The following is a 72,089-nucleotide window of genomic DNA, read 5'->3' as shown; positions in this document are numbered from 1 at the left end:
GCTTCAAGTTTCCCCAGAAGTCTCAGAGATGATTGTTCTGCTAGGCTCTCTCCTTGAACAACTCCAAGCTGACATTCTTCGAAAGCAAAACGTCGAGAAAGAATTATCTGAGATAGTGGCCTCTCATGACTCTTCATGGAATTCTGCTGTGGAAGCCACAAAACAAGGTGAAGCCCTCAAGCTTAAACATTCGGCGAATCAAAAAGCCATTGATGAATATGAGAAGAAAATCAGCTCCTGGAAACAAGAAATAAAAATGCTCGAGGGCAAGATAAAGGAAGCTGAAAGTAGCCAAGCAGCCCTCCAAGAATCTAATCAACAAGATTTGCTCGAAGTGGTGCAGTCAGGAATCAAACATTTCGAGACTGCACAGAAGTTAGTGCCAGAGATCGAAAAGTTGAAGAAACAAAGGGCACTAATTGAACTTCGAATGTCCTCATGGGAAACTCAATATCTGAAGATCAAAAGGGATCTCCCTGAGGACTTTAGCTAGATGTCTTCAATCTTGTTTCATTTGTTGGATTTTTATTTTGTAATCGAGACATATAATATTTGTACGCCTGACTCCCATTTCTATCTATAATATTTGCTTGCATTAATTTTAACAAATCTTTCAATTTTCTGCCAAATATATCTTTAGATTTCCTACAGTGCTTTTATTAAATGCAACATGTAGAACCTGAACATCCTTCGCAGCACTCTTGCCTCTAGACTTGACGTTTCCACTTCTTCTAGCCATAATCATTATTAAAAGTGACGTCATTTTCTCCAAAACGTCGGTTTTTAAGACGTGCGTGCATCAGTTTAATGATTACTTCTCAACTTCCAAGGGCGGGAAACGGCGGAAGCCATAACTTCTCACTTTGAAAAAACGAACCGCAGTCTAATCACTCATTAAAAATGTAAAACCAACCTTCAGTATTCTCCTTCTATATAAAGGGTTCCATATCACTTTTATTTCTTCATTCAAGTATTTCTTCCCCAAACCAAAACACAGAAAAAAGAGAAAACACAACTCTTTCCTCTCAAACACCATTTTTTCCTGAAATGGCTGGAATTCTCTCCTTTAACGATCTCAAAGCTCTCATCAAGGGTGAGTTCAGACTTGATGAAGATGAACTTGTTCGTCATTTCATTAACATTGAAAACCTCTTTGCTAATCAGGAACTGAACTTCTACTTTGAGGAAGTCCTGGAGGGTGCCATCTACCCTAATATGGTGGCAGAGTTTTGGATGAATGCGTCTTTACGCATGGACCCTGAAGGTAGAGCCACCATTGATTCATCCGTTCGACATGCTCACCTTAGCATTACCCCCACCACTATTGCCAATCTCATAAGATGCAATAACTCCGGAGCAACTTTTGATGATAATGTTTTCAGCATGACTACTCATATCATGTTGAGAACACTCATGGATAGTGATCGCTACAGCGCACAAACCATCAGGATTTGGCACCAAATGCTCGTAGGCAACTTTCAACCTCGGGTGATTGATGAGAATAACATCATGGTTGAAGATCTGGAGTTTATTCTCTGTGGTATTCGGGGAAGAAAGATTAACATACCTTTGATGATCTTCAAAGGTCTTGTCAAAGCTGTTGCTATCGGCGTGGACCGTCGAGAAAGTGTAACTTGTCTTCCATACGGGAGACTCCTTAGTTACATTTTTCTCAAGAAAGGCGTAGTGAGAAGAATGCGTGATTCTGGGGCTAGGGACATGTTCGAAGCTGAACCTGTTCCTGTGCTATCTCTGGAAGGTCTAGACGCCAGAATTAACTAGCGAGTCTAGGTTTAATCTTTTTATATGTCTATGCCTTCCTCTCTTTTTGTAATCTCAGATCCTATTTCTGGATCTTTTTGTAATGAAATGTATTTCCATGCTTGCAATGAAAAGAATATTTTGGTGTTTTGATTTTTCTTTCCATAATTCTTTCTGATTCTAAAGCCATTTTGATCAATGTGAAGTATATTTTGACACATGCCTGACCATTTTGGCTTTTCGTAGTACTTTGAGTATCTACGTCTTTGCAATCTTTACTTCATGCATGCTAGGTTTATATCTCTTCAAGTATTTCCCGTTCACTCTTAAGATCCTGCGATCTTCTGCTAACTCTTCAATTTCGTAGGCATTGTTCGAGAATACTTTTAAGATTCGAAAGGGTCCTTCCCAATGTGGGGACCATTTACCAAGTGCCTGATTCTTTCGATCTATAGGTAGAATAACTTTCCAAACTAGATCATTATTAACAAAAGTTTTACCTTTCACCTTTTTGTTATATGCTCTGGACACTCTTTCCTTTTGCCTCTTTATCATTTCCAATGCTCGAAGCCTGTCTTCGTCCAAATCTACTAACTCGTTCATCATTAATTCCCAGTATACGTTGGGAGGAATGTCTGCTTGCCTTTGTATTCTTACTGATTGCAAACATATCTCAATTGGAAGTACTGCGTCATGTCCAAACGTTAACTGAAAAGGAGTTGTATTTGTGGCTTCTTTTGGAGATGTTCGACAAGCCCAAAGTGCCTGATCTAAAGTCTTATGCCAATTCTTGGGTTTCTTTCCTACATGTTTCTTAATAAGGCCAATTATTACTTTATTTGCTGCTTCAACCTGGCCATTTGCTTGAGCATAATAAGGTGTAGAAGTAAATAACTTGAAACCTATTTCTCTGGCAAAGTCTTGCATTTTTCGTCCAGTAAAGACTGATCCCTGATCCGTTGTTATGCTTTCTGGGATTCCAAACCTATATATAATATGTTTTTGAATAAACTCAATCACAGCCTCTTGATCCACATTTGCCAGCGGTATTGCTTCGACCCATTTTGTGAAATAGTCTATTCCCACCAAAATGTATCTTTGACCTTTAGAGGACTTGGGGTGAATTTCTCCAATCAAATCTAGTGCCCATCCCCTAAAAGGCCATGGTTTTACTATCGTACTTAGTTCGTTTGCTGGGGCGTGTTGGATACCTGCGTGTTCTTGGCATTCTTGGCACCCTTTTGCAAATTCTATGCAATCTTTTAACATCGAAGGCCAATACATCCCATATCGAAACAAAAGCCATTTCATTTTGTGCCCTGCTTGATGTGCACCACATGCCCCACTATGTACGTTCGACAGAGCCAAGTATGCTTCTGCTTCTCCCAAGCATTTTAACAATACCCCTTCAGGAGTTTTCTTGAACAATTCATTTCCCATCAGATAATATGACAGGGCTCTATACTTGATTTTTCTGTCTGTATCCGTCGAAGGATTTTTCAGATAGTTAATAATTGGACTCCTCCAATCTGTGTCTGTTAATGAATCTATATTCAGTACCTCGAATTGTTCTTTGTTGGCATAACCCAATCGTGAGTTCTCCAGATCACTTGGCGAAAGTTTAGTAAACATTGCTCTTCCTCTTACTTCAATCAATTCTTCCAACTTTTCTTTTGATACTTTATATCCTGAGGCTAATTGTGCCAAGTCGTTTGCTTCCTGGTTATTCACTCTTGATACGTGTTTTAATTCCACATATTCAAATTTCTTGAGTAGCCTATTTGCAATAACAAAATACATGATCAAATTCTCTTTGATACACTTGTACTCTTTTGTCAATTGCTTGATGACCAATTCGGAGTCTCCTTTAATTTCGACTCTGGTTGCCCCCAATTCTAACAAAGCCTCAAGTCCAGCAATCAATGCTTCATATTCAGCTTCATTATTGGAGCATAATGGACCTTCAATTTTATACTTGAGCTTTGTTGGAATTCCATCAGGAGAAATTATCAATATTCCAACACCAGTACCCTCTCTATGTGTTGAACCATCGAAATATAACTTCCAAGGTTTCAAATCCACATAATGCTGATGATTCTCAACCACCGCATGGTCAACAATGAAATCTGACACAATTTGACCTTTCATTGCCTTGAGAGGCTGAAATATTAATGAATATTCAGTAAGGGCTAAAGCCCACTTGCCAATCCGACTGTGTAGTATTGGCTTAGATAACATGTGTTTAATAACATCACAATGAGATGAAACGTAGACGTCAACTGGCTTTATATAATACTTAAGTTTGATACAAGAGAAATACAAACAAAGGCAGAGTTTTTCTATATCAGTATATCTAGTCTCTGCATCATTGAGTACTCTACTTAAGTAATAAATGGCTCTTTCGATGCCGTTCTCATCTTCTTGGGCTAACATGTTGCCTATTGTTTTATCTGATGCTGAGATATACAGGCGCATGTGCTTCTTCCCATTCGGGGGAATGAGAATTGGTGGACACGTCAAGTATTGCTTTATTTGATCGAAAGCTTCTTGATGTTCTGCACTCCATTCGAACTTTCCTTGCTTAAGCCGTAATAGGGGCGAGAAAGCTTGGGTGCGTCCACTTAAGTTAGAGATAAATCTTCTCAAGAAATTTATCTTACCCAATAAAGACTGCAATTCTTTCTTCGTGGATGGAGACTTGGTTTCCATAATGGCTTTTGTCTTGTTTTGGTTGATTTCTATCCCTTTTTTATGGACTACGAAACCCAAGAAATCACCTGCCTGCACAAAGAAAGCACATTTAAGGGGATTCATCTTCAAGCCATATTTCCTCATTCTTTCGAATGATTGGCTTAGATGATCGAGATGACTCATACCCGAGGTAGATTTTACCACGATGTCATCTATATACACTTGCATGAATGTTTCTATAAAGTCATGAAATATAGAATTCATTGCTCTTTGATAAGTTGCCCCAGCGTTTTTCAAACCAAAAGGCATCACAATCCATTCGTAAGTGCCTATTGCTCATGGGCAACGAAATGCTGTCTTGGATACATCATCTTCTGCTATAAAAATTTGATTGTATCCTGAATATCCATCTAACATGCTCAAATACTCAAAACCTGCGGCTGAGTCTACTAGCATTTCTGCTACAGGCATAGGATACTCATCTTTAGGAGTAGCTGCATTAAGGTCACGAAAGTCTATGCATACTCTTAATGAGCCATTCTTTTTAATTACAGGTACTATATTAGCAATCCACTCGACATACCTTGTAGTTCGGATAAATTTGCAACGCAAGAGTCTTTCGACTTCTATCTTAATCTTCGAGTGAATCTCTGGCGCGAATCTTCTGGGAGTTTGCTTTATTGGCTTCTTCCCTTCTTTTATTGGTAATTTCAATTCGACTAAGTCTCTTCCGAGACCAGGCATCTCATCATAATCCCAAGCAAAACAATCTCTGTTGTCTTTCAACATTTTGATGATCGTTGCTTTCAACTCAGGCTCTAGTTTCGCGCTGATATATGTTATTCTCTTTTGATCATTGTCTCCAAGATTTACTTCTTCAAGAGGATCTTGGGCCAACATTTTTATGTTCGACGCCATTGGGTCTTTCTCGAATCCCAAAGGTTCTTCGTCGTATATTGCATCTAACCTCTGACTTGGTTCTTCTCTTATGATCTCTTCAACTGGAGCCGTGTCTTCAGGGAATTCGAAACTCGTACGTATCTCCAATTCTGTTGTTCCTTCCTTGATTGGAACTGTATCTATCTTTGTACTTGATAGTTCGGCTTCGAGAGCCGCCTTTCTTTTGTTCTCGGCCACATAGGCCGAAATCTTTTCGAAGAACACAGACTCAGACATTATTAACGTCATCATCCCAGCCTGTTGGCCGTACTGTCTGATAATTCTCCAATGGTGCTGTATCTGGTGGTCCATCCATGATCTCTCTATCCAATTGGAATCCATTTGGATGCAAAGTCAAATAGTACAATGCATTTCTATTTGGAGCATACATCTCTTCAGCAGCATGACAAGGACCTATGTTTGCCAGGTTCCTATCGAAGTTGGTTCTATTTACCTGGTTGACTTCAGCCATGTAGTAACTCTGATCACCTTCGATATTCTCCACTATACCATCTTCTCTCCAAATCGTCACCCTCTGATGCATTGTTGAGGGTACAGCTGCTACACCATGAATCCATTCTCTACCAAGCAAAAGGTTGTAGTTTGCTTTTGCTGGTATAACCATAAACATGGTTGGCCTCACAACTGAGCCTACTGTCAAATTGACTTGAACAACTCCCAGTGTTTGTCCTATTTTGCCTTCATAATTAGATAAGACCATGTTATGTGGCCTTATATCTGTATCGAACATACCAATTCTTTTCAGCATATATTGAGGCATTAGGTTCACTGCTGCTCCTCCATCAACTAAGACTTTATTAATACCAACATTCTCAATCTTCGCCCTGATGTAAAGTGGCTTCAAGTGGTTTCGCATACCCTCATCTGGTCTTTCGAAGAAAGCATTCTGTTCTTCTACTGCACCATTATTCAGCACATAGTAACACACAGGTCTGTGTTTTGTCATTTCTTCGATATCAGCCTCTTCGCAGTCTTCTACTTCAACTTCCTGGTTAAACTCGTGAGGGAGTACAGATACTACATTACAATTAAGATTTATGGATGACACTCCATCGGAATCAAAATCATTTGACATTCTATCCTCTTCTTTCCAGGAATTTGAACGCATCTTCTCTTCTTCATCTAAGAGTTTCTCAGCTTCGAACAACCTGCGTTCCACCGGAGGTTTGTTTAACTTTGCCCCCTGGTATGAGACTTGGTTGCTACTAGATTCTCCAACTTCTCTTGGCCTGTATTCCTTCTGAGACTTTTTTATCCTCTGATGCCTTCTCCACTGGGATCGAGACATAGGATTTTTTCCCTTATAATTCTCCAATTGATTCGCCTCTCGATTTGGTCTTTGAAATTGTTTCCTATATGCCATTGCAGTTCTTCCTCCTTGGTCCCAGCTTCGCCATTTGTTGGTTCTTGCATTAGCTTGTATCCACCTATCCCTGGGTGCATTCGCAGGGACTTTGAAAGTCACTCTTCGAGCTCTAGGGTGTGGACTATCAGGCCTCTTTGTCGGAGTCCATATGTCGAAACCATAAAGGTTAGGACGCAACCCCTGAGTTTCCCTACTCATATGGCAGTATATGCGTTCGAATGATCGTGCGAGTCTTTCATCATAGACTGCCCCACATCTGGGACACAGAGCAACTTCAGTGTTTCCTTTGTGGCATCTGACCAAAAATCCTACCAAGCCTTCATCCATCTTTGGATATAGTTGTAGCAGGGGATTTGGCTCTCTTCCTGGATGTTCCCATCTTTCGCGCCGAGCCCTCTCGAAGTTGGCTTCGACTCTTCGATTCAGCATGATCGAGCACCTTGGACACATCCATTGCTTACCACCGCTTCTCTCGTGACATTTCCAAAGATATTCTTTGAGGCTTTCAGTTTTTTGTGGAGCTTCGATGCCCCCATTTTGCCTTGTTAACCAAGTCTCTAATTCGCCAAACTCAGACACTGGGCGTCTGGCACTGACCATGTTAACTGCTACGTGAGGAACTTCAGAGATTTGTATTTTCTGGAGTTTCATCCTGAGGTCTTCACTGGCCTCGCTGCTTTCTTCCTTCGAGGCTTCAGTTATCTCTGCCTTGGAAGATTCTTCAACATCAGTATTGAAGATTATGTCACCATTTAGGCTTTCAGTAGCCTGCTTTCCATTGAACCTTGATTTAGTTTCTACAACTTCGACTTCAGACGCCTCCACCATGTTGATATCTTCTACCTCGCAGAGGCTAGCGTCATCAATGTTCAGAGGATTTGAATCTACCCTCATTTGATTCTTGGTTTTGTCAGCAAACTTCAACCTTCCATCATTGAGAGCATTTTGAATTAGATCCCTGAAAAGAAAACATTGAGAAGTTTTATGGCCTAAAAAACCATGATATTTACAGAAACCTCTTTTCTTCCGTTGTTCCAACGGAGGAATTTTGGAATTTGGGGGTAGTATCATTTGGCCATCTTTTACCAGTAAATCAAATATTTCATCACATTTGGTAATGTCAAATGTATAAGTTTTCTTAGGGAACCTATCATTCTTATCATTTTCTACTGGGTTTTTTCCATTTGCTGGATTTAACAATTTGCAAGCATAAGGTGGCGCTTCTTTTAATTCAGCCAAGTCTATTTCGACTTCTTCAGGGCTATATGAGTCATTGAAAGACTCCTCATCAACATTCTCGGCTTCGACGTACGCCACTCTTTCTTTCTTATAGCTTTTATTTGCCCTAGCTTTTTCCGCCTTCAGGCGTTCGACCTGTCGAACCCTATCTGCTAATTGGGCCATGTCCCTGAGGTATTGGGTATCTAGTTTCTTTCTTATTGAATAATCCAAACCACCCGCAGCCATTTCGACGAGTTCATGTTCCGGAACCGTTGTAAAACATCTTGATTTCAACAGGCGGAACCTATTTAAGTAGTCATCAATTGTCTCTGCGAATTTTCTTTTAACACTGGCCAATTCTTTCAGACTTATCTTAGTTTGACCCATGTAGAATTGCTCGTGGAACAACCTTTCTAAGTATGCCCATGCATCTATCGAATTTGGTGGCAAAGTAGTGAACCAAATAAACGCATTTTTTGTCAGCGAACTAGGGAAATATTTAATCCTTAGATCCTCGTTTCCCGCTAAGTCTCCTGCTTCTGTTAAATATCTAGCAATATGTTCCACAGTTGACTCATTAGTTTCGCCAGAAAATTTTGTGAATTTAGGAACCTTAGTTCCCCTAGGCAATTCTGTTTGCATGATATAATCTGATATAGGGGATGTATAATTTGGACGTCTGAGTCCAGTACTAAGGCCATTATTGGCCATAACCCTTTCTATCATGGCAGTTAAATTATTTTCTGTGGCCAGATTTTCTCTTCTAACTCTTTGGACAATCTCATCTGGATGATCGTCCCTACCCAAAATCCTCAATCTGGGTCGTTCTTCCTCCATTTCTTGTCGAAAGGGGACGGTCCTTTGACTTGAATCCTCCAAGTTAATTACCGGAGTCTTTTCGAACGACTCCGTCCTTCGTGAGGGGCCTATATCCCTAGGAACCGTCCTAGGTGGGGGAACCATATCTTGCACACGTTCCAAAATAGGCCTCTCTTCTTGATTCACAGGCTGTTTATCTTTCCTTTTAGGTGGTGGTACTCCCATGAATTCTGCCATTCGATTCATTTGCGATGATATCTTTTGGAAAATTTCTACGTTTTCTCTATTTGTCGTAGTAACATTTGCCATTAGTGGGTTCAAGACTGAAGTTAGTTCTCTGGCCAAAACCCCTACCATATCATGGTTGCTTGCATCCATTTCTTGTCGAAATGCTGCTTGGTTATTTGTGGTGAAATTGGGTATTTGGGTAGAAAAATTAGTGTTGCGTCCACTTCGACCCACTGAACTAACATTTGGTGAAAATGTCGTATTATGAGTTGAGGTGTTTATAGGTCTTGCCCCTCGGACGTCTGTTCCAAATGGGAATGGGTATGGCATTCCATATGGACTATTTGGTCTCCATTCGAAGCCAGAACTTGTGCCTTGACCCAATGAATTGTTTGCAGCGTTTGTCCAGGGATACAGTACATCATCTGCACTTGTAGATGAGGGTGCGGTTGTCGATGCCGAAACTGGAACAGTTCCTGAATGTCCTGTAGTATTTTCAGGCGCAGTCTGGGAATTGTCTGCAGGTCTCGATCCGTTTGGACCCGTCGTATTCTGTGTTCCCTAACTGGGAGTCGAATTTGCCGCTCCTGATCCTGAACCTTGTGGGGGATCCTGATCACCCCCTGCACTGGCCGTAACAGCCATTTTCCTGTTGTACCTTCGTTTGGGAATCGGTTGTGCACTGTCTTTTAATTTACCGTTCCTAAGGTTCATACAAGGTCTTGATATTGTCTAGACAAAAAACAAAACAATTGATTAAAACAATCCGCGTGACACTGTCCCACTGGGCGTGCCAATTTGTTTACGGTGATTTCCGGTAAACAACCGCTAGTCTTCCAAACTATAATAAATATGATTTGGTTACTTGCAGGATCGACTAGATTGATCCTAGGACACATAGTCAAGAAGATTGTTATCAATGTTCATTTGAATCATATTCGTAATTTGTCCTCTTCGATGAGTATTGTTCGATTCAAGAATCTTGGTAATTGCTTCGTTATATGTAATTATAACTTCAACAAGAAAAATAAATAACATAACATATGAAACTTAAAAATTGTTAAAACATAAAGAATCTTAAACTGCAGAAACGTTAAAGACTTTAAAAGTAAATGATCATGAAAGTAAATTCGAAAGTAAAATAAAGATACAGGAATGTAAATGACAGGAAATAAATGGAATGCAGTAACTCAGAAATGTATTCAAAAATGAAATACAATACACATGTATTAAAATGGTGGTGTCATACGTACATTTTCTCAGCGAACTCTTTCTCGTAACACTTGATACTTGAGTAAATATGTGAGTGATTTGTACAAAATGAACACACGGAATCCTAACATAAAGACCCCTATTTATACTAGTTTCGACCTTAACGGTCCTACACTAATCTGCTGCCACGTTTCTCATCAGAACTTCCAGCGAAGCCATCTGTATTTGGACAGTTACGATACTGTCTTCGAATTTCAAATCTTCCCGCCTGAGTCCGTCTTTGACGCGTGGCAGTGTAAAAACACTATGAAAACACGCTAAGTAGTAACACTTAAATATATACTTTATAAATTTTGTCTAAGTCCCGAAGACATATACTTTCATTAGTCTTTCAGTGTTCACTATCTTCAACGAACTTAAAAGTCTGTATCTTCGAGGCATGACCATCAGTAGCCATTCTTTTACTTTTTAAGGGACGGCCATCAATAACCATCTCTTCCTTCGATTCTTAACCTCTTCGAAGGACAAACAATATGAAACGAAATCTTCAGCTAACACAGGTTCCCCATTATGAACCGGAGAGTTCTGGCCATCAATCACATGGAATGTTGTAAGTGCTTTAGGGATTTGAGCAATGCGAATGGTGCAATGCTCAAGATAGACAATGTCTTGCTTATCCCTCGTTCGGGAGCCCCAAGCAACTTCAACGACTTGAATATCTTAACATCATAACCAAGTACCTCAGGATAGAACTCAAACCTAGTGTCATCATTATCAAGCAGAGAATCTGTAGACATCCATACAGTGCGGAGCTTAACTAGTTGCAAATAAAGCAAGCATGGAAGCGTATGAGCATAAGACAAGTCTTCAAAAAGAACCCAACTGAGCTTTCCTCTTGGTCACCCCCACAAAGTTGTTCCATGACTAATCTTTGAACACACAATAAGAACAAGTCGAGTCTCTGAGTCTGGAGAGAATACCAAGTCCGAATAAGAGATCCTTGATTCTGAACACCTGTTATGCATGAAATGTATGAGATGCGTGATATGAATGTGATGCCATGTTCATTCGATTTCCAAGGAATCCTCGTGTTTTGATTTTTTTTAGCAAATAAGAGATGGAAAAGCTCGACACGAGGCTTAAAGATATGATTCCTTGGAAATGGAAGGAACATGTATGCTAGTTATTTTTTGTACATCATTTTTTGGAAAAGTAAATATGAAATGATGCAAAATGGTGGGACTTTAGATGTCTCCCACCAGGAATTCTGGACTGCCGGTAACACACATAATACAGAGCCAAAGGTTCGGCCCCCAGATGGTATACCATACGGTACATAGAATGTCAACCGTCGGAACCAACATCCAAACCCTCGAAACACATATTATCACTCGAACAAGAACCATAGTACCTCACGAACAGGAACCAATAGTACACTCGAACGAGAACAGCGGTAACCCACGAACGAGAACAGCGGTAACCCACGAACAAGAACAGCGGTCACCAACAATGTACCTGTTAAGCAATGATTGATTCCCTCCCCAATCACGGGTAAATCTAGGCCAGGGTAGGTCAAAAAGACAACAGAGGATCGAATGTAGGCATTATCATATGATATTGCCTCATTCCACCAAGCTTTGCCCGTGGATACGTGATCAGATCAATCAGGCATACGCCTTCTGTCCGTCACGGCCACTCTAGTCCTAGTTCCTCTGGTATCACTCATAGCCTGGGTATTGGGCCTTTTACCTCTTGAAACACCCACCCAACAAATAGAGATCCATACAGTCCCGAATATGATGCAGAAAAGAAAAAGCGCACATAGAATGCAATGCAAACAGGTAAATATGCAAAGCAATAAAACACCCAAAGATAAACACACATGCGCTAGGATCGACTCGCTGAGTCCGGACCAGCAACAGGTCGAGACGTCCCCAGCAGAGTCACCAGTTGTCGCTACCCGCGAAAATTAACAGAGTCGCCACTAACATATTTATCCTGAAAAGGAAGGGAATGCCAGCAAACCACAAAACAAAACAACGGTCTCACGACAAGAGACAAAGGGTAAGGGAGTCGGTTACGCGAGGGGAAGGTATTAGCACCCCTCACGCCCATCGTACTCGATGGTATCCACGCATGTGTCTAAATCTATGGGTGTGTAACAAATCTACGCTAATCTGGACTAAAATGAATGCAAAATGTAGGGAAAAGAAAGTGTTATGCTCGCACGGGCTACGTATCTGTTTTGCAGAATCAGAGCTACCGTAGCTCGGCTAACTACTTTCTGTTTGTTTTTGTGTTTTTTAGGTGAACGAGTTACATTCACGCTCCGCTGCTCGACCTTTGGAGACTTATGCTGGGAATCGAGCGGAAATAACAAGCTCTTAAGAAAAGAAAATCAAAGAGTATGGTTTGTGTTTTAAACAATGCATGAGGAAGACCTAAGCTAAAGGGGAAAGCTTGCTACCTAATGTTATCATACAAAGGGTACAAGTCTAAGCTAAACTAGCAACCTATGGGGAAGAAGGGAAAGCACACAATAATATCACACAAACGAGCTCCGCTCGTAAAGCAAACAAACCAACGGTACTGACCGAATGGTAGAAAGGCGGTCCCGCCATAGCCAAGGGGACCAACTCGACCCAAGTCAGCCAAGCATTAGACCTCGCGAAAATGATCGGGCCATAGACAAGAGGAGCGGATCCCTCTCAGCAACCAAGCCGTCATCAATCGTAAAGGAAAATGGTGCGTGCGTACACCGAGCATCAACGTCGAGTGACGCGAGCTATAGGAAATGCGGGGGTCCGGTTGCATGAACCCTTTTCCTAACATACTCGATAACAAGATCTTGTGCAGGTTCAGAAGCGAGCCACGTGTAGCGTGCGCATACTGAATAGACTCGATGAGACTAGGCGGGGGTTGATTGCTAACCCTTTCCGCATGCCTTCCATAAGGACTTAACAGAGTGCCATATAGGACTTATTACGCCGTGACTCCCTGCCGCAAAGCACAAACGTAAACACACCAACAAAAACAGAGCCTCTTTCGAGGGCTTGGCCAGATGCATGTCTAGGTCCTACATACTCGACATACAGGGTCCTACATACGAAAGATTGAAGTTAGGGGAAAAAAACATACAGGGGAACCGGTTCCTGGAATGGACAACCCGTTTCCTGGTCCAAAAAAACAGTGCCAAACACCAACGAAACATTTGGGAACCGGTTCCTCCATGTTAGGAACCGGGTTCTGCTGTAGAAAAACACTTTTTTACTATTTTTTATGCTTGGGAAGCAATTCTACCCAACTTGAAACAATGCCAACTTGCAAGCATCATGAAAAGCCATCAAAACACATTCAAAACACAATGAAACACCCATGGAAACAAGGCACGATATCAAGGCAACAATCGATGGCACATGAGAATATGTGAACCAAATATCAATGTGAGGCATGCTATTAGCAATAAGTGAACAATCCTTAAGCACCAAAGCAACAAAACCAAACATATATCGATTTCAATGATTAAGCACAAGCCAAAAATGTATCGCTCTCAATGATTTGGCACAAAGCATCTTGACGAAGGATAGTCATGAATCCACAAGTCAATTAGGCCAAATAACAACAAATCGAGCAAAGTGCGACGCGTCAAGCCAAACCAAAATTCTAATATCATCACCAACAATTATATAAATGCAACAATGACAACAAGTATTTGCATATGCGATAGTATTCAAGCTATACAACATATTCAAATCATGACTTAAGCATCAAGCAAGGCACATTATCAAGCAAAAATTCACCGCATGCATTTGTACAAACACTTTGAGTGCGACACAAGTCATCTATATGAATTTTAACAATTAAGCACACACAATCATCAACAAATCATGGATCCAAAGCAAGAATGTCACAATTCATCAACAATGATCATCAATTATATGCAATCAATCATCAAATCTAACCATAATTCACATGAACACGACTACTTCGAGCAAAAGATGAACAAATTCACCGATCAATCATGATCAATCATCCATTAATCAAGAACAAGAGGTAGATCTATATTTGAATTCACATAATAATCAACAATTAAGCACTTAATTCAAGATCCGAAAGCTTACCGGATGAAGATCTAACTGAAGCGCGAACACGACCACGACGCGAACGCGAACACGACACGAAAACGAAATCCAAGAGGATAAGAGAGGAGGCGCGCGAGCTAGGTGAGGAGAGGGAGAAGAAAATCGAACTTCGAATCTTGATTCTTCAATCCATGTTCTTGATCTTGGTGAAAATTGATGAGTTTTGATGAAAGTTTTATGTGATTTGTGGTTTTGATCCAAGAGAATTGAGAGAGAGGTGAGAGAAAGTGTTTTGATCTCTTTGGTGATTTGAAATTGTGAGAGTTCTCCCTTTGATTTGTGAAGAGAAAAATGTTTATATAATGTCAACGCGAAATGTCCAAATTACCCTCGGTGCGTCTTATTTTGGCTCGTTTTTAAGGAAACTCGGTTCGGCTCTGAATTCCGGAACGAAACCAATGCCATTGTGAAGATGACCAAATTCGTGACTTGTCGCCGCGAGAATCGTCTTAATCCGATAAACGACGAAGAAATTACGCGCGTTTGAATGACGAGAAACGTCGATTCATCTGGCGCGACTGTGCGAAATTTTGTGAGTACCGCTCAAAGAACTCAATAAAACCCTATCTTTGGCTCAAAATCTGAACAAGCATGGGTGACGAAGAATCGAAGCTAACGAAATTTCCGAGAAAATACTGCCGGAATGGACTTCATACGATAAAAAACGAAGGAGTTATGAATTTTCGAATTCGTCGCGACATACTCGAAAACTCACTTTTTACCGAAACAACACAACGATCCTTAAAATTCTGGGAGTTTTCCGAGCATAATTGGCCTTCGGTCCAAACATATAAAATCTCTGTAATGATGGTATGGAGCTCTAGTTAAATTTTCAAGCGAATCCGACAAGCGGATTGTGAGATATGAATTTTCTGAGGCCCGAAACCCTACATTCAGCACCATTTTTCACTGCGAAATCTCAAGTAATTTGAAATTTTGACGACCTCCTCAAAGAATTGGCTTCCGAGCCGAACACGAAAGTTGTAGATATCATTGAAACAGTCGAAACCGCGCTGGAACTTAGCTCATATCACCTTCCAGGTAGGACTTATGAATTTTCTCGTATTTACACCGTTTAAACCATTTTTCACACCTTATCTTCATAAACCCATGAAAACTCTTTATTATTTTTCTTCAATTTTTGAATGACGAAATAAACGTCATTATTAACTTATAGCTCAAATAAAAAGGGCAAATTTTGGGGTGCAACACCTTTCCCCTAAGTATTTTACTTCTTTAACCTTCTTAAGTCTGGGCCTCAACTTTTTTGACTTTTTTGAAAGTCATTGGCTTATTATATAACTCATTTTATTAGTATTTATATTGAAAATCATTTAATTCATTTAAATTTTAAGATCATTTTATACCAAAAAAAGATTTTAGGATTATTGATTTAGTTATATAAATTTCAAATAATAACATACTATATATATTATCACTTAAATACGTTCAATTGAATAAATTATTTTTGGTACATTTTTATTTATCATAAATAAAATTTAATAAAATTTATTTTATATTAATATGTTATAGTATTTATAAATTTAGATGATATATTATATTTTAAAATGAAAATGATTGATAGTACAAACTCGAATTTGTGAAATTTCTACTAATGACCTGACTACATATGTTGACATTCAATTTTCTATTTTTTTTTTAAATTTGATATTCACAAGACCAATTTTGCACTAATTTCATTGATAGGAAAGAACACCAACTTAGTTGTTGACCGTGGAGAAATATTTGTGGTTTCATGATTCAAGCATAGAAGCAGATAATTTTATATACAAACTTCTCAATGAGTTAATGTTTAGTTGAATTTTGAGTGTTATGGATGAGGCGTGATAGTTTGTAATTAGGGGGAGAAGATTGTGTAAATGGTTTTAATTCTAAAATTTAAATTATTATTAAGATTTAAACATCGAGATTCGAGAGGGTTGGTCTAGTGGAGGGGTGTTTGGGTCTCAAGAGTTTGCTCCTCTTGAAGTCCTAAGTTCGAAGGATCCTAGGGCTAACTTTCAGAGGTTATATATAGACGATTATGATTTATTTATTTCATATAGAGATCACCTTATTAAATTGCTTTTCTACTATGTTTAAGATTTATAAATATAATAATATAATCTTACGATAAATAATTTTCTATTTATTATTCTAATATTTAGTATAAATTAAAGACTAACCACTACAAGAAAATATAAGATTTGCTACCATAATTTTACTACGAAATAAAATGGTAGCTAATCTCAAACTAATAAGCTGACATATGACTTTATTTAATTTTTTATTAGTTTATTTTTAGTTATTATATCAAAACTTTAATTTTGTTTGGAAAGAAAAAAATCACAGATCAAAATTTGCGTTCTGGTTCTCTCAAAAATAAAACACATTGCGTTTTCTACCCCCTCTCTCTCAATCTAGGTTTTGCGCTCTCTCTCGATCTCGATCTCTCTCCCGATCTCACTTCCCTTTCAATTTGGATCCCGCTCCCGATCTCGATGGTGGTGGATGACGATGCACTCTTGTTCCTCTGAAAATAACCGCTCATTCGCATAATCTCCCCGCACGGACTTCAGAGCTCCGATCGTCAAAATCAGGATTGACTCTTCGTTGAAGATTCGATTGTGTCGTGCATCGTCGGTTGATTTTGGTTTTCACAATGGCGTTTGCAGTTATTGGCGATGGAGAAAATGAAAGGGATTGGAAACTGAGGGTTTAGTCGCACGGAGATGGAATACATTAGAAGACACCATAATAAGGAGCCAGGGAAGAATCAGCGCGCTTCTCCACTTGTTAAGCATATCAGAGCTCTTGTTCCTTTTGTAATCAATCATACTCTATTCTTGATTCTTGTTGATTGATTATACCTTTTCTATTTTAGATTTGGTAGTTTCTGTTTTTTATTTTAATTTAGTTTTAGGTCTTTGAATTGATGGTTGAACATGATGAGTGATGGTCTAGTTGTTTATATCTGATATTGATATTATGAATTGAAGAGTTTGGTTATGGAAATGTGTAATGCAGAACTTAGAAACTATTTTGATTCAATTGAATGATTCTACAATGTTTCTTTTGTAATTGTTTATTTAGTATGTTTTTCATTTTGTTTAGGTATGGTCTTTGGTGAGAAGATTTGATCAACCTGAGAAATATAAACCATTCGTGAGCAGGTGTGTGGTGAGGGGAAACCTTGAGATTGGGAGTTTAAGAGAAGTTGATATTAAGTCAGGGCTTCCTGCTACAACTAGTACTTAAAGATAGGAGTTTAAGAGGATGGTGCAAAATGGTTGGTGGAGAACACTCACATCAAAATTAAAGGTTAGGTTCACTCAAGACTAACACATTGCTTGAGATGTTCAATTGATTCAAACTTATCAAAAAGTAAGGATAGATGTTTCTAATTGTATTGTATGAGCGAACACATGTTTTAACAAAGGTTATTGTATTGTATTTCAATTAGCACCACTAATCCAAACATTTTACAATCAGCATACATTGGTGCTCTTTTGATGTTGTTTACAAGGGGAAACTTGAGAATGGACAGTATTGTCATCAAACGTTTAATCCAAACGTTTAAAAATGAAAAACAATATTGTTATTGTAGGAAGAATCTAAAGTGGGGAGCCTTAGAAGTGAATGTTTGGCCAATTTAATTGGTTGTTGCTATGATGGGGGTGAGAGGTTTCTAGTGACAGATTTTATGCCACATGAAACTCTGGCTAAGCATCTCTTTCATTGTGAGTTCTTTCTTCAGTTAGGTTTAAGCATTCATTGAATTGGTTTTGACATTTGAATTTTGAACACGAAAATAACAAATTATGTACGTTTAACTTTATGTAGGGGAGGCATAGCCCATGAAATGGGCAACTGAGGTTGAGGATAGGCTATGATTTAGCTCAAGCTCTAGAATATTGCACAAGTAAAGGAAAGGGTTTGTATCATGATCTCAATTTCTACGGATCTTGTTTGATCAGGTATAATCTATATAGCAGCGATACATAAAATTAAAAGACATATATGATGTCTGGCTCATATCGGTGTCGGATATTTACATGACACCAACACATGTTAGGACATTTCATCACTTCTATTTCCTTAAATTATATCACTTCTTTTTGTAACTCGGATGGTATCTACAGGATGGTAATCCCAGGTTATCTTGCTTTGGACTTATGAAGAACAACAAAGATGGTAAGCGTTACAGTACAAACTTGGTTTTCACGCCTCCCGAGTACTTAAGGACAAGTAATGTTTTATCAACTTTGTTTGGAATCTGGATTTTGTTGTAATACTGCTACACAGTATACATTCCCTACATTTAATAAGTTGGAACCATTTAATGATGATCAAACGATTCACATTTTGAGCTCTATATATGAAATTTAAAAAGTAAACTTGAAATGCAAGTCGTCAGATCTTCATCCAATAGCTCCAATAGAGTGATTGCATATGTTTACATTTGATCTGCAGGTAGAGTGACAACAGAGAGTGTGGTTTACAGTTTTGGGACTATGTTGCTTGATCTCTTGAGTGGTAAAAATATTCCACCAAGCCATATAAGTTTTTATTTCCATTATGTACTCTATAGAATAAATTCATGATAATAATTAATGCCTAAAATTTGACACAAACGTCAGATACAATAATAACATTGACACGCAGACATTAGCAATAATATAAAAAAATAGAATGCAACTCTATGTATTGAACACCAAACACGCATTGGATCCAAATTATTGGTATTATATACTAAATTGATTAACTAACTAACTAAGCTACAACCCTGCTCATATAAGAATGCGAATGCAACAAACTTAATGAAACATTTGATATCACAACATTCAGTTTTGTTTGTTCATTTGCAGGCTTCTCATTGTTTAAAATATGAAGCTTGTGAGACACCAAATACAAGTCTCTTGTTAAAACTCTATTGTCTATCCAGAAAGAAATCAAGGTATACTAATCATATGATAGATTATGTTTTGGTCTAATATATCTATTATCACTAAATTGGATTGAAGAAAGCAATATACTTTGTTGTAAAGCCATGTGAAAAGTGTTGGACAATCTTAGAATAATTATGATCTCTCATTTAATTTGGATAGTACATGAACAGGTTCCATCACATGTTCTGATGGGTCTCTAGCATGAAACAGCAACATCAACAAAGCCATTGTCATTGACATCTTTTGGTAAATCATGCTTGAGATTGGATCTTACTGCCATACATGCAATATTATATTTTTTTGTCAAACTTGAATGCACAATGAAATATAGATATATGAACTTTGTTTTACACAATTTTCTCTTTAACTTTGTGCTACTAACACCTACATTTGAATGTTGAAACTGCAACTTTCCTTTCAGTCGTGGACTAGTCAAATGCAAGAGACCTTGATTATTATTAATACTATTATGATATATATTATATGAATGGGACAATGTACTTGCATGTGGGCTCCAATGTCTATAAAGTAGTGAATGGTTGTTTGTATCAGAAGTTAATTATAATTTTATAAAGAAAAATATTGAATAGAATCACTTTTAAAATTTTAGTGAGCATAGAATTAAAACTATTTTATTTTTTAGTTAGTTTTTGGAAGTCTAATTGCAGCACTTGTGTTATTGTTTTTTCAATTTCAGGTTCTTGGATTAAATCTTTTGGTACAACCTCTTTGGCTTAGCAAGTCATAGTAAGAATATTTGGCAGTTTAATAGCTCCAACGTAATCTGGTTAGTCTCCGGAACTACTCTCTGTCCCCTTATAGCCACCTTATCTTATATGAAAAATGATAGTCTATAAGACCTTCTTCATGTTAAAAGTTCTCACCATTTTTTGAATGTTGCACACATACATGAAAAATCTATATAGTAGCACTAACACTGACTACACTATTTTCTTTTTGAAATGTTGCTTTTTTATATCCCATTTATATTAGTCTGAATCAATTCATTGGAAAGAGCCCTGAAGAATATTATAAGATAGGAAATCAATAAATATGATTCCTTATCAAGTATTTGTATATCCATAGATTCATTCCTCTGAGGCATATATCTCCATGTGTGGATTATTTATCATGCCACACATTCCTTCACTCTGATTGTATGTTACATTGATGGACCATAGGATATTTTATGGCACTTGCTGACAATCTTAGTGAGTTAGTTTTTCATTCTTGTTCCTTTGGTCTCTATATTGATCTAATGAATGGAAAAATTTTGTAACCTTATTGATCTATTAGACTGCTGATTTTCATTTGGCTTTTAAGGTGTACAAATATTTGATAATTCTCATGATACTTTCTATGGTAGGGTTGATGCTTTTGGCACAACTGGTGAGTTCATATTTGCATTTTCCTTTTATTTGAAGCCTCCCATTTCCTTGAAAATTAAATATGTTTTATAATTTTATTCAACAGCTGTCCAGAATAATCAGATTAGTCACTTAGACAACAAGGAACTAATAATGCACAAAAATATACCGGAGGAGTTTATGGAGTTTCAAACAATGAGAAGATGAGCGGCACTACTCTGGATTCTTTTCCATTCTCTCCTCTGATATACCCAACAACTCAACATTAGTGCCTTCAAGTGGAGAATCTCAAAATAGAAGAAAAGTTATATATGTTGAGGCAGTCTTTAACTTGTAAGATACTCATGAGTTATAAATTCTTTGTTGTTAGATGTTTCATTTAAACCAATGTAGTGTCGAACATGCTTAAATGTGAGTAGTTTCAATGGTAGAGATAGATAATCAACTCTGAGTAGTTCTAAACTATTTTTGGAACCAGAGTTGTAATGAAACAGAATGTGATTATGATGTATTTTAGTTCTACCAATGATGATTTACAATCTAGCGTAACTACTGTAGATTAGAATTAATTATAAAATAATTTGATCTACAGTAATTATATTTTATTAGAAATAATTATAAAAAATAAGATAAAAAGAGTTTTCAAATTTACTTTAAAATTTAGCTTGAGATTTGCTAGGATGTTTTTGGGGCTTTATTGCAGCTGTATAGCTAGGAAACATAAAATTAAGGACGACATTTTGCTATCGTTTAGTTGTGGTTTAACTAGAAGTTTTCAAAAATTAGTTGGAATTTTGCTAGGAATTTATGGCCAAGGTAATTAGCCACTCAATCCATGCTACGCCATGTTTTGTGGTTAATCCACAACAAATCCCCAACTAACATTGTTTAATAGAGATTAGCTACGAAATAACTATTGTATTTGTCGTAGCTAATTGTAGATTTTCTTGTTGTGAACGTTATCTATTTTTTATTGGACAAAATTGAATAAATAATAGGCTTTAAATTTATAATTTTCGAACATCAAATAAACGACACAATTATTAAAATATTGTTAAAATGGTAGAATTTATTTAAAATGGTCATAGTTATAGAATTTATAAAAATAAATAATATCCAAATTTGCAAATAGGCAATAAATCAATAATATGATTTTATTTAAAATGATCAAAATAATAGAACTTTCAAAAGTAAAAAAATAAAACAAATAAAAATATAGTTAATCGCTTAAAATGCTTTAATATTTAATGAATGAATATATTGATAATAAATGAATAATGAGTTTTTATTTAAAATAGTTACAATAGGACAATATTCAAAAATAAAAAGTTGATTTTATTTATCATGTATTTATTTATACTGTAAAATATAGATCAATATATTAGAACATTCAACTTTTTTTCATCAAAATAAATTATAGATCAATATAGTAATAATTATGTAAAAGATAAAATTATATGAATCATAAAATATAAATTAAAGAACTATATTAATTTTAAAATTTAAAAAATATTATAAATAAAATCAAATTTTTATTTTGAATGTTTTACGATTGTGACCATTTATTTAAAAATACATTGATATATTTTTATTTGGTTAAATATGTTAAAGAATGTGAAATTATTATATTTTAATTTTCTTAGATTATTTATCTGCAAGTTAGGAATTTTTTTATGTTTACAAGCTCATTTATTTTGACCATTTTTAATAAAAATAAATAAATTATTTATTACTTATATTTTAATTTGATTAAAAAATTAGATAATATATTTTAGTTTGATTAATTTATTTATTTGCAAGTTAGGATATTATTTATTTATATAAATTCTATAATTCGGAAAATTTCAAATAAATTCCACCATTTTAACAATATTATAGTAATTGTGGTGCATATTATTTGATGTTGGGGAAAATCAAAATTTTAAATTCTGTTATTTATTTAATTTTTTCAAATCAAAAAAATAGAAAATAAGTTAGCCCTTAATTTTTGTACTAAATATTACAATAACAAATAAAAAATATTTATGGAAAGATTCTCTTATTAAGATCAATATAATAGAAAATATACAATAAGATGATCTCTATATAGAATAAATAAATCTTAAGCGTTAATTAAATCCGATGATTGATATCATTAGTTCTCGTTTCTCACAATAGATATCAGTTCTCACCGAATACGCTCCCATATATATATTATATGGCATATCTAGTGAGAATGGATAACTTATATGAGAATGTGAGAATGAATAAGAACCATTGAATTAAAAAATGAACGGTTGAGATTAAAGTGTGATCTTTAATAAATCATGCGTCATTAAGAGGAAAGATAAATTATTATTCAAATTTTAAGAAATATCTTTTAATCTCAACCATTAATTATAAATTCAATGGTTTTTATTACATTCTCACATTCTCATATAACCTATCATTCTCATATGATATTACTAATTATTTTTCTTTAATATATTAAAGATTCTACATTTAAGAGACACAATAAGTTCAAGGTATATCATTAACTTTAAAATTATTTTGACGACATAATATATTATTATTTTTTTATTTGATGATAGTGAAAAAATGAGCATAGTAATTAAACTCTAAAATTAAATTAGTTAACCATTTTACCAATTTTACAATTTTAGCTTTATGAAAAAATTAATTATTATTAGTATCAAAGTATTTTTGTATAAATTGTATAAAAAATATAACAGGAATAAAAAGTATATTGACAACGAAATAATTAATGCAATCTAAAATGTTAAGAATGTTTATTAAAAAATTAATCAAAATATTTTAAATTTAAAGCCTAAACATCAGTGATTTAAATATATAAATGAATTAAGCAGAAAAGCTTAAAAGAACAAAATGAAGTTAACAAAAAGAAAAGAAATCTAGCATAAAACATCACAAAACAAAAGCAAATTTAGATGATCTTATACTCCTAGAACAATTCAAAAATTTAATTACGAAACAATAAAAAAAAAATTCCCCTAAACAAAATTAGCTAATTTTTATAATATAAAACTCTAGTGGAGGTGTAGTTTATTATTTTATTGCTAATATTATTCTTATTAATATTTGGAATTAGTTTTTTTCTATAAAAAATGTCACAACAGACCTTTTTAAAAAAATAAATAAATACACATCGTACCTTTTTTTTTGTTTATTTTTTATATTCCTTTAATATTGCTAATTAAGATACCATTTGGTAACAGAATCCATGTTTTACGAATTAGTTCAGCAAAGTTTTGAATTTGTTACACATTGTAGCAGTGAAAAGAGTGATAGTGGCTGAATCTCTCTACTCATTCACCAAAGCCACAACCAAACCCTAATAGTGACAACAATGACAAGAGGATCATCAGAAACATTTCTCTTCTCCCCAGACAGAAACATCTCTGCTATCATCCACCTTTGCGACCAACACAACAATCCTAGGATCATCAGTTACATTCCCCAAAACATCCCTTTCGTTTGCGAAATCTGCACAAACACTAAAACAATGAAAGAAGCTTTCTACATCGAAGCTTGTTCCCACACTTATTGCTCCGAGTGTGTCGTAATGTACATTGATTCAAATCTGCAAAACAACATCACCAACATCCGTTGTCCCTTTATTGGTTGCACTGGTTTGTTGGAAATCGATAGTTGTCGTAGGATTCTTCCGGCGGAGATTTTCGATCGGTGGGGGCAGGCGTCCTGCGAGGCGATGTTTGATGCTTCGGTGAAAGTATATTGTCCCTTTGCAGACTGTTCAGCTCTTTTGATCAAAGACAGTAAAGAGGAAGTTCTTGGAAGATCGAAATGTCCAAATTGTAAGAGGATGTTGTGTGCGGAATGTAAGGTTTCATGGCATGAATGAATGGAATGCAGCGAGTTCGAGAAAATGAATGCTGACGAGAAAGATGACGAAGGTGTTATGTTGATGAGCCTTGCGGAGGATATGGGGTGGAGGAGATGCCCTAATTGCAGATTTTATGTTGCCAGATCTGAGGGTTGCGACCACATGAGATGCAGGTTTTTTTTTTTAAAACATCTATCTTTTAGTATTCTTATGGCACATTTTAGCATTTTATTTTATGAAATTGCAGGTGTCGGTGTAGATTTTGTTACAAATGTGGAGATATTTTCTTGTCCAAAATTTTTGAAGACTTATGCAGTTGCTCCAAGCGGGGCCGGGCCGGCCCGTACGTTTCAACAATTCCTCACTTCTGAAAGACTCGTTGCAAGAATCGCAGATCGTTTACGCTGCCATTTGTATTCACAACATTAAAGTATCTTATTTTAATAATATATTTTAATTTCTTTTTCCATCTCTATTATGCTTGGCACGAGTATTACTTACTTTTTATTAACTATTGTTACAACAGTGGATCTAAAGAGCCAAAAAAAATAAATACTAATCAGTGAGTGAGAACCGGATGGTTTACGCTGCCATTTGGTACAACAGTGGATCTGAAAGACTCGTTGCAACAATTGCATATCGTTTATGCTGCCATTTGTATTCACAACATTAAAATTATATCTCTATCTTATTTTAACAATATATTTTAATTTTTTTTTTTTTAACTATTGGCATTACCTTATTTTGTTTGGATTGATGGAACCGGATGGAGCGGGATGGAATAAAATAATATTTTATTGTTTGGATATTTTAAAAACGGATGGAGCGGAACGGGATAGAGTGGTATGAATTTCATTCCATTCAATCACTTACCACCATTTTTCTTACCCTCCGATTTAGGCAGAATGAACAACTTACTTTATTCCGTCCTAAAATTTCTAAACAATGGAATGGTATTTTCATTCCGCTCCATTCCGCTCCATTGATTTTATGATATCCAAACATAGCATAAATATATCGTCGTGATATTTAATTCATTTGACACAAGGTTCGGTAATATGACGAGTTTTTTATTTTTCAAAGTAAAACTATAATTTGTATTTTGATTTGCACATCAATTTTCTTTCCACTTAATGTTGTTGAACTTGATGTGTCAATTTCTTTAATTCATTTTTTTGAATTTATGAACTAAAATTGGAAAGTTGTGATCGTCTCCAATCTCTTGGCTAATAGTATCTATCAATATTTGAGAGCCACTTTCAATCATCATATTTGTAATTCCCTCATGCCAATAGGTAGCTCAATCTCATGTAAAATCCCTCATATCTCTATAGTAAGAGCATCACAACAATCAATTTTTTTTTGTATATCCTCTCACTGAATTGAACTTCAAATTATCCTTTAGATGATACTCGTAACACCTTAAATAACTCCCGCGTATTTACAATAATTATAAGAGTAAAAATTAACACATAAACATTTAGGATGTCACAATTCAACAAAACCTGCTCATATAGTCGGATGTGCAACACCTGGGATTTAAAAAATTATTAAAATAACAATAAAACATGTCTGAAATTTAAACTTTTATTGCAGCGAAAAAACATCAATAACGTGACAATTTGATAATTCAAAGCATAATCATGTTTTTAAAATACATATAACAATAACAATTCAATGAGATTCCAAATAATCTCTTAAAAACATAAATAACATAGACACATTCCACTTTCCTGGTATTACACATCATAACAGACGCCGACTCTATAAAACAAAAGGGAGACTCCATCTTCAACTCACTTCAAAGTCGAACTACTCTTGAGTATTTGCACGTTACCCACACAACGATCACTACAAAAAAGATGCTCTGCAGCGACGTGGAATACACGTCGCAACGTGCAAAATCACGTGGCAACCAAAAAGTAGCGACATGAGCATATATGTCGCAGGAGCACGCGTGGCAACATTGTAGCGACGTGGAGACCACGTCATAAAGTAGCGACGTGACTCCCACGTCGCAACAGGATTACATAGGAAACAGCTCCCTGCACACACAGCAGGTGTGGCAGGTGTGGGAAAGTGTGTTTGTTGACCAATATAGCGACGTGTTTCCCACATCGCTACATTAAATGCTTTTTTTTTTAAATTTATTCACGCTAGATTTGTTTTGTTTTATATATTTTATATAATTAATTAATATATAATAAAATATATATAATAAAATATATATAATAAAATATATATATAATAAAATTTATATAATAAAATTTATATAATAAAATCTATAAAATAAAATTTATATAATAAAATCTATAAAAACTAATTTATATAATAAATTTGTATAAAATAAATTCATATAATAAATATTATATAACAAATTCAATTAAATAAAACTAAAAATTTAAAATTAATATTTTAATGAATTAAAATGTAGAATATTTTACATAAAAATAAATTTAAAACAAATAAAATACAAAATTTTTCTAAGAGGCATCATCCGGAAAATAATTATCCGGATTAAAATCATCAGCCACCCCGTCATCCTCCGGCTCTTGAGGAGGAGCATTACTGTAATTTCCTCCTCCTTGCATAAACCGTCTCATCTGCTCCTCCATCTCAGCTTGCTTCTTCATAATGCCCTCCATCTGTCGCGTATGCTGCTCCTCCATATCAGACTGCTTCTTCCGCATCATCTCGATCTGGGCCTCACTTTCGCGTCTCGCCAATTGCCTTACTAATTCAGTTTGTTCCTGTGTCAGATTTGGTTGACGCGATCCACCCTCTCCATCCTGAACTCTTTGAAACAGATTGCGGTCACCACGTCTATAGCTGGCCGCCAAATTTCCAGCACCAAAAAAGCAACCATTAGGTCCTTTTTCTTTAATAACCTCACACCAAATATAGTGATCAACACCCGCGTTAAGCGGCTCCCCCTCTGCTGGCATGTATTGAGGATTATTTTCCAGAAAAATGGCAAGTCGGCTATCATAATCTTCCTGCACACATATTCAATAAAAAAATTTAAGTTAAATATTTAAATGCATATTTAATTATACTAATTAAATATGTATATACTATAAATTAAAATATATTAAAAAGTTGCCAAGTGATTTTCACGCCACAGCTTATGATTTGCCACATGATTTTAACGTGGCAATTTATCAATTGCCACATGAAATTCACGTCACAAATTTTGTATTAATTTAAAAAAATAAACAACGTAAATTTCACTTACAAGATACGACTTCGTGCGCTCGTCGACAAAACCTCCCGATCTCCTTGTCCGGGTCCTCGAAATCAGCTCAGGCATCAATGGTTTTCTCCCCAACTCCTTAGCCTAAATAATATAATTAAAAATAATTAGTAAAATATATTATGAATAAAGATGTAACTTAAAAATTTAAAAAATTTTACCAATCGTCGGGCATGCTCGGCGGTGCTAATACTTCCAACTGTGTTGACACAACCGCCCTTTTCAGATGCCCTCATCTTATTAAAAGTTTCTGATTTAGCCTGGAATTCTGGACTCCTCCAATATGTAACAAGCTCATGAAAAACCTCCTCGCCTATCCAGTTAGGACGGATGCCATGAAGCTCATGATTCTCCCTTACTCGCCGCAGCATATCAGACATTCTTTTAGAGCATCTGGTATTGAAAACTTTTTGAACACTTTTTTCACTCAAAGGATCCCACACACATTTCTCCTGCAATAATGTTGTATGACATTAAAATAATGAGAATTTTATTTAAATAACTATAACTAAAACAATAAATTAAATGCATAACCTATATAAATAACAATACCTTAAACATTCTAAACCATTCATCTTTATTTTTGACGTTCCCATAGCTCTTAAAAGCTGATTTATACATCTGCTGAATTATATAGTTAACAACCCTAGCAGCAGTCCGACTCGGTGTAAAACTGAAAAAAAAAATGAAAATGTTAGATATAAATTTATAAAAAAAATGAAAATGTATACATACTATAAAAGTTTTTAAATAGGAAACTTACTTGCTTCCTTCGGGCTGAATCCAAAATCTGCCGTCAATGACATGAATCTCATCGGGATCATCCCTCCCACGAAGATCAGCTTCATCTATCTCATCAACTGCCTCATCAACCTCACGTGCTGGTACATGTGTGGGATGTGGGGTGCGTGAGCCTCCAACCTGTGTGGGGCGTGGACTAGGAGATCGTCCAGCCTGTGTGGGACGTGGACGGGGAGATTGTCCAGCTTGTGTGGGGCGTGGACTAGGAGATCGTCCAGCCTGTGTCGGACGTGTACTGCTGGACCCTCCCGTCTGCTGGAAGGATGAAGTCACCTGGATGGGATATGAAAAACCAGATCCTCCAGTCTACTGGAAGGATGAAGGCATGCCAGTATGGGAGAATGGAAAGCTGGGCGGGGGCACACCAGTATGTGTGAATGGAAAGCTAGGTCCTCCTTCCTGCTGGAAGGACGATGGCACACCAGGATGCTGGAAGGATGGAGGTACCGCTGAGTACTGGAAAGATGCAGGTACCCCAGGCGGGAATGTGTGGGAGGAGAGTAATGGGGTAAAAGCCTGAGTGTAACACCCCATATTTTCTAATTTTAATTTAATCGGAAATTAAATTATTATTTAGAATTATTTGGTATTTTGTTGAATTATTGAAGAATTATGGATTAAGGGCCATTGGGCAGGATGGTGAGATTAGTAGTATGGGGGTGCTAAGTGAGTAAGCCCATTACTAATTATTTTATGTTTTCATAAAATAAAGGAAATAAGGAAAATTGGGAAAAAGGAAAGAGGAACGTGAAAAGCAGAACAAAGGTTTTGGGGAACACGAAGAACCGAAGGAGAACTAAAGAGGGAGAGACCAAAGATTAAGCACTCTTGGCTAAGGTAAGGGGGGACTCTCCGGTTATCATCTATTATCGTATTCTTCAATAATAATATTGATTAGGGATGTTGTTGAGTCAATTGGATTGTATGTCGGGTTTAGGGAGGTTATGAATTGATGAAAATTGCATGGATTTATTGATTGATTATGTGTTATTTTGATGTGTGATGATGAATAATGATGCAATTGATGATTAACTGCCTGTATATGACGTTTAGAGTCAGTTTTGGACTCAGATTGAGTCAGATCGCAGGATCTGACGCAGACCCGAAGGTTGCGAAATCGCCAGTTGGCGCCGCGTCCCCGTGTTGGCGCCGCGAAGGCGTAACTTTTTCTCGTTTCGCGCCGCGTGCATAGGTTGGCGCCGCGAACGCGTTTGTGTGGTTCAGGTCGTGCCGCGAACCTTGGTTGCGCCGCATGCTGTAGCGTTAGTTGTTTTCTTGGAAAAGTTAAATGATGTGTAACTTTCGAACCGTAGGTCCGTTTTTAGTGCCGTTTCGAGCACGATGAATCTTATGAGATAGCCTACGTGTTTAAACGATGAAATGAGATGTGAATCCAATTATTTTTAAATATGATTTTATTTCTTGGTGAATAATGTATCGTACATATATGTGATGAGATATGTCAAATACATGCTATGTTGAAATATTAATCATGTGACGACTTGTTTAATTGGATGGTGTATTGTTGACATATATGATGAAATGTGACAATATATGATGTTGTTTGAAAAACATTATGATGTGATGATTTTTTGAGAATTATATGATGTTGATTGAGTTGTGTTGGAATGATGTGGATACATGTGTGTTCTTCTTGTTAATGATGATGATTAATATGGACACATGTATGTTATTTAATGATGATAATGATGATGATGATTGACTGTATTTTAATGATGCTAATGTATATAAACATACTTTGATGATGATGATGATGTTGATGATGATGATGATGAAATGAGTATTTGACGATGTTACTCATTAGACTTGACGATGGTATAAGTATGTTGTATATATTGCATTCATTCATGTGCATTGATGATACTGTATCCATAAGGGTGTGTTGGATCAGTGAAGGGCATGATTCCCATTGTGTGGAATCTGTGCTGGCAGGGCCGTATCTGGATGATGTTGGATCGGTCATGGGTTATTCCCATTTGATGATGTTGGTACCACATGCATAGTGTCAGTTCATACATATGTATACTTTTATAACATGATTGGAAGTATTCCAGTGTTATAAATATTTGATGACGTGTTGGTTGTGTGTTTTGTTAAACTAATGTTGAGTATGATTATCTGTTTGAAAGATGTGTTTGTTGACGTTTGTGTAAATGATGGATGTTCCTGATAATCTGAATATGAAGAAATTGGGTGAATAATATAACTATGATGTGTTGTTATTTAAGATGCAATAACATTTGTTAACTGTGATGAGACTCACCCTTACTGTTGACATTTTCAGATTGAGGATAGCTGCTTTCGACTTGGTGAGGATTAGCTCATAAGTCGGTTTAGTTGTTGTGTCGGTGTCATGCTATGGTAGATGTAACACTGGGGACACGATGTTTTGAGTTTTGATTATAACGCTATTGTTTATTTTATTTGAAGTCTGATACATTAACGATGTAATGTTGACTTGATGATTTGATTCCGCTGTGTAAACATGATTTTTATCTAATGAGTTATAATTCAGATGTTTCAGTGAATGCATGACATATGTCGAACGTGTGTTTTCTTTTATTATTGAATTGTGACGCCCTTTGCATGTTTACTCTGATTTAATTTTGTTAATTGCCGCGGGGTATTAGAGGGGTGTTACACTGAGTACTGGCTAGAGACATAGGATCAACATGACTCTGAGGGCGGGGACACGCGGCTGTGTGAGGCGCGTCACATACTACTATCCTCGGACGTTGGGACTTCCTACCACTATCTCTACTCTTAGGTGGCATGTTACCTATTTTATTATTCACCAACAAAGATAATAAATTCATTAAGATCAATATATATTCATTAACACTAAATAGATTATTCATTAACACATAATTAGATATTTAATAGATATCCATTAACACATAAATAGATATTCATTAACACATAACTAGATATTCATTAACACATAAATAGTTATTCATTAACACATAATTAGATATTACATTCAATGTTTAGTTAGTCTTCATCTTCGCTATCCATATCATTCTCTTCATCATTCTCTTCATTATTGTCATCGGAACCAATCTCTTCATCATTCTCTTCGTCATTCTCTTCATTATTGTCATCGAATTCAAACTCTTCATCATTCTCTTCATCCACATTATTTGCAACCAACAATATAGATGCATCAACTTGATGTCCCTCAACAGTTGTGTCATTCAAACTTGTAATGTCTTCAGCTGCAACCACTTCATTAATTTGATCAACATCATCAACTTGATAGGCAACATCTTCTACTTGATCGCCATTTTCAATATGACCTTGGGGTTTTGTTTTTATTACAACAAACCATCCTCTTTTACGTGTCACAAATGAAGGATAAGGTACATAATAAACTTTCCTAACAATATTTGACATTATGAAAGGATCATACTCTTTGTATTTCCGGTTCATTTGAATCTCAACAGTACCGTATGACCTGTCTATTTTGGTGCCTCTACTTGGATCATACCATTCACAATAAAACAAGACAACTTTATTTTCTGAATCCAAGTAATGGTATACCAACTCGTAGATATGTTTAATAACTCCATAAAAGTCATCTTCACCACCATCTGTAACTCCTTTTACAAATACACCACTGTTTATGGTTTTTTTTCCCTTCGGTCCATGCCTCAGTGTGAAACTTATATCCGTTCACGAAGGATGTGTGCCAATCATTTGCGCTTTGGATAGGACCTTCTGCCAAGTTTCTCAAGTGGAGTATTTATGGAGTTGGTGGAAACACGGTAGACAATCTTTGCTTGAACCATAAGGGAAATTGAGCATGAATGACGCCGGATGTTGACTGTACACCGGTACTATGAAAATAGGCATTGTTAAATTCCCTACAAAATATACACCATAAGTTAAATAAGTTTGGTATACAGACATTGTCAACAAAGGTAAAAAAACTATTGGGTAAACTTACTCAAGGTATTGTTTAACTTCAACGCAGTTGATCAAGACATGGACATGTGCGGATTGCATTTCTTTCTGGGTCAACCAATGCACACTCTTCTTTCCAGAAGGTCGACCTGGAAGACCGAATACTGATAAGGTTAATTGACTCCTCTGGTTGACATTTACCGGATTCCGTATGGTTCTAGGAGTTAACATCAAGTGATTGAAATAATGACTGCAAAAATGTGATGTTTCTCGATGTAGGTAATGTGCACATATAGAACCTTCAACTCTTGCTTTATTCTTCACTGATCGCTTTGAATCACCCATGAACCTTTCAAACGGATACATCCACCTATATTGAACTGGTCCACCAAGAAAAGCTTCATATGCAAGATGCACAGGTAAATGTTCCATGGAGTCAAAGAAACCAGGAGGAAATACTTGTTCCAACTTACAAAGAATGATTGCAATGTTTTGGTCCAACTTCATGATGTCTTCCACTTTTAAAGCTGACGCACAAATATCTCTAAAAAACTGACTAATTTCAGTTAGTGGATCAAGAACATGTTTGGGTAGCGAGCCAAATGCAATTGGTAACAATTGTTCCATGAAAATGTCACAATCGTGACTTTTCATTCGATGCAACTTCCCAGTGTTAGGGTCAGCACACCTTGATAAATTTGATGAATACCCATCGGGCATTCTCAAATCTTTTAGCCATCGACAAACAGCTTTAGCTTCTTGGGAAGTCAGAGTGAAACAAGCCTTAGGTTTTAATAACTTTCCATTCGGTAGAGGCTTCAACTCCAACTCTCTTCTGTTACACCATTTTTCCATGTCTTGTCTGGCCTTTTCATTATCTTTCGTTTTGCCTTTCACATCCATCACTGTGTTAAATACATTATCAAAAACATTCTTCTCAATATGCATAACATCTAGATTATGGCGCAACAAGTTATCTTTCTAATACGGGAGGTCCCAAAATATACTTCTTTTTGTCCAATTGTGCGTGACTCCGTATCCTTCAATTCGGCATTCTTTGCCAGTATCTGTAAATTTTGGTAGCTCACTAACTTGTTCCCATATAGCCCATGGTGACAATCGAGGCGGAGGTGCATCTTCCACTCGTACATCTTTTTTAAAGTTTGTCATGTTTCTTCTATAGGAGTGATTTCGTGGTAGGAATCTGCGGTGACAGTCAAACCACGAGCTTTTCCCACCTTTATCCAACGTGAACCCTTTGTTGTTTCCCATGCAATGCGGACAACCCATTTTGCCATGCGTACCCCAACCAGACAACATGCCATATGCTGGAAAGTCGTTGATGGTCCACATCAATGAAGCTCGCATTGTAAAGTTTTCTTTACGTGATATATCATAAGTCCTTTCTCCAATCCACAATCTCTTCAAATCATCAATTAAAGGTTGTAAATACACATCAATTCCTGCTTTTGGACTCGAAGGTCCTGGAATGACGCACGTCAAAAACATGTATGGTTTTGTCATGCACATCTTAGGAGGGAGGTTGCAAGGGGTTACAATCACTGGCCAACAAGAATACATACTTCCCGACGCTTGAACATAAGGAGTAAAACCATCTGAGCATAATCCAAGCCTGACATTTCTAGGTTCTGCGGAAAAATCAGGATGTATTCGATCAAAATGCTTCCATGCCTCGCCATCAGATGGATGCCACATAGTGCCTGGACTTGTGTTATTTGTGTGATGCCATGTCATTTGACTTGCACTGTGCATTGAAGCAAACATTCTTTTTAACCTTGGTATTATCGAAAGATAAAACATGGACTTTACTGCTACACGGTATGTATTAGTGTTAACGGCTCTACTTGGAACTTTATATCTTGGACTCATACAAAACTTACATTCCTCCAACAACCCATCTTGAGTACCAAACTCATTGTCGTAGAACAACATACAGCCATTAATGCAACAATCAATCTTTCTTACTCTTAAGCCCAGCTTCGACACCAACTTCTTTGCTTTATAAAATGTTGTAAGCAAGTTGTCTTTCATTGCAGTTGAGTCCAGCATCATCTTTACGAAGAATTCCAAACACTGATCAGGAACATTCCAATTTGCCTTGGTGGCCAACAATCTCACACACATTGATAACTTTGAGTCAGACGATCCATCAAACAACGGCGTATTCATCTCATTCAACAACTGATAAAATTTCTGCGCTTCCTCATTCGGCAACTCTTCCCCACCAAAATATTCAGGTTCATCATAGGTCACGTTCACACCAAAAGCATCCTCAACCATGTCACCAATAAGATTAAAGTTTTCCTCATATTCCACAGGCGGCCGACTACTTGAAGCATGAGAGTTGCTAGTCTCTGGTACGTTACTAGGCAGTTCTTCACCGTTAAACGTCCAAACCCAATAATTTGCAATGAAACCCCTTCTATGCAAATGAGCTATTATTTCATGTGGGTCACTAATTATTGGTCTACATTCACATTTAAGACAGGGACACCTAACTCCTCCTTCGCTTCGACATAATTCCTGAGCAAACGCCCAACTGATAAACCCTTCAACTCCTACTATAAAATTGGGTTTAAGTCCCATTCTTCTTGGAAATGTTCTATCGTACATCCAACTACGATAATACCGATAATATTCCATACTGCACATTTATACAATCATTGTCATTTTGAGTTAGAATACTAATCAACTTAATATTATTCTTAGACGTATACTAGTTAATATTTACTATACTAGTTAATATTAACTACACATTTTAAGCTACACATATTGAAAATATTCTTTAATAAAAATACTACTATTATGTTTTTGTTACATATATAGTAATAAAAATAAAAAATAAGAAATAAGAAATATTACTATTATATTTGGAAATATACAAACACATACATATTATGTTTTTATAACATATAATAAATAATATATATAATAAAAATTAAAAATGAAAACTTTATAATATATAACTATTATATTAGTTTTGAATATATAAAATTTGTTTAAATTATAATAATCTATTTTAAATATAGTATAATATTACTCATTATAATAAACAATATATATAATAAAAATTAAAAATGAAAACTTTATAATATATAACTATTATATTAGTTTTGAATATATAAAATTTGTTTAAGTTATAATAATCTATTTTTTAGAGTGAGAACTTTATAATATATATCTATATTATATTCTTAAAAATGAAAACTTTATAATATATATAACTATTATATTATTTTTAAAATTATATTAATATTTATAATAATCTATTTTATATATTGTAAAATATTAAACAAAAAATTCGTTTTAATAATAATAATAATATATAATAATTTTAATAATAGTTTTAATATATAAATTTTTTCTAATAGTTTTAAAAATATTAATAAAAAATATATTTAATTTTCGTTTTTATTTTATTTACTATATTCTGTTTTATTTTTTAAGATTTCATAAATTATTATTAAATTTATAATTTCGTTATATTTATAAAATAACCTAATTAAAAATAACCTAATAAATCTATTAATCTAAACAAAAAACAAAAATCTATCAAAAATCTATACAAACACATACATATTATCTTAATAAATCTATCAAAAAATTAAAAATTAAAAATGATATATAACTATTATATTAGTTTTGAATATATAAAATTTGTTTAAGTTATAATAATCTATTTTTTAAAGTGAGAACTTTATAATATATATCTATATTATATTCTTAAAAATGAAAACTTTATAATATATATAACGATTATATTCTTTTTAAAATTATATTAATATTTATAATAATCTATTTTATATATTGTAAAATATTAAACAAAAAATTCGTTTTAATAATAATAATAATAATAATAATAATAATAATAATATAAAATAATTTTAATAATAGTTTTAATATATCAATTTTTTTCTAATAGTTTTAAAAATATTCATAAAAAATATATTTAATTTTCGTTTTTATTTTATTTACTATATTCTGTTTTATTTTTTAAGACATAACAATTTTAATATATCAATTTTTTTCTAATAGTTTTACAATATATAAAAACACATTATAAATCTATACAAACACATACATATCTTAATAAATCTACTAAAAAATCTATACAAACACATACATATTATCTTAATAAATCTACTAAAAAAAATCACATTATAAATCTATACCAAAAATCTATACCATAAATCTATACCAAAAATCATTATAAATTATATTAAAAATCTATTTTATTTACTTACCTCTTCTTCAATCTACTCTCCTTCTTCTTCAATCTACTCTCCTCCTTCTTCAATCTACTAAATCTATACCAAAAAAAAATCAAACATTAATAACAGAATAAAGAATAAAATTATAAGATAACACTGATGCAACCTCTTAATTACCTTTGATATCAAAATAATATTTGGATTGATGCAGTTGGATATTTGGAGACTGAATTTCTGGTTTTGGTTTTGGGAGAGAATTGCAAACGAAAATGGTGGAGTGAAGTGAATTGGTTCTTTCTGAAACGAAGGTGTGGTGGAGTGAAGTGAATTGCTTTCATTAATACACAATGTAGCGACGTGACTTAAACCTCACTATTTGCCACGTGACTTCCACGTCGCAACAAGCAAACGGTAATATTTAATTAATGCCTCTGCCATAAATGCTGTTACCTAGTCATTTCAGTGGAACGTTGTAATTTGGTTTAAATGTTGCGACGTGATAACAACGTCACAACTGAATTTTTGAAAATTTGATTCTCCCCCCCCCCCAATCTCCCCCCATGTGAACGTTATAGCTTTTTAAATTTTAATTTATACATTTAATGTAGCGACGTGTAACCCACGTTGCAACTATATTCACGTAACCCAACATCTGACACCTCATTACTTTATGCTTATAAAGTTACTTTAAATTTAAAAGCATGTTGCGATATGGTTGTCACGTAGCTACAGGCAATAATTACCCACGTGACTTCCACGTCGCTAATTTATGTCGCTGGGGAGCACTTTTTTTGTAGTGGATAACATTTAAACAGAAGGGTGGGATATCATGATTATGTAAAGGAATACATGTAGTTTGTTTAGTTGTGTTGTTCTCTAGATGTACTTTCCATTACTTTTTAATGAAAGTTCCTCTCTCTTTTATCCTACTGTTGTGGGAAAGCGTGTTATAATTTTCAATAATATCTATTTCCATAAACTATCCCAAACATTTGCTCTGTTAAATTCTTTACTTCATCATTTTAATCAATGAAGTTTAATTTTTTTGGTTATTCGGTTAAAAGTCTTTTTGATTTCTTACAAAGGGGGAGAAGTAAAGATGATTTTGATATACCTTTTCTTAATAGATCATTCCAATACATGATATGAGATTTTTGCTTCTAACAATGTTTGATTCCGCAACTTTGCAAAAGTTCACTAAAAGTTTAAAAGACAGGAAAAACTGTGAAGGATATTCAGATGACAAGATCAAGATCTTAAGAACTAGCAAGTTTATATGTTCTAAACTAGGTCAAGATTCAAAATGAACCCAATTTTGAAGCTTAGTAAATATTCACAACTAGGTTCTGACAATTCATTACGTTCTAATACACTACAACACGGAAGGGCTTTAAAAGTGCTTTTTATGGGCTTTAAAAGCGCTGTGAAAGGCAGCGCTGGCGTAGGTAACAAAAGCGCTTCAAAAAGCGCTCTGGTAGGCCCCCCCTATAAGAGCGCTTTTCTGGAAAAAGCGCTCTGGTAGGCCCCCCTATAAGAGCGCTTTCCTGGAAAAAGTGCTCTCGTAGCCCCCCCTTTAAGAGCGCTTTTTCCAGAAAAGCGCTCTGATAGCCCCCCCTGTGAGAGTAAAAAAAAAAAAAACGCAACATACGAAAGCGCTTTTGGAAAAGCGCTCTTATAGGGTGGGCTTTAAGAGCGTTTTTTCTGGAAAAAGCGCTCTGATAGCCCCCCCCCTATAAGAGCGCTTTTCCAAAAGCGCTTTCGTATGTTGCGTTTTTTTTTTTATTTTTTATGCTTTTTTATTAATCTTTGGCAGCGCTTTTACAAAGAAGCGCTTTAGTAGGTGGACCTTTAAGAGCGCTTTTTAAAAGCGCTGTCATTGCTAAATGAGGTATTTTAATGTGCAGCCTGTAATTTAATCCTCCCAGTCGACCTGTAATATTTTCGACCTGTAATATGTTTTCAACTTGTAATATTTTCGACCTGTAATTTATTTTCGACGATATTATTTCAGCCATCAGTAAGACAATATATATACTAATATAATACCATTATAATATCCAAAATTATATATATACATCATTACAACATCAATAATATTATAGTTCAAATCGACACAAATCCTACATGAAAAAGCGCTTAATATAAAATTGACACAAATCCTCTTTTATTTCTTCCAACTTAAGTCTCGGGTACCCAGCAGCACGGAATTCGTCAAGGTACTACAAAACAAAAACATAATATGAATGATACATTTAATTAAATGTAATAAATTATATGAAATTATCTTAAGTTATAAATTCATACCGTGAGCGGAATCTCTAATTGATTTTCCTGAAGGATTTCTTTCATAAACCTCAATACAAAGTATCCGCAATCGTAACTGTTTCGCTGTTGCGGACACTACATAGAAAAACAAATAAGATTCTATAGTTGTCATGTTTTATCAAGTAGCATAAATATATTATAAGCAAAATTGTGAAAAATAATGTACCTGCACTTGGATCCAAGTAATGTTGTTAGATTTAGTTCGGGATACCTGTGCGTCCCGTTGACTTCGGAACACTTGTATTGATCTAATTAACAAATATATAAAAGCATATGTTTAGATCAATCCCACAAATAAGTAAATATATAAATATACACGAATATATATTTAGAACGATCCCACTTACAAATCAACGATGTCCTTCGTAGCCGGATAATTGGTCCATTCACCATTTACCGAATTCAGATAATACACGACTTCCCTTATAGGGTTGATAGCAAGCAGCAACCAGTGTGCTCTATAAATTAAAACAATAGGTTATATGAAAATTTTGCTATACACAAAAGAAACAGAGATTAGATGAACAAAGAATGAGAAACTAACCCTACTGGTTGGGTATTATACGCCCAAAGATGCAGACTTTCTGTATTGCCGGTGGACATGAATCTATCGACTAAGCGCTGTCTAACTGATTCCGGTTCCGAAGCAATTTCCATTCCGCTGCAATGGGCGGAAGACACGAAACGGAATCTGTTAGACAATGGATTCCCGCGCAACACTCTGTCATACAACAACCTTAAATAAAAACATAATAAACATTGGATTATTTTCATTGAAATGTGTAAATAAATTATATTGTGGGACTAATTAAATAATATATCGGATGAGTGAATATTACCGGATGTATGAGTGCATGTTAGTGACGCCTAGTTGATCATGCCTAAAAATCTCCTCCAAGTCATCAATTGTAATAAGTGACTTGAATTCAATACCGAAGACACTTTCATCCATATCGATTTCACGTAAAGCACCATCCTTCATATCGGACATATCAACCATTGTTGCGAGCGTCGACCGGTATCGAGGCACAAAAGCACCGCCTTTTTTTCCCGCTGGCTTCGGAGGACCAGTGGGTGGTACGGTACGAACTTGCTGCGTCACTTGTTGTGACTCCCGAGCGGATGCCTAAAAATCATATAAGTTAGGTATAATATAAAATCATGCAGATTTAGATTCAGATTAATTATTAACACTTTAAATGTACCTCTTTTAGTGATGCAACGGACTCCTCCTCCTGTAAAATCCCTTTACCCTTAATTGCGGGATTTATAGGAGCAGTCTAAAATTAAAATGTAAAAAATAATTAATAAACGGTTTAGAATTGACATTCGAAAACTAAATGATTCATAATCGTTTTCAATATACCTCATCACTAATGGTAATGAGCTCCGAGGGCCATGCAACAAATGATCCTATTGCATCTCGCAACAATGTCGTCTCTGAGACCATGTCAGGTACCGGTAGCATCGCATCATGATCTACTACAACATCCACCGATACTTTCAGGTGTCCATCCGTGAGCGGTCTATGGTGAAGTAAATCTCCCAAAGTGTTGTGCACTTTTCCCTTGCCAACTAGTCGATAATTCGGTTCCGATAAGTATAGTTGGCAAGATGAAATGCCCTAAACCAATAGTAAATATAAAGTCATTATCATTAATAAAATAGAACAATTTAAAAGGTAAAAAAATTATAATTACCTCGGGAAATTTCCTTTGATAGTTGATACTAGCCTTATCACTAGTTTCTTTCATCGATGAAGTGTTGCACTTTTCTCTCATATACATCTCTTTATCTCTTTGCAATTCAGAGACTTGTGCTTGCAATTCCTGCAACTTTTGCAACACTTCTTCATTGGTAGGATTTCTTCTCCTAGGACTCTTGTAAAAAGAGGATGGAGTCACACCATGACCCTTACCCCTCACCCGACCGGGATACTCAGGAGCATCTAGTGCTCTACTAAGTACGCTCCCCTCATCGGTGGATGCGAGTTGTACCACATGAAAAGAGTGACATAGATCACTGACATATAATGTAAGTATCAGATATGCCTAAGAGGGGGGTGAATTAGGTTTTCAAAAATTTAATCGGTTTTATGAGAATACTTCTAATAATTTTTGGTTAAGTGTTTGAAGGTTTTTGTATGGTTCTTTCTTTTCTTTGGTAATGGTGATGAAAGCGATAAAATGCGGAAAGATAAAGAACACAACGATATATACTGGTTCCCCTCACAATCCGAGAGTACTCCAGTCCCCTTTCAAACACGAAAGTGATTTCACTATAGTTAGAATTATTGTACAAGCCTATGCCTACTATCTAACCTATAGGGTGATCAAAGGTTCTTAACACCTTTAAGATCAATCAACACTAATGTGGATGAAGAACAATCCTCTTCAAACACAACACTTACTTCCAACAATCCTGGATAGTAAGGAAATAATTTTCTTTGAATTTTTACAAGAGATTTAGATGAAGTTTGTATAGCACTATCAATCTTGGATTGATCTTCTTCTTCAAATAAACAATTCTCAAAATGAATATAAGTGTTCACAATGTATGCATGAAACTTTGAATGAATTTATCAATGAAAATGTGTATAGAAAGTTTCACTTTAAAGTAAGGATTTGATGAACACTTGGAAATATTGAAAGATGAAGATTTATGAAAGTTATGAATTGTTAATGAAGAAGGTGAATTTTGAATATGAAAGATATAGTATTTATAATGTGCTAAACACCTCTTTGAATGGTTATTTTTCCATGAAGCAATGCAATGATTAAGTGGTATGAAAACAAATTCGTTTGAATGAAATCATGCAATGGAAAAACACACTGGTTCAGTAGGAACCGGTTTCTGCCTGGGACAACCCGGTTCCTGCTGAATGTTACAGCAGAAAAAATTCAAATTTTGAACTGAGGAACCGGTTCCCAACTAGGGACAACCCGGTTCCCCATAGTAAACCACAGAGAGCTGAAAACTGAAAATGTTGGGAACCGGTTCCCCCATAGGGACAACCCGGTTCCTAAAACCTTTATTTTGAATTTTAACTTTGAAAAAGGTTTTAAATGAACTTTTGAATGATGACACTTTGTAGTATGTTTATGATATGCATGAAAATATATTTGTGAACAATTATATGTCAAAGTGAGTATTGTTTATACCTTTGACATTTTATCTTGATTCTTGAATCCTCACAATTTCTTCAAGACTTTGAAATGATGTATTTTTGCTTGATACTTGAAATTCTTTTTACACATCCTTTATAAAAGCTTGATGTCCATATTGTCTTCATCAAAACAAACTATGCTTGAGAAGCTTGCATTTACATTCTCCTCCTTTTTGATGATGACAACCAAGTCTTGAAAAAGTTTTGAAAAAGTTGTTTTTTTGCTTTTGAAATACTGTTGAACAATGCAAGGCTCCCCCTATGTTAGAGACTCCCCCTAAATCCATGATTCCTTGATTTATGGTGATGAGTTTCATTTGATAATTTTAACAATGGCCTGCATTTTTCTTTAAAACAAAACAACCAAAAAACACATGCATATTCTTCTCCCCCTTTGTTATTATCAAAAAGGATGGGGAAAAAGAAAAAAATATATGAAATATAACATAATGTGAAATACCACAAATATAACACACAATGAAACATAACATGATTTAAACGATACGAAACGTAGTTTTTCACGATTACAACACAAACACAAATAGTCCTAAACATCACGAAACATAAATGGAACATTGTTTAGAAAACATAAGTAAATAAAAACTAATAATAGAAAGAAAAACATAACATAGAAATTAAAGCACATAATTTAGTCACTTTCATCCATTTGTTCTCCATCATCATCATCATCTTGTTCATCTTCTTCTTCACTACCTTCTTCTCCCTCATAATGAGCCAAGATCCGCCTTTGAGTCCGTTGAATTTCCCGCATTTGTCTTCTCATAAGGTTATGCTCATAATTGTTCTCCCGCTTGTTGTTATCAATAGATGTTTGAATGGAGCAAAGCTTGGCAAACATCATCTCCATTGTGTATCCACCTCCGGGAGGTTGATAGATTTGTGGCACGGCCGGTTCGAAGTCAACTTTGTAGAAAAATCTACCTTCACGATCCGTAACAATTCCGGTATTTTTAAGAGCGGTAGCGGTGGTGATAGCACACTCTTGTTCATCCATATTTTTCTTCGGTTCCCTTTGGAGGAGAACACCAGCATTCCGAACAATATGAGAGATGGCCCTTGCATAAGGTAAGCCTCCTTTAAGGGAAGCCATAAGCTGCATGTGGCGCATAATTGAAAGAGCCCAATTGACTTCAATGCCACGTCTTAGAGCAAGCAAAACCATCAACTCGAACTCATTGACCCTGGAATGATTAGAATTCTTTGGAAATAAAACATAAGCAATGATAAGATGGAGCATCCTATCACTCACCGATAAGCTTGAACCGAACATGTTAAACTTGGTAGCCAGCTGTTGGCGAACTCTGTCGCGTTGAGTTGGTCGGCACATATCCACAAAAACATCAATCTTACTATACGGTTGCCAATCCTCCGGAATGTTACCTTGAAGGAGTACTAAACCCTGAGATGGAATTCCTAATATTCTTCCAAATTCCTCAACATCTAAACATATTTATTTATTTGAAACTTCAGACAACAATGTGAAATCATCAAACTCATCGGTCACTATCCTAAGATTATGATAAAATTCTCTAACCAAATCCGGGTAATAATCACCATGGTCAAGAACAAAATTAGCGACCCCTGCATTAGCTAATCTAGCCGGAAAATTGAAGCTATGATTAGGAAAAACAGGGAGATTACTGTACTTTGCCGGAAGGAGTTTTCGACTCCGAATTTTGAATGTGAGTCTCCGACTCTTGACAGTTGGTTGGATTTCTTGAGGTTCTTCACTAGCCTCACCAACCTTGTTCTTCCCCTTAGCATTTCTTGAAGCTCTTGGTGGCATGATTGAGAGTTAGGGTTTAGGTTGGGATTTTCGGATTTGGTGAGTGGAGGAGGATATGAGTGAGATATGTGAAAGAATGGAGGATGATATATAGGTTTGAGGTAGTGGGTAATTAAATTTTGTGAGTTAAAGTGAGATAGTGGAGCTTTTAATGGAGTTTGACAATGGAGGTGGAAGGGTTTGGAGAAGATGAAGATGAGTGAATATATTGAATGAGAGTAAATGAGTGGATGTGAGTGAGTGAGTGTGTTTTTAATATATATAAAAGGCATTTAAAACTTAAAAAATAAACAACTTTTACGTTACAGCCAAACAAAGAAAATCTGGAAAAAATATACGTGGGAACCGGTTCGTCCCTACATGGGAACCGGTTCCTGAAGCACATAAAAACAACGCCTCTGGAAATTACTATGGGGAACCGGTTCGTCCCACATAGGAACCGGTTCCTGGACTGAAAATTTCCAAAAACTTTTATTTTATGAAAAATAAAGCATACATATGATACATAATTACCAAGTCATAATAAATGAACATTTATAAAGCACTTTTAACTTATAAAATGTTAGAAACGTGTACCTTTGATGTATGAAACTGACGAACAAATTTTAAACATCACATTCGTCTAAAATTCCAAGCTCTCGTCGAATTTTGTAAAACAATTCTTTTGGGAGAGGCTTGGTGAAGATATCCGCAAATTGATTATGAGTATCTACAAAAGTGACTTCAACATCTCCTTTAAGCACATGATCGCGAAGAAAATGATGTCGAATGTCTATGTGTTTGGTTCTTGAATGCATGACCGGATTCTTTGTAATATTTATAGCACTTGTATTGTCGCATCAAAGAGGAATGCATCCGAGATCAAGTCCGTAGTCACGAAGTTGTTGCTTAAGCCAAAGAATTTGTGCACAACAACTACCCGCTGCTATGTATTCAGCTTCGGCCGTACTAAGAGCAACACATGCTTGCTTTTTACAAGCCCATGATACTAATGCATTTCCAAGAATATGACAAGTACCACTTGTGCTTTTACGATCAGTTTTACATCCTGCATAATCCGCGTCAGAATAACCAATTAAATTGCAAACACTACCTTTTGGATACCATAAGCCAACGTTGGTCGTTCCTTTGAGATACTTCATGATTCTTTTAACCGCCATAAGATGTGATTCCTTTGGATTTGCTTGAAAGCGAGCACAAAGACAAACACTAAACATTATGTCAGGACGGCTTGCCGTCAAATATAATAACGAACCAGTCATACCTCGATACTTAGTAATATCAATTGGAGTACCGGATTCATCTTGATCAACATATGTACCGGAGCCCATTGGAGTATTCATTGCTTTACAATTATCCATATCAAACTTCTTCAATAATTCTTTACAATATTTGGATTGATTGATAAAGATTCCATCTTTGAGTTGCTTAATTTGTAGTCCAAGAAAGTAGTTCATCTTTCCCATCACAGACATCTCGAATTCTCCTTGCATCATCAATGAGAATTCCTCACACATTTCTTTGTTAGTCGATCCAAAAATGATATCATCAACATAGACTTGAACCAATAAAGTGTTACTCTTGATTCTCTTAATGAACAAAGTTTTATCAACCTTACCCTTTTCGAAACCCTTTTCACACAAAAAATTGATAAGTCTATCATACCATGCTCTTGGTGCTTGCTTTAAGCCATAAAGAGCCTTTCTCAACTTAAAGACATGTGTAGGATTCTTGAAGTCTTCAAATCCCGGGGGTTGTTTGACATAGACTTCTTCATTGATGTAGCCATTCAAGAATGCACTCTTGACGTCCATTTGATAAAGCTGAAAATTTAATGAACATGCATAAGCAAGTAAAAGACGAATAGCTTCTAACCTTGCAACCGGAGCAAATGTTTCTTCAAAGTCGATTCCTTCTTCTTGATTGTAACCTTGGGCCACCAATCTTGCTTTGTTTCGAACAATTATACCATTCTCATCAAGTTTGTTTTTAAACACCCATCGAGTACCTATGATGTGTTTATTACTTGGTCTAGGCACAAGTTCCCAAACTTAATTTCTCTCGAATTGATTTAATTCTTCTTGCATTGCATTTATCCATTGATCGTCTCCTAAGGCTTCATCAACTTTGGAAGGTTCAATTTGAGAAACAAAAGCCATGTGTAAGCAAGCATCTTTGAGATTTAATCTTGTTGCAACTCCTTGACTAATATCACCAATAACTTTATCAATAGGATGATCTCTATGAGTTCTCCATTCTTTTGGTAGATCATTGGTGTTTGATTCTTGTTGTACACTTTCTTGTTGAACACTTTCTTGTTGAACTTCCGGTGCCTTCGCAATTGTATCATTTGAAAGTTCTTCCGAGGGTAAATCTAAAGGATCATCATCATCACAAACAACTATTTCCTCTTTGGAAGTGTTAGTCTCATCAAAAGATACATGCATGGATTCTTCAATAGTCAAAGTTCTTTTATTATAAATTCTATATGCTTTACTAGAAAGAGAATAACCAAGAAATATACCTTCGTCGGATTTCTCATCAAACTTACCAAGATTGTCTTTGTCATTGTTGAGAACAAAGCACTTGCATCCAAAAATGTGAAAGTGAGCAATGTTTGGCTTTCTTCCTTTGAAGAGTTCATATGGAGTCTTCTTTAAGATAGGTCTAATGATTACTCGATTTCCAACATAACATGCCGTACTAACCGCATCCGCCCAAAAATATTTAGGAAGATTTGCATCACTAATCATTGTTCTTGCAAGTTCCACTAGAAACCTATTTTTCCTTTCAACTACTCCATTTTGTTGTGGAGTTCTTGGTGCTGAAAAATTATGAGAGATACCATGTTCTTCACAAAATTCTTCAAATGATGTATTTTGAAGTTCTCCACCATGATCACTTCTTATGGATACAATCTTTAATGATTTTTCATTTTGGATTTGTTTTGCATACTTCTTAAAGGCTTTAAAAGCATCACTTTTCTGCACAAGAAACAAAGTCCAAGAATATCTAGAATAGTCATCAACAATAACTAAAGCGTATACATTACCTCCGAAGCTTCTTGTCCTTGATGGACCAAATAAATCCATATGCAACAATTGAAGTGGTCTTGTTGTAGTCACCACATTCTTTGGTTTGAAAGATGATTTAGTTTGCTTTCCCTTTTGACATGCATCACATAATTTATCTTTGACAAACTTTATCTTAGGTAGGCCAATAACAAGATCATGTTTGGTTAATTTATTTAAATGATCCATATGAATATGGGCTGCTCTTTTATGCCATAACCATGATTCATTATTGTTTACCAAAAGACATTTTACTTTCAAAGATAAATCATTTAAAGAAATCATAAAAATGTTATTAATTCTTGTACCTTTGAGTTTTACCTCATTGGTGACTTCATCGATGATCAAGCATTCTTCCTTAGTGAATTTGATCTTGAAGCCTTTGTCACAAAGTTGGCTAATGCTTAGAAGATTATGCTTTAGTCCTTCAACATAAAGAACATCTTCAATTGATGTGAAAGGTGGTGCACCAACTTTGCCTTTGCCAAGAATTCTTCCCTTATTGTTGTCTCCATAAGTGACAAAACCCTTGGCCTTTAACCTTAGATCTGAAAATTGGTTTAGGTCACCCGTCATATGCTTTGAACAACCACTATCTAGATACCATAGGTTTGAAGTGGTCTTCAAGCATGCCTACAAAACAAATTAAGTTTTTTTAGGTACCCAAATGGCTTTGGGTCCATCATAGTTAGTTCCTTTCTTCACCCATACATAATGTCCACTAGGAACACTAAAGTTCCTTACATAACAAGCATTGGGTGTGTGACCAATAATACCACAATAAAAAGAAGTAGGTTCAAAGCTACTTCTATATCTAGGAGGATAAGATTTCTTCTTAACAAAGTTCTTCCTTTTAGGATAATGTTGCATTACTTTAGGCTTGATCACTTTCTCTTGAATTGGTTGGTTACTAGCTTTGACAAAGATAGTCTTGTTTGATGTTGGTTTATCAAATTTAGAGAAACCAAGTCCGCTCTTATCATTGGAGTATCTTTGTGTGCTAAGAACATTTTCCAATCCAATTTGCCCTTTTTCATATCTTTCTAAAACACATTTTAATTGGACAATTTGGAAGGAAAGTGATTCACAATTCTTGCATGCAACATTATCTTCTTGAACACTAATAATTTTTTCTTTGTCATCTTTATGTTCTACTTCATTTATCTTAACCTTCTCTTCCAAAAATAGTATGATTTTCTTTTGAGATGAGATAGTTTTATAGAGAATTTTGCATTCTTTTAATAATTCTTCTATTGCACCTTGTGCACCATTATCAAAAAGAGAATCATCATAACTAACCTCGCCTTCTTCATCGTCGGAGTGGTGTGATGCCATTAGTGCTAGGTTTGCACTTTCGTCACTATCGGAGTCCGATGAGGAACTTACTTCATTATCTTCCCATGCTATGTAGGCCTTTTTATTTTTGAACTCCTTTTTACCTTTGAATCCATTCTTCTTCGAAAGCTTTGGACATTCCGGCTTTATGTGTCCTTGTTTCCCACATTCATAGCATGTAACTTCTTGTGATGAAGTGGATGCTTCTTTATCTTTATGCTTTGAGAATTTCTTTCTTTTGACATAGTTAGTATTATCAATATTATTTTTATTACCAAAAAATTTGCCTAACCTTTTTACAAGAAGCAAGAAGTTTTCATCTTCATCCGATGCATCTTTCACTTTGCTTTCTTTTGAATCTACCTTTAATGCAATGCCTTTGGATTTCTTCTCTAAGTTCTCATGCTTTTCCAATCTTCCAAGTTCTGTCTCATATTCTTGAAGTTTTCCAAACAATGTTGCGGAAGTCAATTTTGACAGATTTTTCTTTTCGGATATCGCCGTCACTTTTGGTTGCCACTCCCTTGTCAAAGATCTGAGCACTTTAAGATTGAGTTCTTCGGTAGTAAGAGTCTTACCAAGTGCCTTCAAGTGATTTGTCAAATGTACGAATCGTTTTTGCAAATCGAGAATAGTTTCTCCGGGCTTCATTCTAAACAGTTCGTACTCTTGGCTTAAAGTATTCAACCTTGATCTTTTAACTTCAGTGGTACCTTCATGAGTTTCTACAAGAGTATCCCAAATTTCCTTTGATGTAGTACATGCCGATACTCGGAAGAATTCATCTATACTAAGAGCACCTTGAAGAAGATTGACCGCCTTTTTGTCAGCAAGAACCCTTTTTCTATCATTATCATCCCATGACGCTTTAGGTTTCTCCGATCCACACCATTAACGACCGTTATAGGAACATGAGGACCTTGTAGGACAGCCTCCCAAACTTCTTCTCCTTGTGCTTCTAGATGAGCATTCATTCGGATTTTCCAAAAGTCAAAATATTCACCACAAAACAATGGGGGCTTGTTGTTAGAACCACCATCTCTGAAAACCGGATTTTGATTTGCGGAAGCCATTCTGGATCTTTAGGAACAAGTTACCTATAACTTGCTCTGATACCAAATGTAAGTATCAGATATGCCTAAGAGGGGGGGGGGGGGGGTGAATTAGGTTTTCAAAAATTTAATCGGTTTTATGAGAATACTTCTAATAATTTTTGGTTAAGTGTTTGAAGGTTTTTGTATGGTTCTTTTCTTTTCTTTGGTAATGGTGATGAAAGCGATAAAATGCGGAAAGATAAAGAACACAACGATATATACTGGTTCCCCTCACAATCCGAGAGTACTCCAGTCCCCTTTCAAACACGAAAGAGATTTCACTATAGTTAGAATTATTGTACAAGCCTATGCCTACTATCTAACCTATAGGGTGATCAAAGGTTCTTAACACCTTTAAGATCAATCAACACTAATGTGGATGAAGAACAATCCTCTTCAAACACAACACTTACTTCCAACAATCCTGGATAGTAAGGAAATAATTTTCTTTGAATTTTTACAAGAGATTTAGATGAAGTTTGTATAGCACTATCAATCTTGGATTGATCTTCTTCTTCAAATAAACAATTCTCAAAATGAATATAAGTGTTCACAATGTATGCATGAAACTTTGAATGAATTTCTCAATGAAAATGTGTATAGAAAGTTTCACTTTAAAGTAAGGATTTGATGAACACTTGGAAATATTGAAAGATGAAGATTTATGAAAGTTATGAATTGTTAATGAAGAAGGTGAATTTTGAATATGAAAGATATAGTATTTATAATGTGCTAAACACCTCTTTGAATGGTTATTTTTCCATGAAGCAATGCAATGATTAAGTGGTATGAAAACAAATTCGTTTGAATGAAATCATGCAATGGAAAAACACACTGGTTCAGTAGGAACCGGTTCCTGCCTGGGACAACCCGGTTCCTGCTGAACGTTACAGCAGAAAAAATTCAAATTTTGAACTGAGGAACCGGTTCCCACCTAGGGACAACCCGGTTCCCCATAGTAAACCACAGAGAGCTGAAAACTGAAAATGTTGGGAACCGGTTCCCCCATAGGGACAACCCGGTTCCTAAAACCTTTATTTTGAATTTTAACTTTGAAAAAGGTTTTAAATGAACTTTTGAATGATGACACTTTGTAGTATGTTTATGATATGCATGAAAATATATTTGTGAACAATTATATGTCAAAGTGAGTATTGTTTATACCTTTGACATTTTATCTTGATTCTTGAATCCTCACAATTTCTTCAAGACTTTGAAATGATGTATTTTTGCTTGATACTTGAAATTCTTTTTACACATCCTTTATAAAAGCTTGATGTCCATATTGTCTTCATCAAAACAAACTATGCTTGAGAAGCTTGCATTTACATATAAGAGATAAGAGTTTCACAGAAGAGGAATGGAGTAAGCCAGTCTTCATAAGGAAGAAGGTACAATACAGGTTACAAATATGATATTAAATAAAGGCTTAAATGCACTTTTAGTCCCTGTAAGTTAGTGAGTTTTTAATTTTCGTCCTTGTAAGTTTTTTTCTTTGGTTTGAGTCCCTATATCTTACTTTTGGATTGAGGTTTACTCCCTAAAGCCAAAATTCGCAGGAAAATCTGCAAGTTTCCTACGGATTTTCCTATGACTTTTCCTGCGGATTTTGATTTTAAGGACTAAAACGAACGCGATATTGAAATATAGGGACTCAGACCCAAAAATAAAACTTATAGGGACGGAAATAATAAACTCGCTAACTTATAGGGATTAAAAGTGAATTTAAGCATTAAATAAATGATCACTAAAAAAGGAAAAACAAAAATCTGACAAACATAAAGATATTGAGCATAGAATCTCTAAAGAAAACTATCATCATACATTTACGTGAGATTATTCGCTCATTTTTCAAGAAAGCTTATACTTTTGTGTAAGACACCTACTAGCGTGTAGAGGTATTCATATCAAAGAATTTAATAAGTTATAGAAAGAAATCATACCTTTGAGAGTTTGAAATCTTCATCGTGATTATTTATCTAAGTGCTCAACATTCTGATTTTGACTCAAGTTGAATTAAAATTTGGATCTTCTGACTTTCTTCAGAGGATTTCTTCATTCTAGCATCTTCAGAATTTTTTTCTTCTGAACATGTTACAACACTTGATCTAATGCAACTATCATTAATCTTTAACACATTTTAATGACAATTATGTTCTTGCAATACTGAGCTATCTGTGTTTCTCTTGAGGAAGCTCTGATTCGAGAATTCATATATCAAAGATTTCTAAGAAGAGCATCAGATAACGTCTTTGTTAATTAAAGTTTGTTCAACATGTCAAATTGACACAAATTATTGTCTCTATTTCTTCTATTTGTGCTCAGGGAATCTGACACATGTAAGCTACAATTTAGATCATATTTGTAATACGGTGAACTGACTTTAAAGAAATGTCACGGATAGCAAGAGTCGCCACCGACTTTTATTTTATCCAAATTAACATAAAGGCTAAAAGAACGGAAAAAAACCTTTTAAAAGAAAACTGAGTTCGGGGGGTAATTTATACAAAGGGAAGGTGTAAATCACCCTTTGCATCCTTGGTTTTTCATGGGCTCTTAATTGCTTTGCTCTTTAGTTTGGAAACCAAAAGTTTAGAAATGTAGAAGAAGAAGAATAAGGACTTTAGATCATAATTGAGCGTAGCCTTATTGAAGTTTTTTAAGAAGAAGTGTAATAAAAAGATTTTTAAATCAGAGCAAAGCAATTAGGGGCAAATTACCTAGTTAGATGAAAAATGTTCTTTTAGCCTTTCAGGGCTATCCATACCATAGGAGGGTAGGGAAGTCCTTTTATTTGGAGGTTAAAGGGTCGTCGAATCATCGTTCACCATAAGATTGTCCCTGCCACAGAGGGGCAAGTAGTCAAAGGGAAGGATCAGAATAGCCATTTACTTTTAGGCAACCGGAGGATACCTCAGCACTTCGTAGGCAACTTCGAGGGACGAGATCATATTAGCGAATCAAAGGCAGCATCATTGGGACCTATGATCTTAAGAATGGACCGAGGGCAACATTGCTGAGGTATCCTCGTATTCGAGGGACTTGGCTATTCTACACTAAAAAACATAAGGCAACAGGCAACAAGCAACAAGCAAGAGGCAACAAGAGAGGTACCATAAAAGGTGCGTGGGTGCAACAATCACGTGACCAGATTCAGTTATATTATCTTGTAATTAACTGATTCTAGATTCAGTTTGAGGTTATCACTCCCTAAGATTACTAACCACGCAGTTTATATATACGGTGTTAAGTGCCTTCAAGGCCAAGCAATACAAACCAGGAACAATTACATAATAAGCCATGGGGATGTGGGAGAAAAAGCAATAAGAACAGAAGCCCCAACAACGCAATAAGTCTGACACAAGTAATAATTAAAATAAAAGAGAACAAGTTTTAAGGTTACCGAACATTTGAGCTTTGACTGGTTGGTTAACCTAAAAATTGGAAAAGGAAAGATAAGCAGCAAAGGGTGAGTGTAGGAGCAGTTCATTGGCATTTAAAAGTAAATCCTAATTAAATCAGAATGGGTGAAATAACAGATATTAAAATAAAGAGAGAAAAGATTAGAATTTAGCTTTTGATCGGTAAGGCGCGTAGTCGGACGAACCCTGATGATTACCCTGAAAAACTGCACAAAAAAGAGAAAATTCTCAGTGTAGGCATGGTCTTCGCAAACTCTGATTAGGGCACAAGTTAATCATGGTTAATAGAATAAATAAAATCAGATTAATTAATTATTGGTTTTCAACCTAATTAATTAAATCGGTGAAAATAAAGTTTCGATTAAATATCTAACCCTAATATATATTTTTTAATCAATGAATAAAAATTAATAATTAAATAAGTAATTTAAACAAATTAAATCAATTTAAAGAAACAAATAAAATGGTTAATAATTAAAATAAATATATTTTATTTTAATTTTTTTTTTGTAAAAAAAAGAAGTTTGAAATAACTTTTGTTAAAAAAATAAATAAGAGGATTTTTTTAATTATTTAAAACCATATATATATATATATATATATATCAAAATAAAAAGAAAATAAGTTGTGTAGTTAAAAATAAAAAAACTTCAGAAATTCTTAATTTTTGATATGGTGTGGTGCAGCGCATGAGGAACATCGTACGCCTGCAGGTCTGGAGTCATGGATATAATCTAGGCTTGATTGGATGGTCGACAGTGCGAGAGTGCATCGCACGCACGAGCTTGAGAAGCGCTGGATCTGACTGTCTTTCAAAAAGCAACGCGCGCACTTTCCAGCCACTAGGGGTGACGCATCATTGTCTCTAACCTCCCAACCGTTGTCTTAGGTAAAAGACTTTTACCTACGGTTTGTAAAGCGTTGCCATAACACCTGCCATTACCAAAATCTCATACGTGCAATATAAATTTTTCGCGAGGGTCTAGACGTGATCGTCCAAGTCTCACGAACAAGATGATACCTGCAATTGCTTCTGATTTTTCCTAAAACCAAAATCCCTCTTTTGAGCTCCTAAACCCTAGCAATGGCGGATAACTCATACAAGCATATAAATATAATTAAACTTCCAGAATCAACCATAACCTCACGATGAACACAAATACATAACCAAAATTCATTCAAATTGCACGGAATGTTGTAATTGATTTAAGAAAAAATTGATCAAACCGTGAGGTGTAAGGGAGCGATCTTGATGCTTCAAAGCTTGAAACCGATTGGAGAACGTTCAGTGATACCTCAGTAATATGTTTGGATCCTTAAAACGCTCTGAATCAACCTGCAAAATCAAGAACGATTATTGATTTTTCCTTAATTTGTATGAACTCGGTTATGGTATCTTAGAGCTTGCAATCCTTATTTTTTTGTCCCCCTTGCATTAGAGTGTGTTTCTATACTTATAAAGAGTGCATTAGGTCACTATAATTGGAATAAATCATATTGAATCACGCCCTTGATATTTGATTGGAAATCATTCTTGAAACTTTCTAATTTTAGTCAAATCTCCATCTTTTCCTCTCAATATTGCCTTGCACGAAATTATATTGACAACATCACTTAAATGATGATTGAATTTGATCCTTATAGTATCTCTTGCCATATAATTGATTTTTCTTTGATTTACTTAATTTTAATCATTTTAAATGAATAAAAAAATCATAATAAATCAAATAAATCATTTAATTTCGTGGCAATTGGACTTCGGGCTCTACATATCATGAGGATGGAGATTGGGCCAAAAAGGATTGGACTTGTTTGAAAAAAGATCCATTTTGAAGCCTTTTACTTCACATTTTTTTCTTTAAAATTGTCCAATTTTGACAAGGCATATCTCCCTCAAATTTTAAGATATGGAGGAGTTCTAGGACTTTTTAGAAACCTTGAAGAGTCCTCTAACCAATGTTTTTGGTCTCATGTCAAAATAATTTTCAATGCTCCTTGTGTGCTCTTTTGAAAGACAAAGTTGCAGAGAATTCAATTTCCTTCAAAATGAGCTTTGGATGGGAAATTTCTGATGTTCCATGTAGGAGTTATGGCTGGTCAAAGTTCAGTTGACTTTCTCCTAAGAAACCCTAATTTAGAAACTTTTGAAATTGTTGATTTCTAATCTTTTCTTGATGAACCATGATCAATCCTTGATCAAATGGTTAATGATACTTCACAATAAGGTTGTTGACAAAAAATTAGGAGTTTTGACTGTACTTTGACCACAATTGACTTTTAGGTCAAACTAGTCGACTTTTGACTTTTGAGCAACTGAGTGACCAGTCCTTTGAATTGAGACCTGAATTTTGTCATGGAGATATTTTGAAACATCATAAGCCATATGAGATGCATTGGGGCCTTTGATCCATTGATTTTCTTCAAAAAAACACAAACCCTAGTTCCTTGAGCCATTGTTTATGAGGGGTGTCTTTGGGCCTTAAACTTTAATATGAGTTTGATTTAAGAGAAATGAGATGGGCAAATTTTGGGGTATGACAGCTGCCCTTGTTCAATTTTCTTAAACCTGAAGATGTATAGTGGTTTGTGTGCCAGTCGGTATCTGAAGGTGGGAGAGGATTAAACACTAGAATACCCAGAAATTTGTACCATCGGGGACGGGCTTAGAGATGCCATCCGGATATTTGGGATTTGATTGTGATGGGCTTAAAGATGCCATCCAGCTTTGATAGATTTGGGTGTTAGAATACGTCGTACGTTAGACCGTATCTGGAGGATATACTTAGGACGAGTCGTATGTTAGACTGAATCCGCTGTAAGTGTCAAAGTAAGTCGTACGTTAGGCTGAAGGATGGGTCGTGCATTAGACCGGGTCCAATTTGCATCGGTAGACGTCTGGAAAGCCGTGTGTTAGGATGGAGGCTAGGTCGTGCGTTAGACCAGATCCAATTTGCATTTGATAAATGTCTGGGAAGTCGTGCGTTAGGCTGGAGGATGAGTCTTGCATTAGACCAAATCCAATTTGCATTTGATAAATTTCTGGAAAGTCGTGCGTTACGCTGAAGGATGGGTCGTACGTTAGACCAGATCCAACTTGCATTTAATAAATGTTTGGAAAATTGTGCGTTAGGCTGAAGGATGGGTCGTACGTTAGACCAGATCCACTTGTGTTGATAGTTGTCAGAATACACCGTACATCAGGTTGTATCCTAGGATGAGTCGTACGTTAGACTGGATCCTATATATTGAGAAGTATTTGTGGGAGGTTGATCGTGTCAGCACCGTTCGTGATGAGAGAATTAGATCTTTCAATGTTGATCGTGTCAGCACTATTCGTAGTAACTGAATTAGGCCTTGGAAAGATGATCGTGTCTACACCGTTCGTGATTATAGAATTAGATCTTTGAGTGTTGATCGAGTCAGCACTGTTTGTATCAACTGAATTAGATCTTTGGAAATAGAATACCGTAACGGGTCATGCATTAGACCATATGTGATAGAGGATGTTAGAGCGAATAGACCATATATATTGAAGGATGTCAGAACGAGTCGTACATTTAGACCATATTTGTTGAAGGATGTCAGAACGAGTCATTCGTTAGACTATATCTGTTGAAGGATGTTAGAACGAGTCTTTCATTAGACCATATCTGAAGAGGAATATCAGAACGAGCCATACATTAGACCATATCTGATGAAGGATGTCAGAACGAGTTATTCATTAAACCATATCTGAAGAGGAATATCAGAACGAGCCATACATTAGACCATATCTGATGAAGGATGTCAGAACGAGTTATTCATTAAACCGTATCTGAAAAGGAATACCAGAACGAATCATACATTGGATCATTCTGATTGGAAGACGTCAGAACGAGTCGTGCATTAGACCATATCTGTAGGATAATGTCAGGACGAGTCATACATTAAACCATATCTGACTGAGAATAACGGAACGGGTCATACATTAGACCATATCTGATAGAGAATGCTTGCTCGTTAGGGTTGATAAGTTATTTGATGAAGTTTTGGAATGTAAAAGGCTTGTCAGAATGAATTTTCAGCTCGATTATATCTGAGAGGAATGCTTGTCGAGGCGGAACCTGAAAACAAAGTTAGAAATATGCAATGTCATGATGCATGTATTATATGATTAGTCTCTTCAAATAAATGAGAAACCCGTATGTTTATAATGAAGTAATGTATGCAATGTATGTATGTGATGTATATGATGTATGACTGATGTTGTTCTAAGAAAATAAATCTTTGTATCATTCTGACTTGGATATTTGATCTTGTTTTGAAGATGTATAGCTGGGGATTTATGATTTCTGCTTGGGGATGAGAGCCATTTGAATGATTGATCTTGATGTACCCTGACTGGGGATAAGAAATATGCATAACCCTGTTTGGAGAAGAGAAAAGTGTCGGAGATATCTTCTTAATGATTACACTGTGGGGATATGATCCTATGAAACCGGTTTTGTGGGAAGACATGGATGTCTTGAACGTTGCCCCCAGTGTTATGGTAACTGCCATTTCTGGACTCTTATTCATTGGAACAAACCAATGACTATTGATCAAGATGTCAAACTAGACTTGCATAGATTTGCCCCTGCTAGTAGGGACTTTGGAAAGATTCTCCTCGCGAGTACTTTATGAGACGTGCACTATGGGCGACATGCCCCTAGTAATCATAGGCCCAGGACAATGTCCCATGTTGATTGGGAAGTAGCTTCAGATCTACTTGGATGCATACCCCTGATTGTTTTGGCATCCTTGAGAGATTCTCGGAATCATGACTTGGTTGCCCTAGATTGATTGGGAAATAGTTTGAAACCCACTTTGGATGTATGTGTTATACCCCAAAATTTGCCCGCATCTTATTTCATAAAAAAAAGGAAGGCAACAAACTTCTGTCTAAAAAATTGGGAGTTTTATATAATCTTGGATTTTATTTCATAACTATCCTGATTTTATGAATACTCAGTTTTTAGAATGTTTTTGCACGGTATTTTGCTTCGCTGTGGAATTTATTCTTACACAAACGCCAAATATTGTTTATCACTTCATACACTGTTTATTTGAGATTTATTTTCAGATAAATGATACTGACACATTTGGTACAGAATTAAATTTTTGCAGGCACAGAGTCTGGGGTTTCAGATCATACTAGTAACAATTAAGTTATTATTGGTTTTTGTTTCCCACTAAATTTTTATACTATATTCTTTTTCCAAATCTCTTTCTTTCTTTTCAAAATCTCTTTCTTTCTTTTCAAAATCTCTTTCTTTCAAATCAAATCCTAACTTTATTCTATACATCTTTCTTTTCAAACCTTACTATCATTCAAACTTTCCTTTTACGGTACCACTCCATTCTCCAACGTCTCTATCTCCCTCTTTTTACTCTATAGATACCCCTCATTTTTCCATAAATTCTCACATCAAATTTCACTCATCTCCCAAATTTCTATCATACTATCTCCTAATCATTTCCTTTTCTTCCCCGGCAAAAAATGGCAAAGTGGGTGGATACGTTTCTTCTTGTGGTCATCACTATTTTTGTGGTGATCATGTCCTTTTTCTGTCTGCATAGTCCTGAAAAATGCGGACCTGCGATGTTTACACTCCCGTATATCTATATTCTGTTGTTTATAGCATGGGTTTTTAATTGTCATACTTAAAGTTTGTCGTATCAGTCGCTTTCAAATAATGTACCGTTCATTATATTTGTCGTATTGTTCGTTATATTTTTTATGTAATATTTGTACTGTCAGTATTAAATATTGTATTGTCTGTTGTACCGCCGTTTAATTATTGAGGTAATATTATGCGTGTTTATTGCTAGTTAAATTTTTTATTTCTGTGCATTAAATCCTTTTCAATATTATTATCAGTAATTTCGTTCGCATACGGTGTATATTTTTTATTTATTATGTTTTTGTTTTTCTAACAAACCGTGTAAATAATTTTTCACCTTTAACACAAAAAAAAACAAAAACAAAAAAATTAACTTTAACTGTTGGGTTTTTTACTTTAACTGTTACGTTAATACCCGGACAGCCGGTTACCAGTCAAATCGCTGACAGCGCAATTCTTCGTGTTTGTACCGTCAGTCAAATCGATCTTTCACATTTAAAGTTTCCAAGATTTTTGTTCTAGAAGTCTTCAAGTACATGTTCAATCCATTCCCACTACCAATTGAGCTACTACTAGTGAGGGGGGTAGAGAAGATCGTGAGTTGAAAGTGTCGGGAACACCGAAGGCTCGGTCTGTTGCATAAAAAGGCGCCTTTTTATGACGGTGCAAGTCTTATCGAAGTTTGGTGTTTCCCGAATCATAAGGTAACAAGGATGATTGTTATAAGATGGAATTTAGAAAGTTGTTAGGTTCAGCATTGTTGAGAGACTGTGAAGTGGTTGTTTAAGTAGCCTTGCGTAAGATGTTGACATAGGAGTAATGATTAAGTGACGAATTGCTGTATTCCTTGTTGTGGAATATTAACGAGTAATTATAGAAGTTGTTAAGTTGTTGGAGTATTTGGAACCACGAGCCATATATATTTGGAAATGCAAAGAGTATGATTCTGAGGATAAGAAGTGTCGGAAATGGTGTAAAGGAATTATGTCAGATGTTATTGTCAAAGGTGTATTAGTATGTAGCTGCAAGACGTCGATGTTAGCTTGCTCAGATGATTTTTGAAGTTATTAAATTTTGATGCTTTTGGTGACTTGAGTGCAAGTTTAAAGAAAGTTATTATAGTTGGTTACAATAGTTTATACTCCATTATGGTTGTCGGACATCTATTAACAAATTGATGATTTGATCACCCATAATCTCTTGTTGGTAGTGAACGAAACCGTGTTGGATCGTATGGACTTATCTTGCTATCTTGATGGTGCGTAAAGTGATAAATCTTTAAGAAAGTCTGAAACTTGATTGAAGCTGGAAGACCATATAAGTTGACAGAAACTCTAGTGAGGACGGTGAATTAAGATGGATGATCAGAGTTGCGCATATGAAGCATGATGTGACAGAGTATGGTGTTTCTCGTAAATTGTGTTGACTATATAAGGATGTTCGTTTAGTTGTTGGTAATTAGTCGAGTTATATTATTAAGTTGGCGTTGTAATAATTTTAGTTCCGTTGCAGTAATGTTGTTGTTGGTTATAGTAGATGATGAGTAATACTCTAAGATATTATGAAGTTAATTAAGTTGGCTCTACTGATGCTACTATGCAAGTGATACCATGGGATGAATGGGATTGTTGGTGTTTCGTTAGTGAATGACACCTGTGTATGGAAATAAGAAGGGTATAGGTGTTTTAGTGTTGAAAATGTTGCTGGAATAATGATGTGAGATGGTATATCCGAGTATAAGTATGATAGGAATGATTGATACTTAAAAAGTTGCTATGTCCGATGAGTTACTAACGGTTATGCCGCGAAGGTGTTGCATGATTAGTAGGTATGTATTAGATTTAAATATTGTCGAGTTGATGTTATGACGAAAAAGTAGTAGTTGGCGTGTTGCCAAACGCGATCGAGGACTAGAAAGTTGGAAGCGAAGTTGAGGATGGTTGAGTCGGATAGATTTTCGAGGACGAAAATATCCTAAATGGGGGAGAGTTGTAACGATCCGAATTTAATTAATTGGTTAATTAAATTAATTAAGGATTTAATTATTGGATTTAAACGAAGTTTGAGAATTATTGAACTTGTCGGAATTATTTTAAGAGGCGTATTTGAATTATTAAGTTAAAGTCAGATTTTATTCGGATAGTCAGAGAATTAATAAGTTGATTTATGTCGAATAAATAATATTAGAAATAATATTATTATTAATATTGGACTATTTGTTTTTAATTCGAATTTTATCGTCGAAGTCAGAATTATTTTATTAAGTTGACATGAAAAATAATCGGATTTAATTTGGTGGAATTATGTCGAAGTATTATTTTATTAATAAGCTTAGAAATGATGTTTGGCTTAATTTGTAGTGTCGTGAAGTAATAAGGAGGTATGTCACTTAGGTCCATTTAAGTTTATTAAGTGACTAAAGAAAATTATACTATTTATTTGGGAATAGAATTGGAAGAAGAATATGGTTTGGAGAAAGAGACAGGAACAAAGAGGCTGCATAGAAGAGGGAGAAAAAGTCATGTAGGACGCCATAGGAGAAAAAGTTGTAGAGCACAAATTGGAAGCAATGGAAAAGCTCATAATCGACGGGAAAGATTATAGAGAGATCGTAAATCCAGGTAAATCTAGGTAAAGGTGAGGTTTAATCTCTATAACCAGGTTTATGATAAATCGTATGTGGGGTGGGTTGTATAAACTGACCCATGATATTGTTTGTAGTCTATGTGATATTTGATTTAGTGAAAGTTTGTTCTATCAATAAATTTGTATGGAAAATTACCCTACGTTGATGTTGATATAGTAATTACGTTGTTGTGATTAAACGTTGTGTTGGTCTGGGTTTGAGCAACGGTAACTCGAAGAAATTATAAAAAAAACAATTGAGACGGACGGCAAGAATGAATGTACCGAGAGGCACACTTTTGACGGAGGTCCTGCCTTTCAAAATTTTTTTATTTCTCTCTGAAGAATGTATCTTTCTCCTAAGACTGAGATCGGTAAAAAAATAATAAGAATAATCAAATCGCACCATCTCTGTAATAAGTGCCAGGGAATGGTAAGGAAGGGGTGTCGAGCAGCACACCTTTGGTGATGACGGTCACCTTATTGTGACGAGGGGCACAACTTATGGCCCAATAGTGTAAATAATTATACCTAGTAATTCATTTAGTGTAATTACTAATTGTAATGATAATTTTAATAATAGTTGTTAATATGTTAATTAATATATTATCTAGAAGTCTTTTGATATAGAGGTATATGAACATTGAATTGATTAATTTAACTAAGTTAATTAGTATATGTATATAGTGACGGACGGTACACTTTAGTTGTGCTGAACGTCACATGTGTTATATGATCACTACATAGTATCCACCTAGTAAATTAATAATAACTGTTCTGGACTGGGCCAAGGTTAGGCCCAATATAGTTTCGGCCCAGTAAACCTCAGAGGCCCACGTTCCTCCATGACCCTCTTCTGCACCTAGGATGCCCACCTTAGACATGCTCGGCCGCCCCGTATCCCCGTAGCATGTGGCGCCCGGCATGATCGTATGCTCCCCGCGAGCCAGCGCTCGGCACTAACATTCCCCACGGAGACCTTCGTTGCCGAGGACCCTGCTCCGCGCAGGGCTCCTTCATATCCAACCCTCCGAACAACACGGATTCCACGTGGCTCCTAAAAGACCGCGTCTCCCTTGAACTTCGGAGCGGTTAACCAGGACAAAGGGCATGCACGCACCTCCGATATTTCCGCTCAGGAAACCTGGTAGTCTCCTAGTTGGGCTTGGGAATCCAACCCAATAGCGAGATCATGGCCCAGCGCTGGGGGCTATAAATACCCTCTTTGACTAGAGGGTCAGGTATTCACTTCTTTCTAACCTTTAGCTAGTACTTGCACTCCTTTGCTCATCTTCTCACTTTGGCATTGGAGTACCTTGCAGGTACATCCCCCTCCTCCTTCCTAGAAGATCCAGTCCGAGCAGCCTACGACGATTCTTCTGATCAGGTACGATCAGTGGCGCCGTCTGTGGGAATCTTGCTTCCCCGTCTTTAACAAACAAAGATCAAAGCTAATCCTTTACCAATTGTCATGGCTGACAACAACAACAACATCCCAAGTGCTGATCCTTTCCACCTGCAACACCTAAATTGACGAGTCCACCCGCGAGGGGGCGAATCGTCGTCGGCAGGGAGGAAATCGGCATACCCCCGCCGGGAAGAGAAGGCCCGGGCATGAGACCTCACCACCTAGGAGGCAGAAGATCCATAGCATCCAAACAGCTGCAGGGCCTCCAACAGGTTCAGAATGTTGACCAAGTTCTTCCCGAGGGACACGCTCAAAACGGGGGTAACGAGCAACTCCGAACACACAATGGGCCAGAACATGCCCAGAATGTGAATGAGACCGACCCCAGAGACGGGCAGGCTTCTTCCTCATTCACCCACACCTCTGAAAGGCGGAGATCCCGTCATGGAGAAGAAGAGGAGCCGCTCAACATTCCCGAGGACGCTGACCCCATCACCGTCCGCCTGCTCAAAGAAATACAATTGACAAACAGCCTCCTCCGAATTCAAGACGACCGAATTCACGAGCTGGAAAGACAGCGACGACGTCGCTCCCCTCCGAGGAAGCACTACCGGTCACGCTCCTATTCCTCCTCGCGCTCACCGCCAAGGAGATACCGCCGGCGTTCCCCTTCCTCTTCAAGGTCTCCACGAAGAAGATATCGCCGCCGGAGGACATGTTCCCGCTCTCCGCCAAGAAAGAGCAGGAAGAACCAGAGGCTAGAAGCCACTGAAGCGAGAAGCCCCTCCCCCGAATAGGATCATTGGGGCCCTTCCAAAGCTGCGCCGAAACCTGGCGAGCGTCCCCCTCGGGACAACCGTACCAGTTCGGACGACAACCAAGGAAGACCCCGGCGAGACAGGCACTACACCTCGCCAGGACCAAGTGACGAGGAGGACTTCCGCAGCCCTTTGTCCGGCAGTATCCGGAGAGCCCACCTCCCTCGGGGGATGGAAAAACCGCCAGTATTGGACCAATACGACGGAACCAGTGACCCCGACGACCATATTCGGAGCATCGAAGCGGTCATGGACTATCACGTCGTCAGAGGCTCAATCAAGTGCCCATCTTCCCGACCATCCTCAGGAAGGGAGCGATGAATTGGTACAGGAACCTCCGTCCGAACTCCATCCATTCCTGGACCGAGCTCAAAGAACTCTTCTTGAGCCACTTCACAGCCTCCCGACGACAACCGAAATCGGAAGCCAATCTCGAGGCCGTGATACAAGGACCTAACGAACCTCTTCGGAATTACCTCGAAAGGTTCAACAAGGAGGCCGTCCAAGTGCAGACGGCCGACTACATGAAGAGATACCTCTTGGAGCGAGGACTACTCCCCGGTAGTGACTTCAAGAAGGCCATTAAGATTGAGAAGGTGCACTCGATGAACGCCCTCCTCCGTAAAGAAAAGGCGTTCATCGACTTTGAAGAAGGCGAAGCAGCCGCGATCAAAGCCTCGAGGGGCAGTGACGCTGCTCGCAGCTCAAACCTCGATGATCCAGGATCACGCCGAGGACAAGACAAAAGGAGGGACGACAGGTCCCGAGACGCCAAAGAGCGCAGAGGACCGGCAGGACGGTTCAACGACTACACTCCTTTGAACGCCTCGCGGGAGAAAATCCTGGCCGACTGCCAGAGCAACGAGTTCAAGAACTCTAGCATCAGGCCCCCGATGCCAAATCTTACAAGACCGGGGACAGACAAGTCCAAATACTGCAAGTACCACAAGAGTCACGGGCATCTGACCGATGAATGCATACATCTCAAAGATGCCATAGAGACCCTGATCAAAGAGGGCCGCCTATCAAAATACACGATGAAGGGAGAACCTTCCCGAAGAGATGTCCCTCGGAACTCTGACGAGGGGAACTCACCTGACAGCACACCGCTGCAAGTCGCGCTGTCCGTAACCCGACCGGAAGACTTCATCCCTTCAGTCGGCGTGATGACTACCTTCAGCACCTGGGAGCATTTCCCGGCCGCAATGGTTATCTCCAACGGCAGTGACCCCGGCTCCCTCACTATCAGCTCGGTAAAGAGAAAATTCGATGAGCTGATCAGCGCCAATTCGGATCTCGCCCCAACTCTGCGGAAGTTTAGAGGGAAATCGGACCCGATCACTTTCTACTTGGAAGAATTGCCGGGCGGCGCCCCGAACGCCACAATTCCTTTGCTGGTCCGAGCCAGAATGGCGAATTTTGACGTCCGACGAGTCCTGGTCGACGAAGGCAGCTCGGTCGACATCATGTATTCTCACCTGTTCCGGACACTCCAGCTGGACGACTCGCATCTCACTCCCTATGTGGGTTCCGATCTCCAAGGCTTCAACGGTGCTACCACCAAGCCGTGGGGATACGTCGAACTGATCGTCACTTTCGGGGAAGAGGAAGCATCCAGGCAGGTCAAGACAAGATTCTTGGTAATCGACTGCAAGACTCTCTACAACTGCATCATCGAACGTCCTACTCTGGCCGAGCTCACTGTCGTCCCCTCCACCGTGCACCTCAAGATGAAGTTTTACACAAAGCGAGGACGAGTGGTCACCATCAACGCAGACATCGAAGCGGCCAGAAGGATTTTCGACGCCTCCGTGAAGGGGTTGCAGCTGATTGCCCCTCCATCAGATCCAAACAAAAAGCCGAGGGTAGAAGACATTCATCCTCAGGAAGATCAACATCCACCGAACGTCAGCTCCATCGACTTGGACGCTCGGTTCACTGACGAAGAGCTGAAGAATGCCGAAGAAAGAAGGTCGAATGCAACTCATCCCGTCAGGCCCATCCCAGACGGAGACTTCGACCTCATCCCGCTGGGCGACAACCCCGACAAAGCGGTAAAGATCGGCAAGGACATCCCAGATCTTCCTAGGAAGCAGCTCGTAGCATGTCTTCAGGCCAACGCCGACTTGTTCGCCTGGAGTGCAGCGGAAATGCCTGGACTCAACCCTGAGGTCGCCTGCCACCACCTCTCCATCGACCCAGCCGTGAAGGCAGTAGTTCAACGTAGGCGTCGGCAGTCTCCCGAGAAAGCGGAGGCTGCCGAGAAAGCTGTAAAAGACCTCCTAGAGGCAAATTTTATTTCCGAGGCCAAGTATTCAACTTGGCTCTCAAACGTTGTACTTGTCAAAAAATCTAATGGAAAATGGAGAATGTGCGTTGATTATACCGAAGTTAACTAGGCATGCCCCAAAGATGCTTATCCTTTGCCTAATATTGATAGACTGGTCGACATCTCGGTCGGCTATAAATTGTTATCGTTTATGGATGCTTATTCAGGTTACAACCAAATTCCCATGGCGAGATGCGACAAGCAATGCACGGCATTCATGACCGAGTCGGGCAACTATTACTATAACGTAATGCCGTTCAGACTCAAGAATGCCGGAGCTACGTACCAGCGGATGATGAACAAGGTTTTCTGGGGAGAGATCGGCGACACCCTCGAGGTATATATGGACGACATGATCGTCAAATCTCGAGAAGACGCCGACCACACAACGCACCTTGAACGGGTGTTCAAGCAGGCCCGATCCTGCAAGATGCGTTTCAACCCCGAGAAATGCACCTTCGGAGTACGGGCGGGCAAATTCCTCCGTTTCTATCTGACCGAGCAAGGAATAGAAGCCAATCCCGATAAATTCCGAGCATTCTCAGAACTCCCTACCCCCGTCAATAAAAAATCTATCCAAGTACTAAACGGAATGCTCACGACACTATCCCGCTTCGTCGCGAAATCCGCTCAGCATGCCCTCCCATTCTTTAAGTTACTTCGGAAAGAAGCAACCTTTGAATGGTCCGAGGAATGCGAGCAAGCGCTGTCCCACCTCAAACAAGTTCTCTCCAGGCCGCCTGTCCTCTCCCGACCAGATAGCAACGAGATCCTTTATCTCTACCTGGCCGTCTCAAACGAGGCAGCCAGCGCGGCCTTGATCCAAGAAGCTGAAGACGGGCAGAAGCCGGTATACTTCACGAGCAAAGCCCTACAAGGGCCCGAGGTGCGGTATCAACAAATAGAGAAGGTCGCACTGGCCCTAATAACAGCTGCTAGGAGGCTGAGATATTACTTCCTCGCCCATACCATCGTCGTCCGGACAGACCAACCCATCAAACAACTTCTCAGCCGACCAGACATGGCTGGGAGAATGCTAAGATGGTCCCTCGAGCTGTCCGAATTCGACATACAATACGAGGGCAGGAAGGCACTAAAAGCTCAAGCGCTCGCTGATTTCGTGGCCGAGATGACCTCTATTTCCAGCTGCCCGACCCCCACCGAAAACAAATGGACCATCTACGTGGACGGCGCTTCGAGCACCTCGGGAAGTGGAGCCGGCATTATCCTAGAGAATGACGAGGGACTCATCATCGAAGTATCCTTGTTCTTATCTTTTACCACGTCGAACAACCAGGCCGAGTACGAAGCTCTCCTAGCAGGCTTACGTCTTGCCGAGGATGTAGGAGTTCGAGAGGTCATGATTTACACCGACTCCCAGCTTGTTGCTTCCGAAGTCAGCGGCGATTACCAAGCAAAAAACGACACACTGGCCGAGTATCTCACTCTCGTCAGAGAGAAAATGAAAAAATTCTCAAAGGCAGACGTCGAGCACATTCCCCGGGAGCATAACTCGCGTGCCGACATATTATCCAAACTTGCGAGTACGAGAAAGAAAGGCGGAAACAAGTCGATAATCCAAGAAATCTTACCCAGACCAAGCATAAGCAAAAATGCGCAAGCTTTGCAAGTATTCGCTATCGGAGACGACCATTGCTGGATGACCCCGGTATATAACTTCCTCACCAAGGACGAACTACCTGCCGACGCGAAGGAAGCTTCAACTATCAAGAGACGAGCCTGCTCGTACACGGTCATCGAGAACAAACTATACCGACGAGGCTTCTCCATCCCTCTCCTTAAATGTGTCGACACATCGCAAGCATCTGAGATACTCCAAGAGCTCCACGAGGGGATTAACGGCCAGCATCTCGGCGGCCGATCACTAGCGAGGAAAGCCCTCAGAGCCGGCTACTATTGGCCGACCATGCAACAAGACGCCAAAGAACATGTCCGTAAATGCGACAAATGCCAGCGTCATGCCGACATGCACTTGGCTCCCCCTAACGAACTTAAATCTCTATCATCACCTTGGCCTTTCTCCACCTGGGGAATGGACCTCCTCGGACCATTCCCGGTCGGCTCGTACCAAAATAAATATCTCGTGGTCGCGTCAATTACTTCACGAAATGGATAGAAGCCGAAGCGCTCGCCAAGATCACGTCTCTAAACGTGCTCCGTTTCTACAAACGAAACATACTCGCTTGGTTCGGGGTACCTCAGGCTATAGTCACTGACAGAAAGTTCCAAGAGTTTGTGGCCAAGCTCGGCACGAAGCAACACTTCACTTCAGTTGAGCATCCTCAGACGAACGGGCAAGCCGAGGCAGCCACCCGAGTCATCCTCCGAGGACTAAAGAGGAGACTCGGCGAAGCCAAAAAAGCTTGGGTCGAAGAACTACATAGTGTACTTTGGGCATATAGGACAACCCCCCACTCGAGCACGGGCGAAACTCTGTTTAGGCTAACCTACGGCACCGAAGCCGTGATCCCCGTGGAAATCCGAGAACCTTCTCAATGCACCGAGTCACCCCTCGAAGAGGAGCTCAACGACGAGGCTATGAGGGAAGAGCTCGACATGGTCGAGGAGATCCGAACAGGATCTTCCCTCCGAGAAGCAAAGTTAAAACAACATATAGCTCTCCGCTACAATACCAAAGTTATCAAGCGCGAATTCGAAGTCGGCGCCCTAGTGCTTCGCAGAAATATGAAGGATTCGCGCGAGGGTAAACTAGCCCCGAATTGGGAAGGCCCGTACCGAGTTTACGATAAAACCGAGAACGACGCCTACTACCTCGAGGATCTCCTCGGAGTAAAACTTGCTCGGCCTTGGAACGCTGAAAAACTCAGACGTTATTACAATTAGACCCAACCTAACGCCCCCGGACACCCGTATCTAACACGGGTGCTAGCCGGGCAGGGACCCGCGTCATCGGTACGAACGCGAGGACTCCACGATAGCAACGGTCGAATTTCGCCACACAATGAGAGGACCGACTACACGGAAGACTCTACACCTAGACCCTCCGTGGAAGTACCTGCACGGCAGAACCCCAGCTCGCGATGGGATCGTTCACGCCGCGAGAACTTGGCCCCAATCACGGTCTCGTACTCGCTATCAGCGCACACCTGCTCTGCGCACCCGGACCGTACTCAACACGCCCGGGAAATCAATCTAGGCCGAGCATAGTCCATAAAAACCAATAATATCACAAGTATAGAGGTAACTCTTCGGCGTATCCGAGCATAAGTCAGCAGTTACCAAAAACAACGTAACGGAGTGCGTCCCCGGCGTACCCGAGCGTAACCGATTAAAATCGAAAAATATCCTAAGTATGAAGGAAATACCTCGGCTTACGAGCACAACAGAAAAGTTATCAAGATGCTAGCATACAACGATAACACTTTGAAGGTGCAAATAAATAGATATAAGCAAGGAAGATGATAAAACATTAAAGCTGCCGACCAAGTTGGTCGGCGATGTCCAAAGGTTACAATCAAAATACCGGGCACGCAGGCCCCCAAAAGTAATCCGGGCATAACCCAACAAAACATAAAATGGCACGCAGGCCGAAGAAGACAGGCACGCAGGCCCAGGACCACACTATCTACTCTTCACTCCCAGGAGACTCGGGCACTAACACGCCGTCCACAATCTTCGAAGAAAGCCCAATATTATCCTCCTTCAGGCCAGGGTTCAGAAATTTCAGCTGACGAACTGCACGGTCGAACCCGACTTCGGCCATGTCGGCGAGGCTTATTTTCAGGCTATCTATCTTCTCCACAAACTCAGCCCTAGACTGCAGAGCAGCCACGTCCGGCAACTCGTCAGCCGAGGGAGCCCACTCAAGCTGAAGGTCGGCAAGCTTTTTCTTCTCCGCCGCAATCTCCCCGTCCTTCTGCTTCAGAACCGCATCGATCTTCTTCTTCAACTCCTTGCGATCGGCCTCCATGGTCTTCATCTTGTCCTCAGCAGCCTTCTTAGCCGCCTCCGCCTTCTTCAGGGCCTCGGTCGAGCCCGAGCCACCATTGGCTAACATTTGGGCCATCCCCAAGACCCTCATCACGGCGGCGCTGTCGCACGCCAGCTGTTTCTGAAGGGACGGGGGGTCCATCTCACCGATCCGACGAGCTTCATCCGGAGAGGTAACCAGGGGGAACTTCTCAAAATAACCTCCATCCTTATAGCAAGGAGGCAATACAAAGGCACGCTCGGAACCCAGGTTCGACGGCTCATGGCGTCCCCCCTCGGTAGGACGAGACCTCTTGGGAGACCTCTCATATAAGTTTACCCGAGGAGAGCCTGCCGAGGCCGAGTTCTCTGCAGCACCGGTTCCCCGACTCTTCTTCTGACTTTTCCTCTTCGCGTCCAGAGCCATCTTCAGGACCGTGTCCTCCTTCTCCGACATGGCATCTGCAAATAAAAAAGAAACCAAATGAGTTAGCAAAAACACTGGACAGAAAAGGAAAAGCAGGGCGAATGGACACGACCTAACAACGCCCGAGTCTCCTCGGGAGTTCGGCAAGATAACAAAGCCTTAGTGTTAATAGGCCGCTGCTCCACAACCGGCACACCATTCTCGTCCAACACGGGATTCCCATTCTTCGTCACCCACTGAGACATAGTAAAGCTGTCTACGTATTTGCAGAGGACCGAGTATGACTCTGTGTCCTGCTCGTCCAGATCCCCATCTTCCCAAACATAATGTTTCGCGGGGGGGGGGGGCGAGAAGTGACCTTTCCACCAGAAAAACGGGAATCTCGTACAGAATTCCCTTGCTACCTGTCCGTCCTCGCCCCTCATTATCTCCCCGTCGACATCACGAACGACCACAAGATCCGACACCTCAGAATAAGCCGTCCGGCTGAGCGGACGGACGACAAAGTACCGGTCCTTGAAGCCTTTCACAGAATCAGTGTACATCCCGAAGAGTTTCCGCTCGGCATTTCTGAACGAGACCCAGCTATATCGCCCGTCTGCCGCCTGCCTTTGGACACGAAAACACCGGCCGAACAATGCGGTCGTGGCGCCAATACCCAAATAGTTACAGACAATCTCGAATGCTCGCATAAAAGCAAAAGCATTCGGATGCAATTGGGACGGCGCCAAACCTAGAAACGCCATCATCGATTTCTGAAAATCGGAGAAGGGCAATCGGAAGCCGAGCTCCTTGAACACATATTCGTACATCGCAAAGCCATCCCCGTTGAACCGAGAGCATATGCGCTCGTCTTGAGACGGGCAAATCACTTGGTAATTCGGCGCTTCACCCTCTCCCAAAACCTCAACTTCTTTGAAGGCCCCGTCTAAAGACTCGGTGTATCGAGAAGCGACCGTCAAGGCTTCGTCAGCTATCCAGTCGAGCGCAACCGTACATTCGTAACTGAACAAGGGCATTGGGGAAACCCCTCCCTCGGCGTCCGAACCCGGAGAATCAACATGGTCATTGTCGACCAGAGAGGGTGAGTTTTGATCCTCGATGATCTCAACATCGGAGCTAGTGGCCGTCGAGTCGTCCAACTCGCTACTCCACGAATCAGATTCCGAGCTGGACTCCGAGCTGGCGCTCGAATCAGATCCACCTGCACGCAGAAGGGAGAAAGTGAATTCGACAGTTCATCAAATCCACCCTTCCACCGCAATACAAGCGAAAGGGTAGAGTAGGAGCGGCGGAGCCCCCGGCTAAACCCCCATCGAGGAAAGACGCCCGTCAGCCGAGGACTCACAAAATGACGTGACACGACAACGAAAAATCTTATCTAAACAGGCACGACGGTCTAACGCCAACATCATCTGGTCCACCGACCCACGCTAACCCCCGGGCATCGCTTAGATAACCCGAGGAGGAAGCAACGACCGCTCGTCGGACCCAGCCTACGTTGATGACGAAGACCGCGAAAATAAAGCACACAAACCCTAAGAAAAAGAATAAAGCAACGAAGAGGGAAACAAAATTACGTGAAGACATGATGACGATGACTGGGGGAACTCTTCGGTAGACGACGACTGTCGTAACGAACAGTATGTTGAACAAGCTGGAAGAATATCTTCCGAGGAACGCCTGTCTGAAGCCGAGCAAGTAAACAGAGAGAGGAAAACTCCCAAATGAGAGAATTCTCCCCCTTTTATAGGGAAAGGGCTCGGAAGGCGAAGCGTCACCTCTCCTGACAAGCGCCGCTTCCTAGACCCTAGGCCATTATTACCTATGCCACGTCAGCGCGTGTCACCCACGCGCGACGTTTCGCCCCCTCCACAGGCTGTTCCTCCGGGCACATCT

At 37.9% G+C, this 72,089-nt stretch overlaps 1 protein-coding gene, 1 long non-coding RNA gene and 1 pseudogene across 2 annotated transcripts; 2 read left to right on the top strand and 1 right to left on the bottom strand.

The window, feature by feature from the left end:
- The first annotated feature begins 18,013 nt into the window (after positions 1-18,013).
- Positions 18,014-20,923, top strand: LOC131597477 (serine/threonine-protein kinase BSK6-like; annotated as a pseudogene).
- Positions 20,924-24,218: 3,295 nt separating this feature from the next.
- LOC131597476 (E3 ubiquitin-protein ligase RSL1-like) lies at positions 24,219-24,989 on the top strand. Its single transcript, XM_058870173.1, has 2 exons — positions 24,219-24,555; positions 24,808-24,989. The coding sequence occupies exons 1-2, from the start codon at positions 24,219-24,221 to the stop codon at positions 24,987-24,989; spliced, it is 519 nt and encodes a 172-aa protein (XP_058726156.1).
- A 14,775-nt stretch (positions 24,990-39,764) lies between these two features.
- LOC131599315 (uncharacterized) lies at positions 39,765-40,353 on the bottom strand. The gene is made up of 3 exons (XR_009282702.1): positions 40,301-40,353; positions 39,935-40,221; positions 39,765-39,831 (listed from the first exon to the last, which is right to left on the bottom strand). It is a non-coding gene; the product is annotated as an uncharacterized LOC131599315 (long non-coding RNA).
- Positions 40,354-72,089: the final 31,736 nt, after the last annotated feature.

Source organism: Vicia villosa, linkage group LG4 (genome assembly GCF_029867415.1).
Source record: "Vicia villosa cultivar HV-30 ecotype Madison, WI linkage group LG4, Vvil1.0, whole genome shotgun sequence".
Taxonomy (NCBI): Eukaryota; Viridiplantae; Streptophyta; class Magnoliopsida; order Fabales; family Fabaceae; genus Vicia; species Vicia villosa.
This window is presented reverse-complemented; position numbering and strand designations above follow the sequence as displayed.

What these genes read in the sequence shown, in the direction of transcription:
- LOC131597476 (XM_058870173.1), top strand. Translation starts at nt 24,219, where the DNA reads ATGAAAGAAGCTTTCTACATCGAAGCTTGTTCCCACACTTATTGCTCC. An exon ending in GAGGATGTTGTGTGCGGAAT is followed by an intron (nt 24,556 to 24,807) that starts GTAAGGTTTCAT and finishes ATGAAATTGCAG; the next exon opens with GTGTCGGTGTAGATTTTGTT.